The sequence below is a fragment of the Oryzias latipes genome, chromosome 12 (assembly GCF_053564925.1).
Source record: "Oryzias latipes strain Hd-rR chromosome 12, Olatipes_Hd-rR_3.1".
NCBI lineage: Eukaryota > Metazoa > Chordata > Actinopteri > Beloniformes > Adrianichthyidae > Oryzias > Oryzias latipes.
In genome coordinates, this window is record NC_136248.1 from 2,769,938 (window position 1) to 2,830,885 (window position 60,948).

Here is a 60,948-nt window from a genome sequence, read left to right on the forward strand (position 1 = left end):
TTGCAGAGGTGACAGATGTAGAGTGGGCCTGAGACACATGCTCACCATCCTCCAGCTCAGGTGGTGACAGCAGTGCAGGATGTGATGGGCAGACAAAGGAAAGACCGTGCACGTCCAGCTGATGCTCGCTGTCTACCATCTGAAACCACCCAGATCTGTGTGTATGTGCATGTGTGAGTGTGTGATTGTGTGTGTGTGCATGTGTGATTGTGTGTGTGGGGGGGGCTTTTCATGTTTTGTTTTTGAAGATAAGAACAATATAAGCCGTTTCTACAAAAACCCAATTAAGAGACTTATGAATATTAAAAGCTGGATAAATGAAACGTTAGATCATTCGTAATGAACACACTGATGTAGTTGCTGAAATTTTCTTTTTGTTTTGTTTTTTGTTATTGAACTTTGTATTTACCTCAACTATACATTTAACCAGGTTCTGATCACAGTCATTATCTGGCATGGGGTCTTTCTGGCCTTTCTTTCGTTATGGAGCTTCCATGTCTAGAGTTTCTCTCCATAGTTTCTTGAGTTTCCTTCAACTCTTCCTAATTTTGTTGCTTCAGAGAAGCTCTGAAGTGTCTGAGTGTCAATCTGATCGACTGCAGAGACCAAAGTGACCAAACGTTTCAGAGCAAACGTGAAGCAAATGTTCCTTGCTTCTCCCTTAGGGTGTTTCCAGATTGGACACATTTGGTTCTCTTAACCCTTGTGCTATCTCAGATGACCCCCCCCCCTTCCATTGACGTGTTCTCCCTACCATGACAAAGGAGGATAAAGGTGGAAAGATTTCATGTAATCCATGGACACCAGTGAAGATCACAAATCATTGAAGAAAAAAGGTTTAGCACACTGTCTAGTGGGGTCTAGATGACCCAACTCCCAATGGTAAAATGCCTAGGATAGCTCCAGGGTTACAGGGAAGAGGAGTTTGTTTCCCCTGATAATCCAGAACAAACTTTCAGGCTGAAAACACCCAAGTGGACCAGAAACCGCTCTCGGGCCCATCTTTGGAGGTGGTTTGGTCTGTTTCCAATCGGACTGAGCTTCATTTTCCTCAGTCTGAATGTGTTCCTAGCTTGGAGCGGAACAACTAAGCCAAAAAAGGCAACCGTAACTGGGCATTTCGATGTCAACAGAGAGCTGCAGAGCAACGTGAAGCAACGATATGTCATGGCATTGAAAAGTGTTTGGATGAATGCAGGTTCATCCCTGTTTTCCCACAATCTATATGTCAGAAACACTTTTCAGCATATACCTTCTTAGACGTCGTCTCCTCAGTAACCGCCCTGCAGCAAGCCTCCGCCGTTTCGGGTTTAAATCGGGAACTAACTAACCAACTCAAGACTGCTACAGTTTAATCAACCAAGAGTTCAGACCTGCAAGATGTGTGACAGACAAACTTGTAGCCATGAGAGAGTGGCAGATCTCCTGAACAACCTGAAGATCCAGCTGCAAGTAAGAGGAAGAGATTTCAGTCCTACCTGCCAAAGAGGAACTGTGAAACACATACTGTGTGGTGCAGATGTAAGAAACATATCTGCAAAGGCAGGTTTACATAGATTCAAAGATTCAAAGATTTTTATTGTCTTTGTCATCCTGCAACGAAGTTCCGAATACATACTAACCCTACAAGTGCTAAGTAATTGGCTGAATTATGTTGTTTGGTTCACATGTTCACATTTTGTATGTTATCACTTTGGTCACTGGTAAGAAAAAAACCTGACTCCATCCATCCATCCATCATCCATTCATCATCCATCCATCATCCATCCATCCATCCATCCATCCATGCATCCATCCATCCATCATCCATCCATCATCCATCCATCCATCCATCATCCATCCATCCATCCATCCATCATCCATCCATACATCCATCCATCCATCCATCCATGCATCCATCCATCCATCCATCCATCCATCCATCCATGCATCCATCCATCCATCCATCCATCCATCCATCCATGCATCCATCCATCCATCCATCCAGCCATCATCCATCCATCCATCCATCCATCATCCATCCATCCATCCATCCATCCATCATCCATCCATCCATCCATCCATCCATCATCCATCCATACATCCATCCATCCATGCATCCATCCATCCATCCATCCATCCATGCATCCATCCATGCATCCATCCATCCATCCATCCATCCATCCATCCATCCATCCATCCATCCATACATCCATCATCCATCCATCCATCCATCCATCCATCCATCATCCATCCATCCATCCATACATACATCCATCCATCCATGCATCCATCCATCCATCCATCCATCCATCATCCATCCATCCATCCATCCATCCATGCATGCATCCATCCATCCATCCATCCATCCATCCATGCATCCATCCATCCATCCATCCATCCATCCATCCATACATCATCCATCCATCCATCCATCCATCCATACATCATCCATCCATCCATCCATCCATCCATTCAATTTAATGACATTTTTATTTCTATAGCCCAATATTACAACAACAGTGGCCTCAATGGGCTTCGTACCGTTAACTGTGAAGTAAACATAAAATCAAAAGGATCATGAATACATAGAATTCAATAGGAAAATTCTAAATGTAACTAACTAGACAGATTAAACTAAACTGGGCATCCCTGCCCTTAGACCTTCCTTCGCGATAAGGACACCCCCCCCCCCCCAAAAAAAAAAACAGATTCCAGAAAAAATCCATCCATCTTCTTCCGCACATCCAGGACTGGGTCGTGGGGGCAGCAGTCTAAGTGAAGATGCCAATAGGGGGATCCCGAGGGGTTCCCATGCCAGCCAAGAGACATAATCTCTCCAGCGTGTCCTGGGGCCTCCGCCCAGTGGGACATGCACCCCCCCCAGGGAGGCATCCAGGAGGCATCTGGACCGGATGTCCAAGCCACCTCAACTTGCTCTTCTGGATGTGGAGGAGAAGCGGTTCTACTCCGAGCTCTCTCCTGTTGATTCAGCTCCTCCCCCTACCTCTAAGGGAGGGCCCAGCCACCCTACGGAGGAAGCTCATTACAGCCGCTTGTATTCGGGACCTCTTTCTTTGGGTCATGACCCATAGGTGAGTATTGGAACCAAGATCGAATGATAAATATAAAGCTGTCCGATCTTCCCTCACTCGCGAACGAGACCCCAAGATTCTAAAAACCCCTCCAGCTGGGGCAGGAGCACTCCACCCACCCAGAGATGGCAAACTACCTTGGCCTCAGACTTGGTGGAACTGACCCCCATCGCAGCTGCTTCCCACCGGGCCGCAAACCGCCCCAGTGCACGCTGGAGATCCTGGCTCGATGATCCAACCTGCAAAACCTGACTCATTAGGATGGATATAAATGAATTAAAAACAGATTTTTACAAATTTGTGTTCGTTCTTAATGGTAAACACTTATTGCAACCAATGCAGTAAACAATGAAATAATTGAAAGTATCGTAGAAATGAGTGGTGTCTTAAGTAAATGCAGGTGAAAAGGTAAATCTCAGGGATTCACACAATATATGGTACAGTAAATGACTTCTTCAAACAAAATAATATTTGGCTTTTTAAAATGTAAACGACTGTGTTAGGGGTTTAAAGAAGACGGGTCATTTTGACCGGGAGGACAATGGATGTAAACAGAATAAGAGGACAGCAAGAGAGTAAAGACTGTTTTCTACGCTGTGGTTTGAAGTGTTTTATTTGTGACTCCATTTCCTTTCTGCATTGTGATCTTGTTGCATTTGTGTGTTGTGTTTATCTCCCAGTGTGTGTTAGCGTGAAGGGCGGGGAGGGGGGGTCAGTGCGGATTCGAGTGGCAGGTGCAGGGATCGTGGCGATGCCCCCGGGCCGACCGCAGGGTTCTAACGCTCGCCGCGACGATTAATCACCCGGCAAAATGTTTCTGACGTGCCAAAGAGGGAACGAGAGGAGCTCCATGTTTCTGTTTCCTCCACTGAACACACACGCGTGTGTTTTAGTGTTAGATGGATGGAGAGAGCTCAGGAATCTGGTGAGTGCACTGCAGCCACTGTCTGAACTGATCCTTACTTTTGCAATTATAACCCTTCATTCTGACAGGATGTGAAGAAACAAAAGGAGGTGAATCTGCAGGACTTTTTAAATAAAACAAATAAAAATAAAGACAGGAGTTAGAAAATAGACAAAAAAAACAAAAACAGTGTAAAAACGTAGTGGTTTAGTGTGTCCCCACCCCCTATATTGTGAATAAATCCATTTTAAGTTATTAATTCTTAAAACCTTTAATTTACTTCAAAAAAAGGTAGGAGGCGATTACTGCCCTGTTCACCTTAAACTTTAACCGTACTGTCCCCGGATGGTAATGTAAAATGGAATGAAAAGTTCAGCATTTTTTCATTCTGAAGCAATTTTTCTCTGTTCGGTGCCACAGGTATCCTCTTCAACAAATAAGCTTCGCAAAGTTCCTTTCTGTGACGTCCAAGGACTAAACTGGGACTATTTGAACGCTACTTCAGGTTAAAATGTGTATTTTTTCTCAATAAAATGTATTTTTGCCACAAAATCTAACATTGTTTCTTGTTAGACTGAAGTGGTTTGCATGTAAATATTTTGCCGCCTGGTGCATTTGAGGCTCTTTATTATAATTCAGCACCTTAAAGTCCCACTCCGATCATCTTCTGTGTCATGACTTGCAAGGCTAGGCAGACCCAGATGCTGAAACCCGGAAGGACGACAGAAGGTGGGTAAGGATAGGTAAGAGTTTATTTTGCTCCGCTGATGGGTGATGTTCCGGTACGGCAGGGAGGTGGCGTGGCTGGAGAGGGTCCGTGGATCCGGGGCGAGACCTGAGGATCGGCGATGGCTCGAGACGAGGCTGGAGGTCCGGCTAAGGCTCGTGAGGCGGCTTGGCGTTCGGCGAGATTCCCCAGTGAGGCAGGTAACTCCCGATGGGCGTCTGCTTGGCGAGTCCAGATTTGAGTGTCCACTCGCGGCATGAGATTCCTGGAGACAGGACAAGATGTACGTAAGACAATGCGAGAGATCTATGACAAGGGACTGTGAGGTGACCATACTAAGCACCATTAGAGGCAACGAACTCGCGTTGAATACTGGTCCTGGAGCTCCTTATGAAGGTCTGGCAGGCTGATGAATTGAGTGGCGGCAGCTGTGGTGAATTAGGCCAAGCAGAGAGGGGAGGGGGGAGGAACCTGACAGAGGCACCATGACATTCTGATCTGTTTTCAAAGCGTTCCCAGTGGTCTCTTAGTTTTAATTATGTTGAAAAAAATCCAAAACCTGTGTTGTTTTCTAGTACACAGTTTCCCTTCCCCGTTGCTGAGAGCTCAGAGGAGTGAGCTGGTGGCCCCCCAGTATATTTACTATGAAACAAATACAACCTTTTTCTAAATGCACGCTGTCATCTGCTCCTGAGTCACAATCATTCGAATAAAGAAATACTCAGAAATGTTTATCTCAATTGTCTTTATATATGTTACCCATCATCAGAAAATGCCACAAGACTGTTAAAATGTTCAAAACCCCATAATAAATGTTTAAAACACCATATTCTTTGGAGAAGGTCTTTCAAGATCAACGCTGGATTCCTGAATCCACTGAAAGAAGACAGCTGGTTGAACCTGGTGGAACTGTGACAGGGAAAAAAAAACTGGGAAAAAAAACAAAACTTGCGATGAAACAAACAAAATAAAGAGCACAACCGTAAACACTGAAAGAACAACTGGAGGAACAACCCTCAGCATCCGGCACTTCAGTCTCTAGAAATGAAACAGCCCTGTTGCAGCATCATATTACCATCAAAGATTCATTTTGTAATGAGTTACACCTAACATATGTGTTGCAAAACAAAAATGTTTTTTGAAAGCAAAAAAAAAAAGAATTGAAAGCAAAAAAATTAATTTTGAGGAAAAAGTTTTTGTAAGCAAAAATAACTTGAAAGCGAAGAAAAAAGTGTTTCTTATTCAGCATTTGAAAGCAAATGTTTAATGTTTTCATTTGCAACTTAGACAGTTATGTGTGCAGCATGGTGGCATAAATATCACTCCATACTAACACTGTTTATTTAAAATTTTGAGTTGCAGAGATATGACAATAAAATAGTTTTTTTTCAGTTGATAGGTAACCACACCACACAAAACCAGAACATTTGATTGATGGGTCTTTAAAATCAGAAGGGGTGGGATTTCATCAGCAGTGTTATTCCCAATCCATTTTTGAACTTTAACCCTTTGATGCAATTATGCTTCAAACCTTTCCTGCCCCAAAATGACTTTAACCCTTTAACACCAGAGCCTTAGCTCCAGTGTTTACATTCTTGTAAATATTGTAAGTCTTCAACGGTTTAACCCTTGTGCTATCTCAGATGACCCCCCCCTTCCATTGACGTGTTCTCCCTACCATGACAAAGGTGGATAAAGGTGGAAAGATTTCATGTAATCCATGGACACCAGTGAAGATCACAAATCATTGAAGAAAAAAGGTTCAGAGCACTGTCTAGTAGTGGGTCTAGATGACCCAACTCCCAATGTTAAAGTGCCTAGGATAGCACAAGGGTTACCCAAAAGGACATTTTGGCTCAACCACTGCTTTACATCTTCAATGCACTCTGTTAAAATGTTTTGTGAGCTCTTTATTGGCAAACTGAGGGGCAGATATATCTGCAGGTCATCTGCGAAACACTGAAAAGAGACATCATGCTGTGCAATGACAGAACCAAGAAAAAAGAGCAGGACCAAAGATAGAACCTTGTGGTGCCCCACAAGACAGAGAAGCCACAGAAGAACCAATTCTGACTGAAAAACGTCTCCCTGTCAAACAGGACGTAAACAGACACCGCAGATGGATTATGGAGGAGGTGGAGATCCGACAGCGAGCCCACGCTTCCATGAACCGGGATCAGTAGAGGCGTCGCTTCAACAAACCATAAAAACAAAATTAAAAACAGGATAAAGGGCAAAGGTTGAAGGCTTGCCACGTACAATGGCGCCATCTTGCATTAAGACATATTTTCTGCAGAGCGGCGGGAGCTCATTAGATATTCGCTTCTGGGCTGTGGGCGGGGCTGTTGGCGTGGAAGTTAGCCTAGCATGGCATGCCTTTGTTTACACTCTCTCCCTCTAGCGACAAGAACCTCACAAGCCCAAGCTAACATTAGCGCAACAAAAAATTGGCGCGCAAAATCTGAGGTTTCCATCCGCACAGTTAAAAGCCAGATTTTAGCTCAGATGAGGAAAATGGATCAATTTGTCTGCAAGTGGATGATTTGGAACTGGAGCAGAGAAAGCAACACTTTGTCTGCAGCAGCTGCGTCATAAGTCCAAGCTATTTCCAATCATCCAGCTTTCTGCTGCTCCTGATCCGACGCAATTTGAATAAAGAAATACTCAAACTCCATCATGAGAAAAATGCTGCAAGAGCATAGTAAAGGATTAATGTAGCATCTACCCAAAATAAGTTATTGTTTTGTCGTAGGCAAAGTATTTAAAACATAGCAAACCAAAGCCATGTGTGGTTGATCTTTGATTCAGAGATTCTGCAAACAAACTGCTGAAGGAGAAGAGATGGTACAAGGTTTAAATGAGGCGCGTGCAGACAGTACGGTCATCAGGCAGCTTAACAAGAATCAAACCTGGAAGCCTGCAACTCTGCCACGTCTGTAACGTCTTTTACTGCTAAATAGCTTTTTACTGTTTGGAGGAACGGGTGATCACTGCAGACTTCTACAGGTTTGTCAGACCACACATCTGCATTTTCAGTGAGGCAAAATGCTTACATTTCATGTGTCAGCAGTTCTCTGTGTCAAAGAAATCAGGAATAAAGAGTTCCGTAAAGAGGTACAGTAAGAAGCGTTTAGCTTTCAAACTGCATTTTTTTTTGTTTTGTTCTTGTTCGTTTTACTGTTCGGGTCTCAGCTGGCGATGGGAAATGCATTTTGCCGATTGTGTATTTATGTTTGAAAGGCAGCAACAACTTCCTCCTGTGTAGAGACTCACACACCTACAGTGTTAAGTCAAACTGCCCTCCGAGGTTAAAATTTACATAATGATCCCATATCAGTTTGATTTATCAGTTCAAATCCAAGCCTCCTATTTCTTTATGATCCCCTGGGTGAAGCCGTTTACTCCTCTGCTGTCCCTAATCGGATGAGCGAGGCGCTAACGCGTCTGGGTGAGGAGACAATTCCCACTGGCTTTGCGTGTTAAAAATTCATATTTACTCTGTCCACCTAAGTAGATCAGTTGTGTGAAAAATCTTGAATGATCATATAGGCATTTGACAGGACTTGGAGCTGCAAACAACATCCCTGAGGGAATAAATGGAGCCAGATGAGATAAGTATATCCCTTGTGCTATCCTAGGCACTTTACCATTGGGAGTTGGGTCATCTAGACCCACTACTAGACAGTGCTCTGAACCTTTTTTCTTCAATGATTTGTGATCTTCACTGGTGTCCATGGATTACATGAAATCTTCCACCTTTATCCACCTTTGTCATGGTAGGGAGAACACGTCCATGGAAGGGGGGGGTCATCTAAGATAGCACAAGGGTTACACAAGGAAGAATGATCATTTTCTTAAGATTACCCTCTCATAGGAGAACTAATGTTTCCATTTTTGATCTTTTTTTTTTTACTGTGTAAACATGCCATTACATGTTGATCAAACTCCATCCAACAAAAAGTTGTTTCTATTGTTATTGTATAGAAAACTTTGTGGACTTATAACAAACTAACAGTCCAATCAGGGTGCTGGACGTCAGCTGCTGTAGCACCAGACCGTCCTTCATCACTTATTCGTCCCTCATCATCCATCTTTCTGTTCTGGCAGACCGACTTGAACAAAACAAGACCCTGAGAATTTTGACATCACTGCCACTCTGCTCCCATTTTTCCTTTAATAAAATGAAGTGCAGGCGGCTGTGGAGCAGAGTTGAGGCGATCGACCTCTGACCAGGAGATTGCAGGTTCAATTCCTGCCTGTCTATGTGTTGAAGCGTCCTGGGGAAAGACACTGAACGTGACCTGGGCCGGTTCCCCCTCGTTAGACAACCTGGTTGTACCGACGGTGCGGACATCCGGTCAGCATTTCATAATTTCATTCCCTCATTGAAGATGCAGTGGCACGTCCATTCACTCTCATTTTGTTGTCCATTCATGAAAGTCTCACTCCGATCATCTTTTGAGCTGTTTCCAAAGCGTTCCCAGTGGTCTTTTAATCACGATGATGCCGTTTTTAGTCTAAATCAAACAGCCTGTGTAGTTTTTTAAGACATAGTTTCTGCAGAGCAGCACGGGTTTATCAGAAATTCACCTCTGAGTTGTGGGCGTGACCATCTGCATGGAGTAAGCCCAACCCCACTTCCCTGCGTCCATCTGTTAATGCACTCTCCTGCTAGCCTACAGCCCCTCACAACTCCAAGCTAACAAAACGGGTGATCAATATTGGAGCTATCCAGTCAGATTCAGGAGAACAAATATGTGCGTGGATCCATTTGTCTGCAGGCGGCTGCATCAGAATGAAGCAGAGCAGGGAGCTGACGGCCCGCCCAGTGTATTTTCCACATAACTACAAGCTTTTTCCAAAAACTGTCCTCCTGTCATGACTTGCTAGGCTGGACAGACCCAGATGCTGGAACCCGGAAGGAAGACAACAGGTGAGTAGTGGTAAGTAAGGAATTTTATTTTCTCCGATGAGGTTAGTGTTGAGGCGTAGCAGTAAGGCAGCTAGGTGGGAGATTCAGCGTTGGCTCGTGATCGGGCTGGAAGTTCGGCGATGGCTCATGACTTTGCAGGAGGTTCGGCGAAGCTTCGTGGTGAGGTAGGTAGCTTTTGTTGTTGAACTGCTTGGGTAGTCTGGGATTCTGGCGTCCACTCGTGGGTTTGGTGGTCCTGAAGACAAGGCAAAGATTCGTGAGGCGAGAGCAAAAGGTACATAGCATGAACACTAAGAAGACCAGACTAAGCACCATCAGGGGCAATGAACTGGCGATGAATACTGGTCCTGGAGCTCCTTAAGAAGGTCTGGCGACATGATGGACGCAGCTGGGATGAATCAGAGGCCAAGCAGAGAGGGGAGGGGGAGGAGAACTGACAGAGGCACCATGACACCTCCATCATCAGAAAAATGCTACAAAAACATGTTTTAAAAAAACATACAATTTTTCTCTGAGTGAGTCTTTAATTATCTCTCAATAAGGCTTACATGAATCCACGTCAACGTCTATAATTAATATGTGGGTTAAATGAATTCAGTGAGCCCGCCTTCAGTCAAATATACGTTTTATGTCAGCACACTGATCGGACCTTTATTTCTGTCACCAGTTTGCTGCGTCCGTACTCTGCCCGTCAGCGGGATTTACATTTCTCCGCTGTGATCAGTGCAGGAATCTGTCGTGAATGTCAAACTGCCGTCGAGGGGAATAACAGTCCTCCGCTAGATGAAGTCATTAATCCACTCATTCCCCTGATTTCATCACATCTGTCTTGAAAAACAACAAAGACAAGACAAGCTTGTTTTGAATATTCCAATTAGACTTGGTGGAGAAGACAAGAGTGGCTGACTGTTGTGAAGATTGTCTTTGTAAAGCAGAGCGTCATTAAAGGCTGGGAACAAGAGCTTATCTGAGTCCTGAAGGGAGACTAATCTGCTCAGCTAACAGACAGTCAATCTGATTATTTAACATCATTCCATCATTTGGAATTTCTGACCAAATCAGCAGAACAGGACAACTGTAAAGCATTTCTTTCCTCGTTGGTCTTTTTTGTGGGAATCAGTAAGCGTGTTCTCCATTATCCTGAGCCAACCTTTCCTGTTTCCTGCACTTCTCCCTCTCTGTGTTTCTATAGTAACCTTGGCTAAAATCCAAACAGCCGGCAGGGCCCTCTGAAGGGCATTTCGCTGGCAAGATGAAAGATTTCCGCCAGGCGACTGCAGCTTCTAGGCAACAGATAAATGTGCTTTTTAAAGGAGGACAGCGCTGCACTGAGCAGGAAGGGTCAGTAAAAATGAGGGGGAACACAGCTCGTCCCACAAAAATCTGCTTTTATTCCAGCTACATCCCCGACATCCACCCCACTCAATGTGTACAATAAAACATATGGAGATGTGGACAGGCCACATCCAACGTATTTTTCAGAGAGCTTTGTGGCTGAAGCCACAAACTGATCAAAAGTCGAAAACTAAATCTTGTGCTCATTACAGGAATTGCAGCTTACAAAACAAAAGAGTGTATGAAAAAATGTAACAGCAATAAAAATAAATTCAAGCCTGTAAAAAAAAAAAAAAAAACCTTGTTGTGCAAAAGTGCAGCAAACTGGTGTTCTGACCCAGTTAGTGTCACTAGGACCAAAATTAGATGGTGTCTGCAAGTGTGGACACATTTAAACACAGCTTCTTTAGTAAAGTGAAAGACTGAAATTCTTAAAGATCCTTGAAAATCCCAAACCCCAATCGCGTCGTCCCCATTCAGTGATTGTTCCTCTGAGTCACAATGTAGTTTGTCCATCCTGAGCTTCTGTAGAAGCAGAAAGCCCCTGGAGGAGGAGAACCTGCTCCATCTGAAAACCCCCCAAAAAAAACTATTCCACAAAAGATGAGCTGAATACATTTGGATTCCATTTTTCTCTAGCAGGTCTTCAAGACGACACATGAAACCCACCAGAAGAACTGGAGATTTAGCGGAGGGGGCTGGGGTGTGTGTGTGGGGGGGGGTTGTTGAAGCCCCTGAGGTTCAGCATAAGGAGAGAGAACTGGAAGGATGGCGTGTGACATCACCCATAGGAAGCATCTTACGTCCAACTCCGGCAAAATGACGCCAATTCAGTTGCCATTTTTCCGTGATGCGGTCATCCCCATCTTGGAGCCAATCTGAGTCAACGTTTCTATGGCAACTACTGTCAGGAGTGAGCATTTTGGAAGTCCAAACCCCTTCGCCTGAAAGCGGGCCGAGGAGAATCTGTCAATCAAACATTCGAGGTGGGGGCCAGTGGGCACCACATGCTCTTACTGAGGTATCCGATACCTTGAATAAAAAGCAAAAATATCATGAAAACATTTTGGATTAGCAAAGACATGTTAAGAAAAAGGTGTCAGAGCAGGAATGGTTGTTCTGACCAGTAAAAGAAGGCCTCCGTCGGTCAGCGTTGACCACGGATGATGTAACTCTTGTCTTGGCGAGGGTCTGGTTCTCTGAGACAGCATCATTGGTGACTGAAAAGGCCAATCTGGGAGAGGCATTCTTTGCCGCAAAAATCACATCTGTTGAAGTTTCCCTGGCTCGTTTTCCAGACCTTTCGGTGAGCTCGCCAGTCTTCTGATGCACAAATCGTGTTCTTTTCACCTGACATGAGCTGTTTAGTCAGGGTGCCGTTCCCTTCAAGCGGTCTGCTGCGAGGTCTTCCCAGGACTGCATGTCTCTCTTCTCAGCATCTTTAACCTCGCAGGCGTTGTACACCACCATCTTTGTTGGAGTTGTCAGCCTGGTTTGACCCCTGAACGGTTTTTCTGACCATTAGAATGACTGAAAAACAGCTGTTTATTTCTCTATAGACGTCTTTGGGATTCTGGCTTCTCGGAGCCAGCAGGTACGTCCTGTTTGGAACGCCAGGGGGGGGCGGAGTCACTCTGTCAATATGTTGAGCATAAGGCCTAGAAGAGAAAGAACCTACAAAGAGTCGGCAGCTTTGCTACACATCATTTGTATGACACATTTTTTTAACATTTTAAAATATTTAATAATAGTTTTATTCAAGCTTGTTCGGGATAATTCCTTGACTTTTGTAATAATTTCTAATTTTTCTAACTTTTTCTAGATACTTGTTTTAAATTTTACAGGAATTTATAATAGTTTAAGTGTTCAAATGTTTTCTAGATCATTTGTTTTTTTTTACAAAATGTCATATAGAGAGATCTGAGCCATGTTTCTAATTTTGCTCATAGTTTTATTTCCACAGAAGCCCGCTGATGAAGCTTCTCACCTGGACTTTCGTGTCAGTGATGCTGCCGTTGAACCATCAGCGGCGGAGGGGGAAACTCACTGCACCAATGTCTCTGTTTGTTTCCTGAAAGATTCATAAGCACCACATCCACATGAATCATTCACTAAGGAAATGATTGCCATAAACATGAAGTGCCATCTCTGCCAGTGTGTGCTGAAAAATTCATGCTTTTTAAGTCATAAATTCTGACATCTCTTTCTCTCGCTGCTGGAGGGGGTGGAGGAGCGCCAGTTTGCTTTTGACTTCCCCGTCAACCGTTCCTCTCTTCCTGACGGAGAGTTCCTCTCAGTGTTTGGCCCAAAAACAGACGGGTTTGGATGCAAACGTTCTGCAGGAGATGTTAGGATCTTTTTTAGAACCCAAGGAAGCTCAGTCACTTTTTTAACAGGACCAGCCTCATCCTGTTCAGCATCATTCAGACCGTTAGGGAGATGAGAAAGCAGGGAATCAAACCCACCACACATGCATTTAGACTGTGGGAGGAAAACCACATGCAAGCCCCTTAAAGGGTTTGAACCCAGTAGGGATGAAACTATTCTTCGAGTAACCAATGAATCCATTTCTATTCCTACGATCCAACCAGATCCATCGGCTTGAGGCAAGTTGTGTCAAATCAACCTAAACCATTAAGAAAATGGTTTCAAAATGAACAAAATCGATTATATTGATATTGGAAAATACCATCTGGATTGAGACACAGTAGGTTTATTTGACCGTAACATAAAAACGGCCAATCATAGCGGACAACACACGATGACATCAGCAGAAACGGATCAGTCCGTCACACCAGTCCAATGTGTGGACAGACTTTGAATAAAGTCATGTGACCATCCAGTGTCTAGAATGTTCTAAGAATGTTCCCTTTGGATTCTTTAGATGTGGAAAAACAACAGTGGTGAACTTTAGGAAACTAACATGTGAATGGATTTGACATTCATTCTAGTTTACTTGTTGGTTTGGACACAGATTTCATTTCCACTTGATGATCTGGAAGAAATCCAAGAATATGGAAAACTGTTCAGTAGCAGGAATTTCTGTCTGAGTCTCACTGCTGGAAGTTTGGATGAAGATGATCTGGATCCACTTTAGGTCAGAAAATCTGATCCAGTCAGATTGTTCAACATAAACCGATATCGACTAAGAATGGAATAGTTGTTAAAACGAACCATTACAGCCCTACTTGGCTCATCGGCGTCTTCATGGAGCTTCCTTTGTTCACTGCTGTGGAGTCATGTGTGAACAGAGAGGGACCATTCCCAAACGGTGCCCTCACAGTTAGGATCATGTCCAAAGTCTCTTGGTATTCTGAGACATTCAAGGTCCACCAGACCCAACTCCTAATCAACCTCCCACCATAATATATCTCTTTGTGTATTCCCCATAAGGAGTCTCACTGGTTGAAGTTTTGGATAAAGATGTCCTGGATCCATTTTAGATCAGAGAATCTGAGGGTTTAAAATGAACCAAAATCAACCATGAATCAGGTCAACAACCACAGATTAGGATATGGATCAAATTGTTGTTAAAATAAACCATTACAGCCCTAGAACCTGTGTAAAAAAAACCTGTGTGTGAAATAGTGCCCTCTAGTGGTTAAAAAAAGCATTCCTGCACACAACACAACAGGTGCACGTCTGTGTCTGCACTGCCTGCACTAATGTGCAGGTATCAGGGTGTTTGATGGACACAATGATTCATCCCAGAAGCTCCCATATGCTGTCAGTCACAACACGTGCTTATTAAGTTTGGATACCGTGAAGGTGAGGTCAGTGTTCAGCTCCACTTTTCTAACTTTAAGTAAAAGCATCATCACACATTCAATTCATCTGTAGAGAGAGACCTAATAGAGGAGCGGTCTATTCTGGGTTAAAAGCTTTATTTTGCTGCATTTGAAAGTCATTCTTGAAGGAGATGCTGCAGAAAAAGACCATTAATACTTCATTCAATAGAATGCGTCATTTTAAAGTCTGCACATACTAAAACTTGCTTTTAATATTTTGTCTGATTCCACAAAGTTATGACTCTAAAATAAAATATGTTGTGTTACTTTGTACGTGAGTTGATACGTTTTTTTTCCCCACTTTTGCTAAATATTCAGATGTCGGATAATTCTCAACCAACCCAAAATTTTGGACCGTTCAAAACTGAATTCACATAAAAACCCTCGACGGACATCTGCGCACATCGACAAATGACCAACACCAGAAACAATGATGAGTTACGTAAATCAGGCATGAATCACAAAAGACAGAAACATCGTAGGTGGAAAATGCACAAAATAGTGTCTGTGGGACACAATCTTTAAATTTGAACTTTTCTTACATCTTTAGTTTGTAAATGAACAACAGAAAAAAACTCATCTTTCAGCAGGAAGCTGGTTTGACATGAAAAGATGCCCATTACTCCTCCTGGGATTTGCCTGATGGTTCCTGAAAGCAATAACGCAAATGTTCTTCAGTCAAATTCAAGCTAAGTTAAGGGTTCAAATCACATCAGTTCTTTTTCTCCTGACATATTCTCGAGTTTGAACAAATGCAGAATTTTTGTCAGTTCTTCCTAGCCCACATCAAAAAGAAGAAGGCAAAAAAAAAAAAGAAGGTGGCAAATGAGGGCCTTAGAAATAAGATAACCTGGAAACAAGGGAAAAAAAATTACAACTTTCTTCAGACTTTAACAGAAACTATTGACATCAACTTTTTTTATTTACATTACATATTAGATAAGTAAGGGTTAATGGTCAACAAAGTGTGCATAATGACCGCTGCTAATGCACACTTTAAAGGCCATTAACCCTTTCTAAAGAAATAAATATTCAACCAGTTTTTAGTCCTTTATTGTTGTTATTTTTTTTTTGGTTTGGATCTTTTTTTTTTCACAAAAAGTGAAGTAGTTGTTACGTGGTGCAGAAAAAGTTGCCACGTTACCGTGTCAACGCGCCCCTTTACTGGCTCAGCCGGCTTAGACCTCGAGTGCAGCGGCAAAGGTAAGCGATAGCTATGCTGATGATCACGATGTGTTAAATAAAGCATTGGTTCAGAGAGAAAGTTCACCTCTTACCGCTTGTTTTTGTCCAGATGATGAAGATTAAGTTTGTTTCAAAGAACATTTAAGCTATCTGACCGGAACCTCTTTTTTAGGTGTGCATCATCCCTGTTGATTATCACTTTTTAATGCCCACCCAGCAGCCAATCAGAATGGAGAATTCACACGGACCGTGGTATAAATGCTTTGTTAATTTAAAGGTTTTTTTGGTGTGTCTGTGTTGATCCCTCAGATAAATTTGAATCAAAAGGAAGATGCTGCCGTCAGCAGAGCAGGTTCCTGTTATCAGTTAATCGTCTGGAACGCATGTTCCTCCCTCAGTTCCTCTCATTTGGGTCCTGAATGTGTTCCCTGGGGTGTGTGGTCCCCCATAAGCGCCTTCTTGTCTTTGAGTGTGTTCCTCCGTAGATCGGGCTCTCACCTCCAGGCGAAGCGATCCTCTTACAGTAATGCCATTGCCTAATCTCAGAGGCGTATCAGAGGGAGCTCAGAGTGTTCAGCACTAATAGGTTCACACAAATGGGATCTGGTGGAAAACCTCCCAATCCTCCTGCCACTGTAAACATGGAGAGCATTATCTGTGTCTGCCTGCAGGCCCCTGATGAGGAGCTGATGCAGATTTGACTGAAAGACGGACTCAAGCCAAAAAAAAAGATCATTTGACATCATGTTAACGGTGTTACAACTGTAATTTCTAAGGTTTTAGTCGGAACTTGGAAAGAGTTTCTACTTTCAAAACTCCTTTTAGATCAGATGTAATAATAACAAATAATCTGCAAAACTTTTCTTTAAAGGCTGTTTGGCCGATTTTGAATCTTCCTGCAGTTTCTGTTAACTTCAAAATATGTTGGAGTATTTTGGTTTAACTTTAATTTGATGTCATTCTGCATTCAGTCTGATGGAGTCTGCCCTTCATTTTAATTCTCCACGTTTTCCCAGAAACTCACCCATTTACCTTTTTTAAAGTGGGAAATGTCTTCAATTAACTTCAGTGGTGTAAGTTAAATAAAATCTTTTTAAAAGTCAACATTTTACATGACAACAGAGCAAAATAAACCTAAAAACCAAAGGCTGCAAATGTCCAGCTTTGCATGTTTCATCTCATCTAAATGATTGGAGGAATTTGAGATCAGTCATGTGACCCCAGCTCCAAAGATTTCAATGCATCAGTTTTTCCTACTGTTAACTCTAGAGGGCCGATGGAAATCACGCAAACAGTAAAAACATCAAGGGACCAAGTATCAGAAAACACTAACTTTAAATTAAATTAGGAGCATGTGATGAAAAGAATCAGGAAAGCTCTGCTGGGACAGAACCTCCCATGAAATCAGGTTGAGATTTTAGTTTCAATCTAGAGTTTTTTTAGAACAAAAGAGCTCAGGCTTGTGTCTGAATTCCCTCACTGCTTCTCAGTCAGTGCCTTATCCGGGTGTCCGAATCAGCAATGACAAAACCCTTTACTCTGGAAATTTCCCAGAAGCCTCTGTGAAAAATGAGTGTGCATCAATTCTCACTGGCGAATGTAGAGCCCAAAGAATTTGTTTTTTGATATATTTATCATCAAAGTTTTGGTTGAGGTCAAGTTTTAAATAGAAAAATAAAGTAGTGAGCATTTTGTTCAAATTGCACCGGATGATCCTGCACAGTACAGTGTTTTGGGGTTATGGAGTAGAGAGGGAATGTGGACACAAGATCCAGACGTTCATTTTCTTCAGCCGCTAGATCCCTTTTGGAGTCCCAGGGTTGCTGGAGCCTATCTCAGCTGCTGTTGGGTGGGGCACACCCAGTCTGCCACAGGGAACACAGGCGCTCCAACACACAGTCATCTGTGAACCTATGAAGGATGTTTTTGGACTGTGGAAGGAAGCCCACACAGGGATTCAAACCAGGACCTTCTAACCACGGCACCACCGTGCAGCCAGACAGCCATGGTGTTTTTATGCCCATTTTCATTCATCCAAACCGTCCTTAATAAGGATTCACGTTCCCTTTTTTATTTTATGCCTAAAACCTGATTCAGAAATAACACTGAAACTTAGAAGCATCTGTTAATGTGCTTCCAATGATCAAAGGAGAAGAAAACCGGCGAAGACGCAGACAGGAACCTCCGTCCACTCAGAGCTGTTCCCACAGCTGATCTTCCTCCCGTCTGTGGCATCAGAACACAAACCAACACGATCAAACAGTGACATCAGGAGGGTGACAGCAGTACTGCTTTCTGGCATTTACCATCTTTTCTACTTTCTACCAACTGCACAAAAAAAAAACAGTTCCTCATTCAAATGTAGAGGCTGCAGTCAGAGAAAGATTCCTCTGTGACCTTTTTCTAAGAGTGACTACATGTGTCACTAGAGTATAGGAGGCGTGTGCATGTAAAGGTTGCAATGGTGAGGAAACTTTTTTTATCTGAGCGAGGATCTTTGCTCCATCATGCACAGGTAAATTGGACTCACCCTGTGCCGAGGATGACAGTTCTTCATGCTTTCCATGTGTCGGCAGCCCTTCTTCACTGGGATTTTCTGTCACCTCAGTGTTTCTGCACACACAGATCTTCTGTCAGCAGAAAACTTCTCCTTGTATCGGTTGGCCTAACTCCTTTGGGTTTCCTAACACTGTTGGCTTGTTTTTCATGTAGATTTCAGTCTGAGGATTTCAAACCTTCACCGATGGCAGAATGGAGACAGTTTGGAGGAAAATGGGCGGGGTTTGATTCATGCATTCGTGTGCCGCTCTGCTCTGAGCTGTCACGGCTCGCTTTGGTTGGTCATCACCTGACCACCAGGTGTCCGTTCAGGTTTCCTGCTGGAGGGGTTCAGCCTACTGTCACAGTGCTTGTATGTCACAGTGGGACACACACACACACAGGTGTAACAGAAAGTGTTTCTGGACAGAATCAAAAAGTGCCTGCGCAGAACACTAAGAACGCTGACTCGGAAGCAGACAAATGAAGTCCAGCCACCACTTTGTCTTGGCTGCTTTGTATTTTTGTTGATTTATTGTTCTGACCTGTTTAACTGTGATTCATTTCATTACTTAGGCTCTTTCACTTCTGTTTCTTGCAAACTTGGGTTTTAAATTTTCTTGAGTTTGTACTTTTGTGTGTGTGATTTAGCACATTACTGTCAGCCCTTCAACCTCTCCAGGGAAGCAGGGAAAGTACAGAACAAAAATCTCACTAGATTACGCTTAGAGGTGAGCTCTTCAGTATCCTGTTAACTTAAATAGAAGTTGGTAAAATGTGCCACTTTTTGTGCATCAGTTGTGTTACGCTTAACTTTTGAAGTTGTTCCACTGTTTTAATTCAAGTCCAAAAAGGCTGTAATAAAGTAAAAAACTGTAAAAAATGTAATGGATTTATTTTAAATAAAACAGAGACTATGTTACTGTTTTTAAATGTTTAAACCACATTTTGCCTCAGGGATCTTTAGATGTGTAATTGTGATTTAGTACGTTGAATGGATTAAATAAAAGTCATGGAAATGTGAACACTTTAGAATGTGAAAAAAATGTTTTTCTAAATTTTTTTTTGTATTGATTTAAAATGTGTTTTTGATCCAGGCTTTATATGAAGTTGAATAAGTGAACAGCGAGGCAAAAAAAAAAAAACATTTCTGGTTGCAAGGGTTCCTTGAGGATCAGCAGTTTCTGAAACCAGAAGCTCTTCCTGGTTTAGAGACTGATGGAGTTCTTAGTTTCAACTCCTACAAAAAAAAAAAAAAAAAAAAAAATAAATCCTCTTTAAAATGTAAAAAGTTGGTCCTAACTAAACCTCTAAAGCCAGAACAACAGGAAAAACCCAACGCTGGATTCAAAAAAATTATGAGCTAGGCACAAGAAATCGCAAATTTATCGTTATCGCGATATCGCGCTGTGCAATACGCATATCGCAAAACTCAGAAATTGCAATAAATGGTGACCTTAAATTTGCTTAAACAATCTTATGGCAGCTTGAAGTTAGCTGTCATTTATGCATTTGACCAATCAGATGGAGCTCTTTCGTTAGATGTTCGCCTCCGATGTAGATCAGGGTCTTTTGTGATTTAAGTTATGACTTTTTTAAACTGTTGCAGTGAAAAGGAAATTCTTTTTGGTTGTTTTGCTGTTTGTTCATGCAACACCAGTTATATTGCAATCGCAATATTGATCACCAATATCACAAATTTTCCTTTTGTCGTGCAGCCCTATTGAGCATTGACTTTCCAAACCCACCCACCCGTTTTTAAATCATGTTCAGTAATAAATGTGACACATATTATACCCACAAGAGGGAGCAGTTCGGCATCTGTGTTGTTCCCAGTTCCAGGTAAACAGATGCACAGCAGAAAGGTCATCTGACGTAAACTTGATCCCAATGGCCCACAGGTGGGATGACCTGGAAGTGATGGAGAACTGGATATCCTCACAGCTGCAGACCTCCACAGACATGATGGCGTAGAGAACAGACACAAGGAAGGCGTGGGCAGGTCCCTTCGGAGGTGATGAGCCGCATCAGGCGTGTCAGATAAGGACAGGTAAAGCATGCAGGAAGGGAGCTATTAAAAGCATCATTTTGTTAGAGGTTGGGGGGGGGTTGAAACCTGTAAAACGGTGAGCGTTTCAGGTGAGATTCTGTACTGGAAACTGTAATGGAGAAGTATTGGACGAAGACCAAAGAGGAGATTCCTGGAAGAAGCTAAAGGCAGGAGGAGAGGAAACGTGATTCGCTGTAATGGCCGTTCAAATAAAGGTTCTACTCCAACGCTAAATGTGCCCTTGGCTTTTATTAACAACCATACGATAAAACTGCATGAGGCCAAACCGCTGCAGGGAGTCGGCGGCAGGACCGACTGCTCGTTCCACTGACGCGCATGAAGAGGAAACCATCCGAACAGAAATCATCGTCACTTTTGGATCACCACTTCCCAATTATTCTAGCTTTAATTTCAAGAAAAAAAATCCAAATGAGACACAATGTAAACAATGAGATGCAGAGAGAAGATCCACTTTTTTCCTCCAGACTTCATGAACATGTGGTTTACGGTTATACAAGATTTAAAAAAAAAAAAAAGGCAAACCCTGAGACATGGCATCAAAGTGATCAAGAATACCGGCCGTGTTCCTTTCCTTTGTAAAATAACAAAAATCGTGATTGTAAAAAAGTTACTTGAGTGGCTCACATTTCAGAGATAAAACCTAAAAAATGCTGGTAAAGAAAACATCTGTTAGGTCTGCTGCAAAGAGGCATTTAAAAGGGCAAATTTTCACAAGTTGGGGATTAAAACATCTTTCCAGACTCTTGGGAGTTTTGAAAGAGCAGGAGAAAAGAAAACATCTAGACTCAACTTTTTTTTTTTAAATTAAAGACATTTTCTACTGATCAACCATCTTGGCAAAAACAAATCCTACAAATGCATAAAAACACTAAAATTTCATATTTTGACAGACTTAGCTTAATCCCAGAGTTTCTAACTAGAGAAAAGGATCTGACTCAACGGACAGAAACAAACTTGTGCAGTAATAAAGACTTACGTGGAAAAATATTTTGATTTCAGCATGACACCAAGTGCTGTGTAGGAACAACGGTAAAACTCTCAGAAAATATCATTTTAAATAATTTCCCATCAGCCGATGAGCTCACTAAAAAAAAAAAAAAAAAAAAAAAAAAAAAAAAAAAAAAAGAAAGGGTTCTTTAAAAATCCTGAGATAAATAACATCGTCCCCGTGAGACGTCATCGACAGCCGGCGAGTTTTCTGGTTTGGAGCGTGGAGCCTGTGCCTGCAGGTGAGTCTTTGTCAAGTTCTCTGCTGCCGGGAAACAGAGCTCCTCCTTTCCTCTCCACAAGTTCAGGAACTTCAAACATTCTTCTCACACTTCAGACATCTCAGTTTCTCCAAACAAAAGTTCAGCTCCATCTCTAAAGGCTGCAGAGTGGTGGATGCAGGTCTTCAGCAGTAATTGGCTGGCTGGCTCCACCTCAGCTTAGATGTTCTCCGCCCCTCTGTGGGGAATCTCCCTGATGTTTGCATTTGCTCCGCTGCGGGCGGCAGGACGCCGCCGAATGCTCTGCCCAGACGAGATGAGGCCTGCGTAACCTTGTGAGTGAGAAAAGGCGTAGGCAGAGCGACGGGAGCGCCTGCCCCGCTGGAAGGGCTCGGGCTCCTTCTTCTTTTCCTCCATCTGAAGCTCGTACTTCTTCCTGTTCCTCTGAACCTACAGGGTGAAGAGAAATAAGGTCACATCTTACAAAGTGCACTTTTACAGAATGCCCTGAACAACTGTGCGGCATGGAGTGAGGCCTCACTTTGTCTCCAACAGACGGCCAGATGGTTTTATAGAGGAACTGGATGCAGATGACGGGCAGCAGGCTGATGCCCACAGTCAGGATGATGGTTAGCCACAAGTAAGGCTGACGCAGAGCATTTGACGCGGCTCCTGCAAGCACAGAAACAGCAGTTAAAGCAGAAAAGACTTCAGCTTTTCCATTAATGGCCTTAGGGTTAAAAAATTAAAGAGCCTAGATCATGCTGACTCAACTTTTTGAGCTTTACAGTGCATTATAATGTTAACTCCCCACCATAGACGACGCCAAAGTGGTATTTTGATCCATTCACGCATTTCTGAGCATTTTAAAAACCTGCTCTCTGAGTACTGCTCCCCTTCAATCCAGGTTATCCTGTGGGTCCTCACATTGTGATGTCACAAAGTGAGGAACCTCCCCTTCCAGGAAGAGTCTGGGCTGCCAGCCCCGCCCCAAGGCTAACAGACACACAAACTTTCTCTATGCTGATCAGCTAAACGTTTTCCTTTCACATGTACAATCTGCACATCCATCTTTGCAAAATGTCAGATGTTTGTTTTTGTGGGAGAAACGCAGACAAGCTGCTGAGGCTCTAAGATGACGGCATGAAATGGGCGGTACCCATAAGGAGTGAAAGGCGGAGCCTCAGAGATTGAGTCGTCTTACTTCCTGGTAGGAAAATGAGCAGCGAAAATAACTCCCATGTCCTTAAAACAAGGTTCTTTAGTGTGCCAAAGGTGATTTATGATTATAAATATAGTTTATTCTGAACGACTTAAGAAAAGCATGATATAGATCCTTTAAATGAAACTGACAAAAAAAAAACTCAAATCAGTGACAAGAAAACAAAAATAAAAAGACAAAAATGAACCCTTTAACATCGGAGATGTCGCCGGGGACAGCTAAAAACATACCGTAAAAATCTTTCATCTATCATGAATCAGCCGATTCCAAAACAGTGAAAAGCGGCTTTTTTATCTCAGCTTTGCACCGATATGCAACACGTTACTAACATAAAGTGTCACACAACAACACAAAGCTGCTTATCTGTGCAACACAATCTGCTGGAATTACAGGAATTCCATACAGTTGAGTTACAGTAATCAAAAGAATGTGAACTCTAGAGCTAAAGCTCTGGTTTAAAGGGCTGTGGGCTTTTGCACCAACAGAGAAGACAATTGTCGGCGTCCGACGGTGGACCAACCTGTGAAGGTGAACACTGAAGGGAAGATGACGTGGATCCCTGCACTATGGATGTCAAACATGAAGCCAAAGTAGATGGCTATGCTGCCCAGCACAGCAAAGCAATTCACGAAAGTCCAGTACGACGTGTCCAAGGAAATCTGACAAACAGATGACTCACTTTAAATGACATATCAACGCACAAAAAAAAGGACAAACGTCTACTTTGAGTCCTTCCTTTCACTGAAAACAACAGAACGTGCTTCTTCTCCGTTTAGGATCCAGAGACGTATGAAGTCGTTGGGACTGACCTGCAGGCTGACTGTAAAGATCAAGGATGAGGCCGTCACAACAGCGAAAGACTGATAGTCGGACGGAGCTTCTCCATCCTGCCCCATGGTCTGCAGGAACGCCCCGTAGGGGATGAAGAAGATGATGAGCGAGACGAAGATGCCGTGGAACAAGCTGATAAAGAAATTCTTGTAGTTGAAGAGTAGCCCCTGCTGACCAGGAATGTAGAGCTTTGGAAATTTCAGGCTCAGTCTGTCATTCACATCCTGCAGGAAGAGATTCAAGTTGCAAACCGGTTGGATTGATTTTGTTAACGATGATAAAACCAGCTCCCTACTAAAACAGAATAAGCGCTCGGCGCTCATGACAATGCCGTTTCTCACCTGGTCGAGCAGTCCAACAAGAAGAACAGGTAAACTGCTGTAAGCCAGATTGTACAGAGTGATGAACCAGTCTTCGTATGCAGTCTGACAAAACAAAAACAACCATTTTAATGAGAAATAAGAGAAATGTTTCCGGGACAAAAGCTGCAGTCATTGAGTTTAACCAACACAACACGGGTCCAGGTCAGTGGATATTTCCATCTTCCTCAACGGTTCAAAATTTTAAAATATTAAGTAGCATGCATCGACGTCAAAGCATACACACACTGAACAAATATATAAACGCAACCTTTTTTTTGCTCCCGTATATCATGAGATGAACTCAAAGACCTAAAACATTTTCTACAAACTCAAAATGATTGTCAACACTTCTCCTTTGGTGAGAGAATCCATCCCACCTCACAGGAGTGGCATATCAAGATGCTGCTTAGATCAGTGTTTTTCAACCTTTTTTGAGCCACGGCACACGTTAACCTTGACAAAAATCCCGCGGCACACCAGCATCAAAAAATAAATGAAAAAGGAGAAACTCTATAGTCTGTATTGATCTACAGCCCCTCTACAATCTCACATGCATTTTTGTGATAATTGTGGCAGAAAAAGCTGGAAGTTGCAGCTGTTTTTTCTAAAAGATGTTGTAAAAGTTAAGTTAAAAGATTTAAAAACTTTTTGATGTGTGTTCCTTGTGGTTTCAAGATGTTTAAGAGGAGACTCATTGTGCGCTGAGACGCCGTCACTCTAACCCAATGCATCATGGGAGATGTAGTGCAAATAGCCATCGAATGCAGACACTCTTCTCTGAGTTTCATTGTTTTGTTCATTTGTTCCACGGTCTGATACCGGATTCTGTGGAAAGCTACACCGCTAAAGACGAGCTTTAGCTGGTATTTTTGTTGGAACTGAGAGACTTTATGAGCAGAATCAGAAAAAGGAAGTGGAGACTTTAACCACTTCTGATTGGTCAGACTGATGACGTGTGATTAAGCCTCTAAGAATGATTGGTGGAGACAGTTAAAGGGGCGGGACTTTTCCGCAAACCGCTGAAGCTACGGCTAAATCGCGGTACCGTCATTCTTATCAAAGTGTCTTTAAAAGAATCAAATAAAGAAAAAGTATTTTACGATCTTTTATATTCTTACTACTCAGTGTTTTATCAGGGCCTGTTTGGATGAACAAAGAGCTGATATCCTGGAGATGGAAATTTTGGCGGGAACTGGAACACGCCATCGTAAAGCATCCCAAACACGCTCAATAGTTTACATGTCCAGTGAGGATGCTGGGATGTTTTTAGCTTCCAAGAATTGTGGAGAGATCCTTGCAACATTGAGCCGTGCATCATCACACTGCAACATTGAACCGTGCATTATCATGCCACAGCATAATAATGCACGTGATGTTCTTTGATGTACAGCACAACAACATCCCTTAGTACAGGGGTGTCCAATTCCAGGCCTCAAGGGCCAGTGTCCTATATGTTTTCCAATCAACCTGCCTTTGAAGCTCCTAATTGGCTAAACACACCTGATCCAGGTAATCAACAGCAGATGAGGCAGGGTTTCTGGAAAACCAGCAGGCTGCCGGCTCTCGAAGCCTGGAGTTGGACACCCCTGCCTTAGGATCTCCTCATGGTAGGTCTGAATTCAAAACGCCATCAATAAAATGCACCCGTGTTGGTCATCCATAGCATACATCTGCCCACACCACAACCCAAAGCTCCATGGGCCACTCAACCGCATTTTCTCTATGTGAAGGAGATGTGTTGCACTGCCTGAGGCAGATGGTGGTCCACCAGGTATTGACTGGTTCCCAGACTCATCTTTGAGTTCGCCTCATGACAAACGGGACCAAAAAGTAAAGTTTTGCATTTATATTTTTGATAACACTGCATGTTATCAGCCAAGTTTCTCTTAGTTCCCCCCCTCAATAGTGAAGGGAGAACTGCAACAAACAGTCGAATCCTGCTCAGGAAACATCGGGCTGCTGCTGTTTGTATGCAGGAGGTTTTTGAAGAATAAAAATAATAACAAAAATAATAATAATAATAATAAAATATTTAGTTTGTATTTTCTGTACAAAAATCTAAAACTCTAAACTCAGCTTGAGATTTCTTTTGAGGCCACATCTATAGTTTCTCCACTGGACTTGTCAGGTTTGATCTTTTGTTATAAAAACTGCTGTGAAGGAAATTGTTTTCTGAAGCAGCAGAAGTGAAACCACATCGATTCTGTGAAGGGTTCGGTTCATTTCATGTGGACATTTAGCTTTTAGAGAATACTTTCTGAAAGTCTAGCCTCCCTATGAGTTCCCCTAATTGTTCATTTGAGACACCCCCCCCCCCCCCCACACACACACACACACATACACACACACACACACAGTTTGCAGATGGCGACTGACCTGTGAGGAATATCCGTTGAAGAAGGAATACCAGAAATGGACCAGAGTGAAAGAGAAGTTCTTGAAGAAGAAGAAACGCAGGAACTTGCACATCCGGATGTAGGACCAACGCCCGTGTACCAACAGGAGGCGCTCCAGGTAACGGAACTGAGCAAAGGCGTAATCGCTGGACATGACGGCCTGCATGCCCTCCTGTCCACTGATCCCCACACCGATGTCTGCAGCTGGAGATGGGACGCAGAACGGGTCAGAACCACCGCAAACGAGAAACTGGGAGGCTGGAGCCGCGTTGGCCTCTGAACTTACTCTTGATCATGTTGACGTCATTGGCTCCGTCGCCGATGGACAGCGTCACAGCCTTCTTGTACTTCTTTACCAGGCTCACCACATTCGCCTTTTGTTTGGGGGTCACACGGCAGCAAATGACAGCCTCACACTCACAGGCCATGTCCACAAAGTCGATCTAGACGGAGAAATGTCACAAACTCCTGAATCCCGGTCCAACAATAATATGCATCTACTACACTGAAACAGAAGGTCATGCTGCTCTGGTTTTACCTGTCTCATTTCTTTCTCCCAGTCATTCAATGGTTCTCCAGGGTTGCTGGAAGGTGGACGTCTGCCCAGACGATGGAGGCGAAGGCGGCGACGTTTCTTCTTTTTTTCATACAGAATCTCATTCTGAGAAAACAAAACTCATTCAAGACTACAGAAGGAAATGCACAGAAAGGTAGTCAACAAGATTTCCGCCAAAGTAAAAAAGAGACTAACCAGCCATCCTCCAGTGATGATCAGAGCGTTCTTGCCTGTCTCTGTGAAGAAAGGCTCTTCAGGAGTCTGTCTGGCTCGGCGAAAATTTGTAGGAGGCTGACGCCTTCTGGTGGTCTGACGGATCCTCAGCTTCTCGCTACAAACCCAAAAAACAAGAAGATCAGCCTCAAAGAGAAGCAACAGCTGCATGACATCAGATTTCCTTACAGTTACTCTGTTCTCCCGAAATAGGAACAATTGAAACATTAAGATAATAAATCAAGTTGAGAAAATAAATACATTGAATAAAGTGTCTTTAATCTCTGTCATCACAGTAACTTATCAGTAATTGTGGCTTCAGGCATCTTCTTGTGCTGTGAAACCCGACTCTCAGATGAGAAAGCAGGTCTGAGCTCTACTTTCATGTCAGTTAATTAGGGTAGAAGTTAGGAGTGGCAGTCTTCTGAATGAATCTCCTGATACAGGCTCCTGACGCGCTGTGAGGTAGAACTGGCTCCTCTCTGAAATCTGGACAGAAGGCGTCTTCACGGCTCCTAAAGAGGTCGAGAGGTCATCCCACTTACTTGACATCCTCTCCATAGTGGACTGTCATGTCATCGGTCAGAAGGGAGCAGGAGTATCCGATGTTCTCTGCCGTCTCTGGAGATCCATAAACAATAGAAACTCAGGTTTAAGCTCTAATATCTCCAAGTCGTTCCCTCCTGCAGTGTGAAGCATCAGAATTCACCTTTCTTATCTCCAGTCAGGACCCAGATCTTGATGTCAGCCTTGGCCAGTGTGGCGATGGTTTCTGGAACTCCATCCTGAAGCTTGTCCTCGATAGCGGTTGCTCCAATGAGCTAAATTCAAATGTTTAATGTTTTTAAGCTTTTTGTTTAGCAAAAGCTCCATCGTTTCCATCAATAAAGCAGCTGCCTTCTCTTCTCACCATCAGGTCCTTCTCCACCTCTTCATACACGCTGTCGAGGGCAGCTTCTCGGTCGCCCATGACCAGCTGGGCCTCTTTGTGTTTCCTGGACCAGGCCTCGTACTCATTTGCACTGATGTCTTTGTAACACAAGCACAGCGTCCGCAGCGTATCGTTGGCAAAGATCTAGAACAACAGGAGAATTCAGATCCCAACACCTTATAAAGGCAGGTAAGACATGGTTGTAGAAAGAAGGAGCGCCATGAACCCACATCCAGAGCCTCCTGAGTGGTCTGGCGGTGTTGGGTGTTTGTGGAGAGTCGCTCATAAATGACGGTGTCGGCACCCTTGCAGTACAGACGAATGCGACCATCAGGAAACTTCACTGAAAACAGAGAACAAAGTCAGACAAAAATCATAAATGAGAAATCCCGTTCCTTAAAAAAAAAGAAAAAAAACAATATTGGACATAATTTCCCTCAATATTTGTCCCATGTTTTAAGTTTTTCTAAAAAAATACTAAAAATACTAAAAAGCCATCAACCAAAAGACTAAACCCGGTTTCTGGTTTTCCTCCCGTTTCCATCAGCGTAATATGGCTACGTCAAAAATAAACTTCAACCTTTAATATACTTGGTTGAGTGACCGAAGGAACAGGGCAATTTTTTGTAGTTTCTGAAAAGAGTGAATTTTTAACACTTAAAAAAAGTTGGAGAAAGATGATGGAGGAGGAGGAGGAACAGATGCCAGCTTCAGAGCAGGACTCCGATGGCGAGGAGGCCGACACGCCTACTAATTTACTAATAAGTGAGAGGAGAGAAAGAGGACTTCTTAATTTGCGCCAAAGACCAGGAAGACCTTGAAATCGCCACAGCTTTGAGGCGCCGAGCGGAGGACCTGCTGGCGTGAGAGGCGGGGCCATCTGTCAGGACTGATAAAAAAATGTTTTTAAAAATCCACCCTTAATTGTGGATGGAGAGTGGCATCACCATCACCAGCATTGTGTTAAAAATGGCGGAAATTCTGCGGTGCACCGCAAAAGTCCCGTTTGCAGCCGTTGCGGAAGACAAGCTGGTCATCCTGGGAAAAAGAGGAGGAGCCAGACACGCCTCCAGCTGTATGCAGAATCCAGCCGAGGACAACACCTGGAGTCCAGATGGATGAACTCCAAAGCTATGCTCCCCCAAAAAGACCATTTTCTCTTACTGCCACTGACACGAAGGAAGGATGGGAAAATGTAGGCCCCAGGTTCCAAAGAGTTGACATTAAGTCCAACTCATTTGGAAGATCATCGCTCAGATAAAAAGTTTACGTTTCCTGCAAGCATCGAGACTCACTTTTCTCTCAGCAAAGCAGTTTTCTGTGTGAAAACTGGTCTGAAGCCAATGTGTGTGTGTGTGTGTGGGTGTGTGTTCGTACAGATGATAGACATGCGCTTGCGGTCGGAGTTGAAGTCGAGCAGAGCCAGCATTTCATAGGTCTTTTCCTGCCCCATCTCCATGATGGTTATCGTGTCCTGCGTTCGAGACAGGAACACAAAACCGAAGTTCCTCGCTGCAGTCACCAGAGCGCCCTCATCAGGAGACGCAGCCTGGTACACCAGATCACCTGGAGACAAGTGCAGAATGTGTCAACAGTCATCCTTTCCTTTGTCATTTCCATCTTCTCCTGCATCCCTGTGTTCACCCGTTCAATCGGAGCTTAAACGAGGTTTGAGAAGTTCCAGCTCATGCATTATGTTGGGATTTCGTATTGGCCAATGGCATGCTTCCAGAATTACCATCTTTGTTGTCCACCATAACAGTGTGGCAGAGCGAGAGCAGTTTGAAGAACTCCATGGCATCTTTGTCCTTCTTGGATTTGACATTAGCGACCAGTAGATGATCCATGAACTGGAACTTTTGGTCAGCGTACTGGTTCCAGCTCCAATCCACAGGCTGAAAGCAGCAGCAGACGTTTTCAGGACCTTTTCCCTCTCATACAATACCTTGGTCTCACATGGAAATGTATAAAACTCTTACCTTTCCTCTGTCAAGCGACACTCCCTCAGCAGTGGTTGGGTTGCCTGTTGGGCAAAGAGTGGGAATGACAAATCTGTGGATCTACAATAAAAACTAAACCAAAACTGAAGATAAATATGCAAATAAGGAAGCATCTCCTTAAGGCACAAATTCTACATGCACGTATTTAATGCGTTACAGCCAGGTCAATGCCAGAAAAGTGCAGTGGTTCAAACCCGTGGGGATTATCAATGGCGCCTGAAATATATACAAGGCCGTTGTCTGAAGGAGCCACTTGCTCCGAGAAGAGTGGATCACAAATAAAATGTAAAGAAAAACCGGCGTACTTCTAACTTTGTAAGTTACCAATTCAGAAACTTAATGCGGCGCTTTCCTTTTCTGCTGCTTCTGCAGGTAGACATCCCCCGCAGGGCATTATTTATGCATCATTAAGGCCACAGTGAAGCCAGCAGACATCAACAGCTTTATGTCTGAGTAAGTTTACCCACTCCTTTGAGTCTGCACGATCAACTTGTCTTTGATTCAAAGCTGTCAAGTTTATCAAGTAATGGTAGAGACAGATTTAGATATAAGGGGTCTCTATCATGCAAAACCAAGTTGAGTGCGGCGTACTATGCTGGCTTCCCAACCAGCAGGCTATGGATTTGATGCACTTATAATTGAGTTAAACCCCGATGTTTTGGTGTTCAGGCAAACAAATATTCCGGTACCGTAGCTGCGTCCAGCGATGGTGCACTTCTTGAACTGCATGATGTTCTGCGTCAGAGTTCCCGTCTTGTCAGAGAAGATGTACTGGATCTGACCGAGCTGCTCGTTGAGGGTCGTGGTTCGAGCCTGCCAAGCGTTAAGGAAGGCTTTTTGTGAGCACAGACACAAAACTGAAAGCACAACTGCCAACATGTTCAGACGACAACAAAAATGCTTAGCATGGGGCCTGTGGTTAACGTACAACACATGGACCATGACATACCAAAAAAACAATGAGGGTAGAATTTATAGCTCCTGGAAACATTTGACTCCAAACTTATTATTATTATTATTTACCAAGGCTGTGTCCCACCAAGGTGGGGTAGCCTAGACAAGGCACACAATTTTAGCTCCCTCTGTCTCTTCCCCAAACCCTCCTCCTTCAGTGCGTGAGTGCGTGTGTGCGTATGTGCGTGCGACTGGTCTGAGATCTGGTCTAAGCCACACCACACTGCACCAGGGTCAGCTGCACATCCCAGTGTGGGCACCTCCACTGCAGGGCCTCAGCCAAGGCTGGTTTCCCCTTGCCGCTTCATCCCAAGACCAGACCTCTACCACACCCATCCATTCATCCATACACAAACTCTCTCCACCCATCCCTGTCCTGAGCAGCCTCTCTCCCCTGCACCACAGTCATCCCTCTTGCATTCAACGCTCTTTTTACACCCTCTGTCCATCCCATTCGCGGTCTTCCTCTCATTCTCACTCCACTCACATCAGATTCATATACCTTTTTCACCAATCGCTCCCTTTCCATTCTTTCAACATGTCCAAACCATCCCAGTGCCTTTTGCTCTGCTCTTTCAGCCAACTCTCGCGTCACACCAGTTCTCTCTCGGATAACTTCATTTCTCATACGATCCATACGCGTCACACCACACATACTCCTCAAACATCTCATCTCAACTACATTCAGCTTCCTCTTTTCCGCCACTTTCAGACTCCATGTTTCAGCCCCATATAACGCTGCAGGCACCACCACACCCTCATACAATCTCCTTTTTGCATCCTTTCCCAGTGATCTACATTCAAACACTCTCTTCATTCCCCCCCATATCTTTCGTACTTCATTCATTCTAAACTCTACCTCTCCCCCCATTCCACCATCCACACAGACACACGACCCTAAATACTGAAAACACTCTACCTCTTCCAACAACTCCCCATTTAATGCCACATTCAATCTGCGTTCACCCTTTAACCTCGTACACCTCATCACCTTACTCTTTTCCACATTCACTCTCAACTTCCTTCTGTCGCACACCCTTCCAAACTCCTCAACCAGACGTCCCAAGTTCTCTTCTGAGTCAGCCACTAGTGCAGTATCATCTGCAAACAGCAACTGATTCACACTCCATTCACTGCCGTCAGTATTTATCATGCTCACACCCGTACCTGACACCCTTTCATTCACCTCTTTTACCACACCATCCATATACACGTTAAACAACCACGGAGACATCACGCATCCCTGACGCAGACCAACCCTCACAGGAAACCACTCACTCATGCTATTTCCCACTCTCACACACGCTCTACTGTGTCTATAGAAACTCTTCACACCTTCCAACAATCTACCATCAATACCATACATACTCAACACCACCCACAACGCCTCTCTATCAATCCTATCATACGCCTTCTCTAAATCCATGAATGCCCAAAACACCTCCCTCCCCTTAGCCAAAAACTTTTCACACACCTGTCTCACAACAAACACCTGATCCACACACCCTCTACCTCTCCTGAAACCACACTGCTCTTCACCAATCATACACTCAGTTCCCTCCACTACCCTATTAATCAGCACTCTCCCATATACTTTGCCTACAACACTCAACAGACTAATACCCCTAAAACTACCACATTCATACTTATCACCCTTACCCTTGTACAGGGGAACCACACACGCACTCATCCAATCAAGCGGCACCTGCCCATTTGCAAAACACACATTCAACAATCTCACTAACCACTCAATCACGATCGCTCCACCACACTTCAGGCATTCCCCAGCACACCCATCCACACCTGCAGCCTTTCCTACTTTCAACTTTCCCACAGCTTGCTCAACTTCCTCTCCTGTAATCAACGTTTCATTCAACTCTCCCAATACATTCAGTCTACTTTCCCTTCCATCCATCCCAATCACAGCATCCCGATCTTCCTCCACATTCAGCAGCCTCTCGAAATACTCTGCCCATCTTTTTCTTACTGCATTCCCCTCATTCAACATCCTTCCATCCTCTGTTTTCACTTTCTCCTCCCTCCCCGACACTCCCTTTCGCACCCTCTTCACCTCCTTCCAAAACATTTTCTTGTTTTCTCGAAAATTATCAGTCAACTGTCTGCCCCACCTTTCGTCCGCAGCCGCTCTTGCCTCACGCACAGCTCTCTTAGCCTCCCTTTTCTTCTCCTTATAACACTCATATGACTCCCTGTCCTTTCTCTGTAGCCATACTTCGTACACACATCTCTTCTCAGCTACAGCCAACCTTACATCCTCGCACCACCATTCACTTCCCTTTCTTAGACCACCCCCAACACGTCTCACACCACACACTTCCTCTGCACTTCCAACCACTGCACTTTTGAACTGTTGCCATTCTTCCTCCACTCCAACAACCATTTGCTCCTTCACCATATTCCACTTGCCACCTAATTCCTTCTGATACTCACACATTTTCTCTCTGTTCTTCAAAACACTCACTCTCAGAACTTTTCTTGCCTCCCCACTCTTTCTCGATCTCACCCATGGCATACCCACACGCAACCTTCCTTCCACCAAATAGTGATCAGACATACCTCCACACTCTCCCCTCCTCACACTTACATCTAGCAATCTACTACATGCAACCTTTGAAACCACCACATAATCCATCAGTGCTTTGTCAATCACTCTTCCACCACTCTGCCTCACCCACGTATACTTATGGATCTCTTTCTTTCTGAACCATGTATTCCCAATCACCATCTCTCTTTCAGTGCACATTCCTATCAGTCTCTCACCATTATCATTCTTTCCAGGAACACCATGCCCGCCAACAACACCCTCAATTTTCTCATCACCCACTCTAGCATTCAGATCTCCCATCAGCACTACATTCACATTTGCTCCAAATCCTTGCAAGCACTCATCCAAGTCGTTCCAGAAGGTCACTCTCTCCTCTTCATTCCTCTCACTGCCAGGACCATATGCACTCACGAACACCCACAGCTCCTTCCGAAATTTCGCTTTCACCCATATCAGTCTTGGTGACTCCAAACTTAAAACAGGTAAATTTCATATTTTTTGAACCAAGAACTTTTACATTTTACAGTTTGGTGATGGTAACGCAACCTGCCAGATTACAACTAATCCCTGCAGGTGAGAACGAAAACGGCGTGGCGTGCTGCAGATGCTGATTGGCGTGTTGTAAAGATTCAAAACAACAACAGTTCTGGAAAACTTCACAGAACAGAACAGGGGATCTGACAAAAATAAAAATAAAACTAAAAAAAAAGCATCATTTCAGATATGTTGTACCTTAGCTGGAGTGTCTTTCTCTGCGAAGTACATCTGCAGGTCCCAGTTGATGAACTTGCTTTGGCCCAGACGGATGACCTCCACACTACACAAATATAAAATGACAGAAAAGCTCATTTGGAAGCGGCCTGCATGCCTGGAGCTGCTCTTTGACTACAGTCTCTGGAGATGGTAAAGACCACACAAGCCATTTAAAGTAAATCTTGTTCTATTCACAGATACGTTAGACAAAAAAATGGACACTTGTTCAGTCTAATCACAGACAGTCAGTCCAAACTTTTGAATAGTGTTTTTATTTTGTTCATATAAAGTGAAAACTTTGTGTGTGAGATGGATTTTTTTTAAAGAAAAATAAAGGGTCTCAGTCGAGTCAGTGCATCTTATGTCAAGAACCTCAAGTCAACTGAACTAGAAAACAGGCTGAAATACCTTGAAGACTTTTATTCTAGTTTAAAAGCAAAAAAATCTATACAAATGAGAATTCAAATTTTAGGATTTGCATTAAAACAAATTTGAATAAAAAACTGATTAACCTTCAGTTAAGTTTGTATTTTTAACCAGTTTACTCTTTTATAAAAAGAACATTTGGGGTCACCAAAATCCATAAAAGTTTGAAAGCAGGTAATTGACAAAGTTAGCATTCCAAAACCTTCCATTGGGAATAAAAAGAGCAGTTCGTAAAAGATCCTAACATCATCTAAACATCATGAGAAGGCCCAAATATTTAATACAATTAGGGATATTGGCGGTGACTTTCCCATGAACAGACAGATGCACAAATCCGTGTGACTTTCAGAGACTTTAGGACACCTACAACAGAAGAACTCACTTTGCTTTTGACCCAGATCACAGAGTACAAAGCCACTGACCTGACATAGAGAGAAATGGGCACCATTGTGTTGAGGACAATGATGTATCCCCAGAAGCTCAGGAAGCCTCTGTAAGTGGCATTGTAGTTCAGGCCATCATAGAGGTACCACGCCTTGGAGCCAATCTGCTCATACCAGAAGGTGTGGCCTATTCCCAGACCAGCCGCCACCAAGATCAGCACAGCAAAGATCTGCAGGACGCCAAACAGGTAGACGGTTTATCATCTTTGCTGAGTGTTGGAAGAAAAAGTCACAGGTAAAGGCTAAAGGGAGGACTGTCTTACTGTGTAAACCATGTAGTTCATCAGCTCGTCGATCTTGGTCCTCTTAAACCTCGTTTTGCCGCTGTTTTTCATGATTTTGGTGTCCCCTCCTTTTATGAAATACATAGTCAGCAGCTAATAAATAATAAAAAATGTAATAAACTGGAGCAGATTCGTGTTCATAATGAACATCTGATAATATCTTGTGGTTTAGATTCAGGGACAGTTGAGGGAAACCTGCTGGTCTTCATGCAATGCACCCCCTGACCCCCACCCCAGTCCTGTTCAGCTTCAGATTACTGCCGATAATGGGGCCATTATTCAATTATATTGTTGTATCTTTCCATGATAATGTGCGTCCTGCGGGCACAGACCTGCAAATATGACCAGCCCGTGACACACGTCCGTGTTTCTGACTTTGCAGCCTCGGAGCAGCATGTTGTCCAGCTCCAGGGGATAGCGCTCGCCGTTCCACTGCATCATTCCCAAAAACTTATCCAAACGGTTGTTGGGCTCTTCGCATTCGATCAGGGCTGCAACACAGACGAGACAAAACAAGAAGGCCTTTAACGACGGTTAAAGCTCAAGGACCACGGGATTAAGCGGAGAACGGGACAGTTTTTGTTGTGACCCGAGGTGACAAGAAGGTCAGGGGTCATGATGATGCACAACTATGTCACCAGATGACCCATCAATGAACTTTAAAACTGTATTTTAAAATAACAGACGAGAGAGAGAAAAAGATACATTTATATGGTTATCAATCTTTAAAGGGCCTCCATCATGGACCTATGATAAGAAACGCTTTAAGAAACACCATTCACCGTCCTCCAAAAGGTCCAGAGTTTTTCAAAATAAACCTTTAAACGTGTATTTTCAGTAAAAGCTTTAGCGTAGAAAACTAACATCAGTGCTTCTTATAAACTGTATAAACTGGATCTCTGACTAAATTCCCTCTGGATCACAATGACAGAAAGTTGGACTAAACCAAGTCTCTCTTGATGATTTGACTCCATCACAGAGTTGATGTCTTCGTTATGACCTGGGAAACTTTCGGTTGAAAACTGAAAATAACGTTGCTGCAATTATTACGAAAGATGACACTAAATGCAATAACTACCATATGTTTTATTTTAAATCTATTTTTCTTTATGTTCTTATGTTTTCTGTGTGGGTTTATTATGACTTCTCGCACATCTTTGTACTCATTGGCAAAGTGTTGTGTTTTTTTATTTTGCGATTGTGTTTTGCTTTGTTAACGTGTTAAAAAACGATATAAAGGTTGGAAAACCGAAAAGCTTTAATAAATAAAGTTACCTAATTGTTTTATTTAGTGTTTTAACAAGTTAAATCTTAACAGTTTCCATTTGCAATTGTTTGTTAATGTTTTTCAAGGGTTAATTTATTATAATTATCCCTTTGAAATATTTTGCTTGTGTTCCTTTTCTTCTTGATTTTTAATCTTGCTCTTGAAGTCTTAATAAAAAGGATCGTACCATCGAAATCTGCCAGCTGCCGTTCTTCCTGCAGCATCTCATCCGTAACTCTGAGCCCCATCTTAAACTTCAAGTTAGTTTCTCTGCAAAACAAAAAACAAGGACACGTATTTACATCCCAAGTCAAAGAAAGATCAGAGTAATTATATATTTAAAGATATAAGTATGTGCAGAAAAAGACAAAGCTAAATAAAACTCTGCTGTAAATAAATGTACATTACTACAAAAAACAAAAGTATGTTTTTATTGTATCCCCGACACTTCCTAGGATGAATGTTGATCGTCCCGATGAGGTAGGCTGGCATGGTGTTTGTCTGTTTTGGTTTAAAAAAAAAAAAAGGAAAATCTGGCAGAACCGGTTCTGTTCTTGACAACAAATGAACTTCCTCCTCCTGGAAAATCTGATGCTCAAGAAGCTTTCAACTGGATTCTTCACAACTCAGTGTCCATAAATAACACTGAGCAATGACAATAGAAAATTGGAAATTCCGTACAAATGACTGAAAAAAGTTATTTCATAACGTTTATTTGAAGAGACGTGTCCTTTATCCTTAAAAAGCAGCTGAGTTCTTGCTCTGGGCTGCAAATGTTTCCCCCTCTTTGATAAAAAGAATGATAATTTCACGAGGGAGAAAAGAAAAGGGAATTAGAAAGTCTTACCCATCGAGTTCAGCCGTTTCCACATAACACAGGCTGTTTGGGTTGGAGCTGGATAACAGCAGGAGGTCAGCCTGGAAAGAGTTTAGGATCAAATTACTGTCAAGATATATATACACATATCTAACAAAGACCCTTCATATTTTTTTTGATGTTATATTATATAGATTATTTCTGAATGTCATTTTTGCTGCCACATAAATGAAATTTCCCCATTGTGGGATTAATAAAGTCATCTATCTATCTATCTATATATGCAAACATGGTTTTAAAAGAACATTTTGATTCAGTTTGCAGGTTTGTCTCAAATATTGTCTCTATATTTTCTAGTAGAACTGTAGGGCTGCAGGTTTTAACCAACTCCAGTAAGCTCTGAGCAGAGAGAACAGTCAAAAAATCTCAAAAAATAAACCAATATATTTATATGTTTAGCTGTTTTTAGAAATAATTGGAAAACATACATCTTCCGTACTGGACACCATGTCGTGCTGCTAACAAAATGTACACAAAGCAGCTTCTTAAAAAACATTTGTGTGCAATTCTTCCTGCTTTGCTTCTTCAAGGAAAGTCTGTCTTATTCCTGCCTTTGTGGATATAAAGGCGGTGCAGTTTGCATAGGTGTTTGCATCTTAAAAACACAAATTCTAGAGTTTGTATTTGGTCTTGTCGCTGGGCCCCGCCTTGCTTATTTCTTCAGAATGCCTCGTTTTCAAAACTCCACAGTTCCTCCTCTGCATGGAAAGTTCTCACATTTACAGGACAAAAAGGTTTTTCTTCTCTCCGAATTTCTTAATGAGCAGCACTAACTGAAAAGAGGAAAAACGCAAATAACTTTTCCTCTTTCTGCTCAGAGGTTTCTAACGCTGAAATATTAACTTCATCAGCCTCGCTGTCTGACTGCTGTCAGTTATTCCTCTTAGAAGGGAGTTACTCGTCATGGTCGCACTGGATGGATTAGAAAAAGTGATACCGGAATAAAATCGTTCTTCTTGAGCCGAACCACATCCCCGACTTGAATCTGCCTCCATCTGGAGTCTTGGAAGCTGCAGCAGAAAGAGAGCGTCAGTTTGGGCCTCTTGTGCGTTTGGCAGCAGGAAGTTCAGTTTGGTGGTTCCTACCTGCCGTTCAACAGCACCTCGCATTTCCTGTTGTTGATTTCCTTGTCCATTCGATGGCGCGCCTGCAGGGCAAACATTTCCATAAAACACTGCGATACTTGCAGTGCTAAAACACACAAAACTCAAACTCTTGCGACGACAAAGCAACTCAGAAAAAAAGGATTCCGTCATCACAATGACGCCTTACCAGATCATCCACCAGGTCTTTGATGGCCGTGATCCCCAAGACCACGACCAAAGGAATTAGAGTGGTGTACCAAGGCAGAGTGGTAATTTGTGGAATGATCTTAATAAAAATAAATAAATAAAAATGACTTCTCTGCACTGCAAACACAGACAGCGGGTCCATGCTTTAGATGTACCTGTAGGATGAGCAGAGCCAAGAAGTAAAGGTTGGCAGCTCTTTTGAACTGTTCGTACAGGTTGAGAGGGATGAAGGTCAGGACGTTGTACTTGTACGTCTTGATGGCATTTCCCTGCAGAAAAAAATGCAAAGACACCAACAGTCCAACCGTTATTATTGCTGCCTATTTTTTATTTTAATTGTTTATATTCCCTGGATGCCATCTCCAACAATCGTTGTCATTTTGTTTCTCGCTGCCCTCATTTGCTCATATGAACACCTTGGTTGGCTCTCATCATTCAATAGAAGACGACTTCAATTCTGACTCCTGGGAAGGTTCATTTGGAATGGACTATCCTTCTGTGGTTCTCTGGAATCCCAAAGCTGCAGAGATGGCTTCAAAAATGACCAGACTGATGCTTCCCAGTTTCTTTTTTTTCTTTTCTTCATCCCGAATCTTTGAGGATCTTTTTCCAATTTGTCTGCCTGGTCCTGTCACTTTTTGATTGACAGAATCTGTCAATGAGAGTTGACCGCAGGTGTCAAACCAATCGACTTGTGTTTTAGCTAATTACTTTGCCCCCACACAGAGGCACTTTTTCCGTTTGACTTGTTTCCTCAAAAAAAAAACGTATCTTTGCTTTTCATTTACCCAGTTTTATGGTAATGACAACACATCTGAGGTCGACATATATGGTCAATCAAGATGAGACAAAAACTTTTGCACCCCAGGGATTGAAATTTAACCCCCATGCACATAACGACGGCATGATCTGTGTATTTGTCAAACCGTTTTTTTTTTTCAGGATCTGCTTTTCTTTAACAATTTGGGCAGTTTAACTTCCTGTTTCACTGACGGTACAGTTTGTACTGGCAGATTTCACTTTCCTCTAAGCTTTAGTTGGTCTTTTTCAGAGGTTGAACCTGAAGGACCCTTGAAAACCCTCCATCTCAGCTGAACTCTGACCAGATTCCAATGTGTCGACGTGTTTCTAACCCGGTCTGCTCTCCCAGTGGCGCTTCCTTTGTCTGCCTGGCAGGAAGATCAGGTTTCAGTCTTTACAAAGACTGACAACAGTTTGCGTTAGACACAAACGCTCATGTTCACAGACCGTTGATGCTAGCCAGGCCAGGTCCCTCGGCTAGGGACACCCTCACATGTCGAGGATCATTTTCTACGTCCACAAAAGGGCCAAAACAAAAAAGAATCATGCAAGCTGCGGCGGTCTGTCTTTGTTTGCCTTTCCTGATTGGATAATTTGAACATGTAAATAAACAAGTTTCCCTGTAAAAGAGGGAATGTCCATGCAGCGTTTCACTGTGTATGCAAAGAATGGCGTTTGAATTGACATCAGCATCACATGGCAGCTGTGAACTGCTCGACTTACAGCGTATCTGCTCTTCTTGATGCACAGGAAGACTTTTTTCTGAAACTGAGGCTGCTGGTGATAAGGCCGATCATTGGCTTTCACCTTCCAGTTAACGTCTGAAAAATAATACATTCAATTTTAAAAGCAAAAAGAAGAATGGGAATTTCACTGCTTTAGGACACCAGTTACACCTGCCTGCCCTTCAAGGACATTTCTTTAGTTTGGATTGTTTTTTTACACACCGGGGACGCTCGCTTCCACGTGGGCCTGAGTGACTTCTGGCTCCCCTTCGGCTTCACTCTCAGAGGTGTCCAGTTCATCATCCGTTTCGTCGTCACTGTAAGGCATGACCTCATCATCAGGCCGCATGGAGCCCTCCGAGTCTGCTCGCGGCCGGCTCATCTTAGCACCTCAAGTTTCTGGGGGGGGGGGGGGGGGGGGGGAGAAACGTTTTTAAAAGCTTACCATCACCCTACAGGACTGCTGGTACAAAGAAAAAAGAATGGCTGGATTTTAAAGTGTCAGGAAAATTGACAGATGGACAGGAGCAAAAGAGTGACAGCATAAATCTGGACTTACGTTAGACTTTATGAAACTTTAGAAGAGAAAACAACATCCTAACTGAGAAGTAAAAAGAGGAAACCCGTTCCTTAAGGGACAGGAGGGAATGCCCAACCCGGTTTAGTTTTCTTAAACACACAAAAAACAAAAAAATCCTGTGGAATTTACATCAGGTTAAACGGGTTTGGAAAGGATAATGTCTTTGCATTTAAAAAAAGAATCTCCCTAATCTGCATGCAAATCAAAAGTTAGGAACATGGGTGCAGAGGAATGTCAGAAATGTCAGACAGGTTTGTCTCCAGCTGGTGGTTCAGCAGACCTGAAGGCTGCCAGAACTAAAAGGTTTTCTAGGATTTTGAAATTTGCTTCGACAATGAGCACGCTCTGCTCTTTTCAGTCAACAGGATCGTCGACGCTGAGCAGAGCGACAGACCCAACCAGGTCTGTCATCTTGGACCTTCCTGAAAGCTCCTGCCTTGAGGCGGGAGGCTGTAAAAGCTGCTGGTTCAAGCGCCACGCAAGAACCCATAAAGGCCTTTTCATGAGTCTGAGGAACAGGACCACACCTTCCTGATGAACAGCACCTTCTGTGCGAGTTTGCATGAACTCAACTGTGACTCATCACTTCAGAAGTTAAAGTGAAGAGAAACAACAGACATGCTGAGAAAAGGAGGCATGACGTCTCACTGGGGTTTCTTTTAAAAAAAAAAAAAAAAAAAAAAACACAAAAAATGAAAAGACAAAACTCGACAGGCAGAGCAGAAACAGACAGGGCTCCAGACTAACTTTTTTCACTAGGAGCACAGTGGCCCCTAACTGAAAAATTTAGGGGCGCAACCAGAAAATTTAGGGGCGCATACCGTAAATCAACATTCTAACCAAATCTACTAATTTCCACTGTATTACTAATAAATACTTTAATAATAGTCAATGATGAAATGTACAGCCGCTTTTCATCATTTAACCGCTGGCTTTCTAGATGGTGCCCAGAAAACGGCGTTGGTTTTGTGGATAACTGGAGCGCGTTTTGGGGGAAGCCCGGTCTCATGCGGAGAGACGGCGTCCATCCCACCCGGGACGGTGCCGCTCTTCTTTCTAGAAACATTTCTGCTAGCCTTAGTCTGTTAACCTGACAATCCAGAGACGAGACCCGGGCGCAGAGCAGCAGTGTAAAACGCTCCTCTGAGCCTCCCTTAGGGTTAGTGCCGGTGCAAAACCCATGCAGGGAAAGTCAAGCAGGTCCTAGCTTTAGCTTATGTGCTCAAAGACAAATGAAAGGAGCGCGTCATAGAAACCTTACAGTGACAGACAGCAGTTCTCACAAGCAGAATTATGATGTCATTAAATGCGGTTTATTAAACATTCGATCCATTTCCTCCAAGTCCCTCTTAGTCAACGAGTTAATTACTGATAACAATCTTAGTCTTTTAGCCTTAACAGAAACTTGGCTCCATCAGGATGACTATGTTAGATTGAATGAAGCAACCCCCCCCCCCCACACACACTTATGCTAACTATCAGAAATCCAGGATTTCAGGGAAAGGAGGTGGTTTGGCAGTAATATCACAGTCTAGCTTACTTCTCAGCCCTAAAGTTAAAAATGCTTATGATTCATTTGAAAGCATCATATTGTCTTTAAGTCACCCAAACAGGAAAACTCGAAAACCTGTTTTACTCATAATTATTTATCGCCCCCCCGGCCCATATTCAGAATTTTTAACTGAGTTTTCCGACTTCCTATCGACTATTGTCTTAGATTCTGATCAAATTATAATATTAGGGGATTTTAATATTCATGTTGATGACCCCAGTGACTGCCTAGGAAAGGCTTTTGCAGCTTTATTAGATGATGTTGGTTTCACCCAAAGTGTGAATGAACCCACTCACTGTCATAAGCACACCCTGGACCTTGTTCTAACCCATGGGATAGAGATCAGCCAGCTGAGTGTCCTTCCTTTTAACCCCATCATTTCTGATCACTTTCTGATTACCTTCCAGTTTACACTGGAACATCCTTCTGCCCCAGTGAATAAGAAACAGCTTAGAAGAATCTTAACTGACCGTTCTGTGTCTGAGTTTAAACACACAGTTCAGCCAGTACTTAGTGATATTCTGAGAAAATACTCTGAGACCAGCTCCCATATTATCAGTCCTAATATAAATGACCACTTTGTTAATGATGCCTTACAAGCCCTCAGGAGTACACTCGATGTTGTTGCCCCCTTGAAACCTAAGTTCGTCAGACAAAACCGAGTAGCACCGTGGTTTAACGCTGAAACTCGTTCTCTTAAACAAGAAACCCGTAAGTTGGAAAGAGAATGGCGCCGCTCCGGTTCAGAGCAGTCTCTGGATATCTGGAAACATAGCCTATTAAATTATAAAAAAGCTCTGCGTAGAGCTAGAAGCCAGTACTATTCAACCTTAATATCAGAGAATGGAAACAATCCAAGATTTCTTTTTAGCACTATTGCTAAATTAACTCACAGTCAGAGCTCAGTAGAACCACATGTTCCTGTTTCTCTCAGCTCTGATGATTTTCTTACATTTTTCGATAGTAAAATCTCAAATATTAGACATAAGTTAAATCAAGTTATTCCTACTATCAGCCCAGAACAGGCTGAAGCGGTAGAAATGGAGGCATCCATAGAAACCTCTGTAACATTAGACTGCTTCACTGCTGTGGATCAAGCGGAAATAACATCAATTATTACGTCCTCCAAATCCTCAACGTGTCTGTTAGACCCAATTCCCACTAGACTTTTTAAAGAAACTTTTCCCCTAATTAATGATCCCACATTAACAATGATAAATACCTCTCTGGAAACGGGTTACGTGCCACAGTCTTTTAAATATGCAGTTGTTAAACCTCTTCTGAAAAAGCCCAGTTTGGATCCTAGCATCTTGGCCAACTATAGACCGATATCAAACCTGCCCTTTATTTCTAAAATCCTAGAAAGAGTTGTAGTTAAGCAGCTTTACTGCCACCTACAGGACAACAGCCACTTTGAAGACTTTCAGTCGGGGTTTAGACCCCACCACAGTACGGAAACTGCTCTAGTTAGAGTCTCTAATGACTTGTTATTGGCCTCAGAAAAGGGACTACTTTCTATTCTGGTCCTGTTGGACCTCAGTGCTGCCTTTGACACTATCGACCACGGTATTTTACTCCATAGATTAGAGCAGGACATAGGGATCAGAGGATCTGCTCTCCAGTGGTTTAAATCCTATCTGTCTGATAGGTATCAGTTCGTTAATGTAAATGGCCATTCCTCTCAGTGCACTCGAGTCAACTATGGAGTCCCACAGGGCTCAGTCTTGGGACCGATCCTGTTTACGCTTTATATGTTACCCCTAGGAAACATAATCAGGAAACACAGCATTAATTTTCATTGTTATGCCGACGATACGCAGTTGTATTTATCCATGAAGCCTGACCGGAATGACCAGATAGAGAAACTGAACGCCTGCATCAGAGACATCAAGACCTGGATGACAATTAATTACCTCCTCTTGAACCCAGAAAAAACTGAGGTCATTATACTTGGTCCTAAAAACCTCAGAGATACTCTGTCTGCTCAGATAGTCTCCCTGGATGGTATAAGTATAGCCCCCAATTCCACAGTTAGAAACCTTGGGGTTTTACTTGACCAGGATTTATCATTTAAGGCTCATATATCTCAGGCGTGTAGAACTGCCTTTTTTCACCTGCGGAATATTGCTAAGATCAGAAATATACTTTCTAAGAGTGATGCTGAAAAACTCATCCATGCATTTGTTACGTCTAGACTGGATTACTGTAACTCCTCGTTAGCAGCGTGTCCTAAGAGTTCCTTAAGAAGTCTCCAGCTTGTTCAGAACGCAGCTGCTAGATTGTTAGCTGGAACCAGCAGAAGAGATCACATCACTCCTGTGTTAGTTTCGCTCCATTGGCTCCCAGCTGATTCTAGAATTAAGTTCAAGATCCTCCTGTTAACCTATAAGGCCTTACATGGAATGGCCCCGTCCTATATTAAGGACCTCATAGTCCCTTACCAACCAATCAGAACACTTCGCTCGCAAAATGCAGGACTGCTTGTGGTTCCTAGAATTGGTAAAAGTACGGTTAGAGGTAGAGCGTTTAGCCACCAAGCCCCTGTCTTATGGAATAAACTCCCAGCTCATATAAGAGAGGCCGACTCAGTTTCTACATTCAAAGCTAGACTGAAAACATTCCTCTTTGGACAGGCTTATTGTCAGACTAGTTAGTATTCAGAGATTATTTAACTTAATGTTAGTTTGTTTAAATTAAACTTAATAATAACTATTTCTTTTAAAAGGCTGCTAGAAGTTGAAGCTGGGGTAACTATGGTACACTGGGGTTCTGTCCTCTTTCCTTTTTTACTTCTACCCTTCCTCTCCTCTATTCTTGATCATAATTTATCATTTAGTTCTCCATGCCTCTGTTTGGTGCAGTGCGATTCATGTATTGTCCCTCTTTTCCTCTCCCCTCCTGGGGAGTGGGAGTGCTTCCAGACTCCAGTTGGCTCATCCGTGCTCCAGTTCCTGACCGTTTACCTCGCCTTTGCTCCACTCCTACACCTGGCTGTGGTTCCTGTCTCTGGCTCATCTCTGGCTCGTCTCTGCTCTGTACCTGACCGAGTACCTCGTCTCTGCTCCTGCTCCTACACCTGGCTGTGGTTCCTGTCTCCGGTTCGACTCGCGCCTTTGACTGTCCCCACAACCACGGCTGGATGAAGCTCGTCTGCTGGACTTTTATATATGTAGTTGTAGATTTAGATAAGTTAATTCTTCTCTAAGATTTCTGGTAAATCGCCTGTCCGTCCTGGGGGAGGATCCCTCCTTCATGTGGGCACCCCTGAGGTTTCTTCGTTTTTTCCGGAATCCGGTTTTTTTGGGAGTTTTTCCTTACCGCGAAGGGGGGTCTAAGGGCAGGGATGCCAGTATAGCTTAGTCAGTTTGTTAGTTCATTTTAGTATTTTTCTATTGAACTCTTTGTATTCGTGATCCTTTTGATTTCATGTTTTACTTCGAAGCCCATCGAGACGACTGTTGTAGTGATTTTGGGCTATACAAATAAAATTGAATTGAATTGAATTGAATTAATAGATGCAGAAATTACAATGTGCTGTTTCAAATGCAGTGTCACATTTTATTCTGCACTTTTGAAGATGCAACAAGAAGGTAAACTGACAGCAGCATCGCTGTCATGACAGTACAAATAAGTAAAGAAAACTGATGGAAATTTATCTTTGTGACACCAAATAGGTGCAGCCAAGATGCACAACAAGCGTGTTTGAGATCACCCAGGTGGACTCAACGCTGCGCAGATCACCTGGTGTGAGACATATTTTTGTTTTTGCTCCAACATCAACTGTCAATCATCACAAAAATATCGCGAGAAAGGGGTGGGAGCAAGGGGCAAACCTACCCGGACACAGCTGGAAACTAGAGACTAAAAAACAATGCATTATGGGACATGTGTCCTGATGGTTTTTGTAGTGGAGTGATTAATTAAAATAATTTAAAATACCAATTCATTAAAAAAGGCTACATACATCACAAAACATTAAAATAATCATAAAATATATAATAACACAGATCATACTAAGGGGGAGAAGAATATTAAAACTAAATTGAATATTAAGGACAACTCCAACTGTTGTCCTTCAGTCTTGCTGCAGATTCGCCTTCATCTCTCAGCCCCCCCGCCTGGTGTCCCCAACGATCCAGGCGAGGTGCCGGTTCATCTCAAACACGTCTATCGTTGCATTTTCCCCACGTATTTTCAGTGTGTCTAAAACTAATGTTGTTTTTGCCCGCACGTGTTTAAAGTTCAAGCCCCGTTAGCTGTCACGCATGTAGGTGTGGGACATTTATTCTCCTCAGCTGACCCGACTCCCGCGGGACGGGAGCGGTGTGCTGCCGTAACGGCCGTGCATAACCCTTTGATGCGCCGCCGTAACCGTAACCAAAACCCAAACCTTCCTCCGGGTCTGTGCGGCCCAGAGAAAAGTTCAGCACGGACTGCATGTATGTAAAAAATTACGAGCGAAAAGATACGTTCAAAAGGAAAGTAAGGAACTCCTTCATGTGGTCCGGGGAGGGAGGGGGCTGTCAGGTTTCCTGCTTTCAAACCCCGTCATTGTCACGCCCCCAAGAGTCATATACCCCACTGTGATTGGTTGTCATCTCCGTGCACGACAATGAAAAAGTGTCATTCATACAAACTGCCGGGCTGCAGTAACATTAAACCTTCATATTAAGGCGGGGACCGCAAAATATCATCTTGGGGGCCGCAAATAGCCTGCGGCCGCGAGTTTGAGACCCCTGCTGTACACTCTGGCACTGGTACACTAGCCGCAGGTCGGAAGAACGAATCAATAGTTCGCTTACCCATAGTTCAGACGCACATATCAGGTTGTGATATTTGTCTCAGTTTCCTTCCCACAGATGTTTACGCGCGCTCGATTATCTCTAGGCCCCGCCCCCTCCACGCATTTTAGCCACTCACAGTGGCTTTCCCTATTCTTCTCACACGCAGTGGCCGCCTCACAGACAGGTATCACGCGAGAGTGTACGTGCTCGCGTTTCATGAGTATGTGCGCGAGTGTGTGTGCCTGCCTGCGTCCGTGTGGACTTGAGTCTCATTGATTATTTCATTGATCATTGACGTGCCCCTTCCACGTTTGGTGTATAAAAAATACGAAGGGTGGGGGAGGCAAATTTACTGGTCGCGCATGTGCGACTGGATGTAAAATTCAGTCGCACACTCTCAAATTTTGGTCGCAAAATGCGACCAATTGCTCGCAGTCTGGAGCCCTGAACAGACTTCAAAGGGTTCGGCCAAAAGATTTGTGATTAGGAATCAGCGAACCAAGTTTGAGCCAGAGCCTAAAGCTCTGTAAATAAACCAATTTCAAATAAACCTAATATTGTACACAATAATAAATTTGCCCCCCCACCCTTTATTGTGGGGTTGATTGAGTGACAAAAACATACCGAACACATGATTTTAACAGCAGATTTTATTATGCATAAATCCAAAGTCTTTTTCATAAATACAGAAAAGATTGTGGCAATTTATCAAGAAAACTCTAATTTATCCAACAATAATGATGTTTTTTCTGAGACCATTTTAAATATTACATTTTTTAACTATATTTTAAACCGTGTCAACCAGCACAATCCACTAAACAGAAGAATATTTAACCACATTTATACAAACCCCTGTGTTTTTTAAGTCTATTATAGCAACAAAATACGGATAAAACTAAATAAAAAGTACTAGAAGTAAAATAATGAGCTGGTATTTGATTTCTAAGACAGAGTGTCTGAACAACCAGTCAAACTTGTAATTACTCTGCTATTGAGTGGGCGGTAAAAGGCCCGCTCTACGTCACAGAACAAATATTTTTAACCAATTGTTAAAAGCTGTGCTTTTGTCTCCATCAAGCACTGAACCACTGAAGCCAGACCAGTCTATGGCGTCTAAAACACACCCATGAAGCCATTGTAGAGCTTGGATTCGACACGTCAATCACGTTTCAGCCTCATTTGATTTAAAACAAAAAAAATGTAGAAATCTATTCATAGAAACCGTAAAGGCTTTAAGAACCAGGTGTTAAGAGACAATAACTATTGTTGAAAAACTGGAGATCTTTTCTCTGACTGAACAGGTACCAACCTTATTGTTGCACTACCACAAATGACCACTAGAGTCCATGTTTAAAGGTCCAGTTTTCCACCTCAATGGCAGGAATCACCTCGTTAATGGCTGTTCACCATTTCGCGGTCTCGCAGATTTATTTTTAGCACAACTTTTTTTAGGTGCACTGTGCTCTGTGTCCCGATTGGCTGAGGATCCCGCCCATCTCTTTTGTGCCACGTCTACTGTACGTGTCACTGCACGTGTAATAACTCCTCGTGCTCAGATCTATGTTTTCATTCAGTTTTCCAATGAGTTTTGAACTTTGACAGTTTAAAACAAAAGTGAAAAGTGTGAAAATGTTCATGTCTGTCTGAGAAAAGCAGATCAAGTGTGTAGTGAGAAGTTTCACAGCCTTGAATTTAAAAATCTAATCCTACTCTGGGTATTTCTCCTATCACGGGTTTTTTCATGGAACAATCCCCGCGTAGTAGCCTAGTAAACATCTAGACAAGGGGGGTTTCATGGTTAAAGAAAGGGGAACCATTGTTGGATTTAAAACCGTTACTTTGTCCCACTCAAGAATTGCCGAAACTTTGTTGAGGTGGGCGGAGTCACGCTCATCCGTCCCACTTGAGGCTTTACTTTCATGGGTGACATCAGGAATCCTTTTGTTTATGACTTCTGTTCAAAAAACTACAAGTTTGCATGTACAATCATGCAGGTGTTATGTTAAGATATTACCAAATCACAGCCAATATTGTGGTTTTTCTAAACTTGTGCTGCCATTTGTGAAGCTTAAGTATTAATCTGGCATATCAAAGCGTTTCAGAATTTAAACTTATGTTTTCATTTATACCTACATAAAGATTTATTATTCAAATTATTTGTAAAAAAATAAATAAATAAAAAGTGTGAGCTATGTTTATGTGGTTATCAGCAGAAAAAAGCTAAATAAAGGGGTTTGAATTGATTTTTTAATTTGAATTTTGAGCCCCGTCAAACCCTACATCTCAGTCTGGGCGTGCTTCTGGAAAAACAAGACACACCCATGTTTTCCTCACACAGAATGTGGTGCGTTTTCATGCTTTTGCCACACACACACACACACACACACACACACACACACCATTTTGTAACTTAGTACAACAGCCACACAAAGGCCCCACACCTGAGCCTGTCCAGACATGCATGCATGTTCAAGTCCACAGATACACAGAAATGCATGTTTAACACTGAAAACGAGGAGTCCAATTCAAGAAACTGCCCCATAAGTTAAACAATTAAAAGAGGAAAACAAATCCTGCGATCAAGTTAGAGCCCCACACAGATCTGTGCTGGTGCGCCGTGACAATAGCAACGATTCATCTCTGCTATCAAGAATGCACAAACAAGTCCGATGACGTTGCAGCCAGAGGGCGTGGCTGGATGATGCCGATTCAGTAACAACAGAGAAAACCATCGTAGCAGCCATGACTGAGGTGCAGCAGTGAGTCCATTAAAACTAAGTGAAGCGGCTTAAGCATCAAAACTCAACTCAGCGGCCTGATTGGCAGGCCAGCCGTCACATGATCGAGAGCACAAAGTGCTGGATGGGAAATTTAAACAGTCAAGCTCATCTCTATTTTACCCTCACTTTTGTGATTGACACAAGTCAAGTCCATTTCAAAGCTATTTCTGTCTGCAGAGTAATTTAAAAAAATGAATTTCGTGGCAAGAAATCTCATTAAGAAGAAATAGAATAAAAACAAATGAAGTTAAAGATGATTTGGAAAAAAAGGAACCGTTTCTAAAACAACTAGAGGCAGAACAAACAGTGTCTGCTTTATGTACTATAAGGGGGTTTAGACCACTGGAAAAATACTGATGGCAAAAAGAATAGATTATTTTAGCATTACAAATGTTTGGAAACTAGATGTGAGTTTCAATTTCAAGAGAAAACGTCTGCAGGCTAACGGGACAAGTTGCAACAAGACTCACTAAAAAGACATCAGAATAAAAATAAAATTCAAGAGATTCCTCTGGACCAGGAAATACTTGAGACTACTGAAGACTGGAAGGAGGACTTAAGGCACAAATGAACCAGGTGAAAGGTGGTGACAAACAGAGGAGGAAGTGTGATGGTATGGGGCCATTTTTCTGGCTCCAGGCTATTGAGCAGACTGAAAGTCTCCCTGAACAAACATCTACCACGGCATTCTGCAGCATCGTGGTGTTTGAGTCCAGTTATTTAGAGGTCCATCCTCCAACAAGAACAGGATCCAGAACATATTCCAGGTTCTGCCAGAACTCAGGACAAAGAACAAGATGGGAACCTTCCAGACTTGAACCTTGTTGGTCCTGGAAAGAACCAAACGCCAATGAGAACTTCAGCAGTAGACGTGGAGAGAACCTTTGGGAGAATCTTCCATGTCTGTGTTCAGATGGTGGAAACTCTGATGAAGGGAATGATTATTGAAAAAGTGTCTGGTTTCATCACAGTCCAGAAATCGGAAGAATCAACAGGTTCTTAATGACAAAAATAATTACTTTAATGAAGGTAGAATTGTTGTTTAAGTGACTGTTCTCAATTGTAAGAGTTTAGCTTGATTCAGAGTCCAGTAAAGTGATCCGTTTTGTGTTTAAACACATTTTCCTTCAGTTTCCATATTCTCAAATCAGTAGGAAAGAGTCAAAGGAAAATGTACTCATTAAAAGTATTTTTTTCTGGTTCTGAGTGCACATTTAGCTGCGTTAGACCACTTAAGAGATTTTTAAAAAAAAAAAGAACCGGCTCCTTTAAACTGCTTTGCACTCCTGCATGTGTCCCGATGATCCGCAGACAAATGAGTTTGTTTTGCAGATTTCTCCATGCAACATTTACTGAGAGAAACTTCAGCAAAGACAGGCTGGAGGACCACTAAAACAAGAGCGTTTTAAAATAACAAACCACTGTCAAGATTAGGCCTGCACAATATACCGCAAATTTATCGTTATCGCAATATCAAGCTGTGCAATATGCATATCGCAAAAGACAGCAAATTTGCAATAAATGGTTACCTTAGATGTGGCCAAACAATCTTATAGCAGCTTGAAGTGTTTAATGGATTGAAAGAATCCCTTTCTGCATTTGACCAATCAGATGGACCCCTTCACGTTAAATAATCGGATGGCGCCCTATTATGTTGTATGTTCGCCTCCTACGTCAACAAGGGTCATTTGTAGTATAATTTTTAAGCTGTTGTGATGGAATGGGAATAATATTTTTGGTTGTTTTGCTAATTGTTTATTAACCGCAAATTATATTGTCATCGCAATATTAATCACTGATATCGCATATCGCGAGTTTTCTTCATATCGTGCAGCCCTAGTCAAGATGATTTCAAACATCACCACACCAAAGGAAAACATGTTCTGGAATAAATCACATAAAGCCTCCGTCAAACCTACAAACCTGTCATTACTGAAGGCATGCAAGCCTTAATTTAACAAGACTATTCTGGAGAAAAACTTGTTTAACACCTTGTTAGTATTAAAAAAAAAAAAAAGTACAGGTTGTTTTTATTAAAATTACAAAGAACAAAAAAAAAAACTCATTTTTTTTAATACAATAATTGATGTTTTTTCTTGGGTTCTTTAGACTCGTTTTTATTGTAAATAGCCTTTGTAAATATCTTTATCACTAATATTGTGCTATTGTCATGGAATTTAGCTCCTTTGGCATATTTATGTTGAAGCAGCTGCTGAAGCGTTAATATGCACCGTCCTAATTCAAACACCGGTAAATAAACAAAAACTCAAATGGGTAACTAAAGTCGGCCGACAATGCAGGCATCTGAATGAGGCTGGTGTGAAACCTGAGACCTGAACTCATCTGCTTCAACAAAAATAACTCGTTACATTAAAACGTGGCCTTTTAGAAACAGAGCGGAACTACAGGACCCCACCTCCACAGAACCCCACCTCAAAGGACCCCACGCAGAAGCTGATGGGGCGGCCAGACTAAACAATGCCCCCCAAGGACACAGAAAACACTCATACTCGTCTTTTTCTTAGCCAGCTTCAGGATTTAACAAAGAGGAGAAATGTTAGTCGCTGCAGAAAACGTCTTTGCCAACATCTGAGCAACAAACCATCAGGAGGCTGTGAAGCAGCAGCAGCAGCAAACAAGTTCTGGTGACTGGCTTGGAGCATCTCCATGGCAACAGGAAAGAAGAAGTAGGAGGCGGGGTTAACAGAGCCGAAGAGATGTGACGAAAGCGAAACCCGAGCCGAGGGTGGGGGTGCAGCACTTGCCCTCACAGGTGAGATAGAAGGGTGCAGAAAAAGCGCTGTGGAACCGCAGACTCAGTCCAGCCAACATAAATATGGACGTCTCTTCTGCACCAGATCTTTTCCACATATTTATGTGCACCGTAGTCTTTGAAACACAAGCACAGCTGCTGTTCTGGTGTGTTTTTGGGGTGGACTGCTGCAATTGAGGCAATCTGAAAGGTTTCAGATCAAAAATTTGTCTTTAAATGATAATCTTGCGATGAGTTTTTGGTTACTCCTGCAGCTTCGATGCTCTTCAGCGACTAGAGAACGTAAACCACTCAAGTCCCTGAATGATGTTAAAGCAAACGAGTGGAATCGTGAGTATTAGACTCTGGATTTGCACGACAAAAGCTGTATTCATAAAAAAAATACACGTTCCATTTTCTGTTTTAAAAGAATTGAAATCGTGGTTATTTATATTTGAAGGAACAAAACCGCTGCTCCAAGTCCATTTCATCCCTCCTAGCGTCTCTGCAGCACAAGTGGAGGAGAAAGACAGAAACGGCCAGATCCAGTCAATCCTCGGAAAACTACAAGATATCCTGGAAAAGTACAAGCTGCTCCGTTCCCAGCGCCTGTGTCACGCTAAAACAGACTTTAAACAAAACAAATAAAACTCAGTTTACGTCAAATTTAACCAGAATATCAATCAGGCCCAGAATAATATGCCATTTGCTGCACCTGCTCTTCTTCTCTCCATGCATTTGTTTTTCAAGGAGTTTAAAGGAAAATGTTTTTGCTTTAAAGCAGACGGAGTCAAGAACAGAGTGAATGGATGTCTGTTAAATGCCTTTGCTCTGTGACTCAGCTTAATGAGGATTTAGGTCTTCTGTGGGTTTCGACTCACAGCAGGAGTCCAGACAATGAATCCATCAACACAGCGGCGGTCCGTCCACAGAGACACAGCGGCTGTGAGGTCCCACACTGACTGAGCAAATCCACAAAACAGTGAACTATTCGGGTTCTATTTACAAGCAACACACTTAACACACACACACACACCAACTTCAGGCTCCACATAGAAACCATTTGACTACAGATTTGCATGAGTTGTTCTCCAAGTACATGTGAGCCATGACTTCACATCTTGGCAAAGGACAGCCGTTCAGTTGAAAGCTCTCTAGATATCAGCAAGTAATCAATGACTAGTAATTGGTTTAATGCTATAAATCCTTCAACCCATTTTTTTTTTTGTTTCTCTTTCTTTATTCTAGTACAGGGGTCGGCAACCGGCGGCTCCGGAGCCGCATGCGGCTCTTTCCTCCCTGAGCTGCAGGTCTCTGTGTTTTTGTGAAATAACCATCATGTTCTAAGATTGTCGGGGTGCCTTTAACACCATCAGGTAGGGCGAGCGGACAGGAGGAAAAGAGCAGCGTAAACGTGCGGCGGGAGCGCGTCTGCAGCTGTGAACGTTGACCAGGGTCTGTTATGGGATGGATGGAAAGTTCTTCAAAAAGGACAGTCGGTGGAGCAGCAGAGGTGTGGCCAGGTAGAGAGGCGGGGGCGGGGCTTACACTCATCTTATGATTCAGCTGCTTTCTAATAAAAAAATAGTTGTCACCCGTAAAATTAATATACTTTATTGGGTTTAATGGATTTAAAAGAAAAAAATAGAAAGGAGTCTGGATCAAAGTGAGTTTGTTTCCATCATCTCATCTTAACTCTGGGTGTTTGACAGACAGAAAAGTCTATTCAAGTTTGTGGAAAATGGACAAAAGCTCAAAGGAAACACCACGCTGATAAATAAATAAATATCCTGACAGCATTTGGAATCAATACAAGTATTGCCAAATGAACTATCGCGATATTTAGGCGAAACAATATTTTTTCTAACACCCCTAGTGTTGCGGCTCCCTGTGCTTTCATTTCTGTGGGAAACTGATCCAAATGGCTCTTTGAGACGTTCAGGTTGCTGAGCCCTGTTCTAGTATCTTCCACCATTTTTTGGCGCTTGACTCCTACAGTTTTTCATCTATTTCAACCATTCAACTATTCAAATGTTCAGCTCTTTCTGCCTTTTCCAGCTGTGACTTTTGGTCCTTCAAATCCTTGAACTTTTCCAGATATTCCAGGATTTCTGCCTCCATTGAAATAAATGGGGAATCCTTTGAGCAGAAGCTCGCTGGTTCGATACCTGGCTCTGGCATTTTTTAATTAAAAATCTCTTGTTTGTCATTGTGCTGTTTTCACTTTATTTATGATCAACTTTCATCATTTTTTCATTTATTTAGCCAATTATTACCCTTCAAATTTTATTTTCATTCAGCAATACAGCCTTCTCAACTTGCATGTTTTTCTAGAAAAGCAGCTCCTTCTAGTTTTACAATTATATCAGACAGAAAACCTGCATGAAAAACAGCAGGGGTGGGGTAGGGTTGGGGGGGGGGGGGGGGTTCATGCATAAAAAGAAATTGAACCCAGAAACTGTTGGCTGCTCCCAAAGTACCCCCTTGGCCCTACCCCAACCTCCCTTCAGAGCATAAAGGGGAGGGCGTGAAAGTCGGGGTTGAAAAGCGAGAACGACAACGGGGAAGGATCATTGGCTGGATATAAAAACTGGAACGAGTGGCCCCCTCCCCCCAGCGTTCCAAACAGGAATTACTGGATGAAGAAGAAGAAACCAGAATCCCTTAGACTGCTGTAGAGATATAACCAGCTCTTAGTTATGTTCATCAGAAGAACCATTCTGGATGTGATTTTTAACTTCATCTTGATCATCTTTTTTCCCCCGTGATGTTTTTGGCATAGTGAAAGTTCTTCAAGTTATAAACTGTCCAAATAAATGCCTAAAAAAACAAAAACAATCATTCGCTTTAAAGATCTACTTATAGAGGATACCTTTTCCTCATTTGCTCAACTGAAAGAGAAATTTGATCTTTTAAATTCAGATTTTTTTCGTTACCTTCAAGTACGTCATTTCTTTGTTTCTCAACTACCACAATTCTCAACTACCACAGAAACAGAAATAACTGACAAGATTTTTTCACTAGATCCATCCAGGAGGGGTCTTAATTCTATACTATATAACATTATGTTGAACTTTAAATGTTCCTCTGTGGATAAATTTAAGATGGCTCGGGAAAAAGATATTGGCCTTGCTATCTCAGATGATACTTGGGTTTCTGCTCTTAAACTGGTAAACTCATCTTCATTTTGTGCTCGACACCAACTAATTCAGTTCAAGGTGGTACATCGGGTCCATATTTCCAGGTTAAAGCTGGCTTCTATGTGCCCCACAGTTAGTCCACTATGTACAAGATGTAATCTTACAGATGCCTCTCTGTATCATATGTTCTTTTCATGCCCTTATTTGAATGCATATTGGAGGACAATTTTTGACACAATGTCTCGTGTATTTAACACAAATTTAAAACCAAATCCATTAACAGCAATTTTAGGGGTTGTGGAGGACCAAGCTGTTTCAGGTACTGCCAAAAAACACTGTATAGCCTTTGCATCACTCCTGGCACGACGTGCTATGCTGCTTAAATGGAAAGATACCTCCCCCCCCCGTCTTATTCACAGTGGCTACAGGATATCATGTCCTGTTTAAAACTGGAGAAAATTAGGTGTTCACTCAAAAAGTCTCCTGATATGTTTGAAGAATTATGGGGTCCCTTTTTGAGAACATTTCCAGCTCTTTAGTCATACAAGCCTACAGCAGCTTAGCTGCATGTGGTAGCATATAGTACAGGTCATGCGTGATGGAGTGATGGTTTGACTGTGGCAGTGACAGGGAATGGTATGGTTTTTTTTTTGTTGTTTCTTTTTCTTTCCTTAGCTTTATTATAAACACTTCGTGTAGTAATTTGTCTTTCAGACTAACAGAACTCTGTAATTGTGTTTGTATAATGTAAAACTCAATAAAAACACTGGGTTTAAAAAAAAAAAAAAAAAAAAAAAAAAAAAAAAAAAAAAAAAAAAAAAAAAACGTACTAGGTGGCCTCACCTTGAATGTTAGATTCTACCGACCCCGCTTCCAGTGGAAGGGGTGTGGCTTTCCAACATGTTCACTCCTGATTGGGGAGACTGGTCCCTGTAGAAATGTGGAGTCAGGCCAACTCGGACCATCACGACTTACTGAGGATGTCTGGTTCCAACATGGCAACGGCCATATCACGGAACATTGGCGACTGAATTGACTATGTCGTTGGAACCGGAAGCAAGGCATTATCTACGGGTGGCGTCACTCGCTCAGGCCACTTCTCTTATACAGTCAATAGGTGTGGATTAGGAGCCAATAACGTCACTTTTCCCTTGTTTGTACAAGAAATACAGAAGTCAATAGTGTGAGTGAAACTGGGACAGAATTTGTTTGATCCTTGTACATACTTCCTAAACCCTTTGACACATATTGATGTAAATATGCATTCAGCCACTTGGGCTCCAAAATTACCTCAATTTAGCCTCTGCTTGACAGCAAAAACATAAGTAGTTTTTTATATCTGGAAATACGTTCAGGCATCAAAGAAGTTAAGAACGTAACATTTGTTTGGACTTGAAATGAGCAAACATGCAGGAGTGATGTGAACAATCGTGACAATCCTGGCCTTAAAGATTCAGACTGTTTCTACACGATGGCTCCCTTCAGGGACTTTGAAAAAGGATAAAGGAGACATTGGTCGCAGCCCGTCCTCTGGTGCGCAGCGAGAGACCCCTGTTTCTACGCCTTCAGGTTAAAGAGGGATGAGAAATCCCAACCAACTCACGTTGGAGTTCATCCCACAGCAGGAAGCCGCACAGGCAGCCGTGAACTCACTGACCAACACCTCAAGATCATGTGGTGAATGGTGGTCCACATGGAAAAGCACTGGAGAAAAAAAAACAGATCCGTGCACAGGTCTTCACCTCACTTCACCCTTTCTTCTGTTTGCCTTTCAAGTCGCAATTCAAACAGTGTCGTCTTGAAAGTGTGGAGGTTTCCATGTGGAGTCATTTACCTATTCAAATGGGCCTTGAACCGACTTGGGCTTGGAGAAGGAGCTTTGTTTTGGGTTTATGGCTAAACACTGCCAGCAGTTTGAGGCACACGCCCTGCAGTGACCAGTGTGTCCACTTACAACAGCTGCTGCTGGCGAAACCGTCATGAACGCAGAGGTTCCAGAAATGACAGTGGAACAGCTTATGTGCCCCAAATTCTACTCCCCTTCTTATGCCTCATGTGGCTCCCAAACCCAGTGACTGTTTGAAGACAGCCAAGAAAGTCAGCATACAGAAATACCTCACAGAACTTGGATTAAAACAAAGTCTGAGACAAAATAAGTTAAATATTTACTAAAGAAAAGAACATTCCCAACTTTACTTTTACTTCTACTTTACTTTATTTACTTTTAAAAAGTAAATATCTAACCTTCAGGAAAAACTCTTTTTTAACGCATCACTTCATGATGGAATTGCTCTGAAATTTTACTGGAAAAACTCATTTCTTTGTTTCAGGAGTCCAGAAAATGACAATGATTGTAAGGATGGCTGCAACTGCAGAAGAGGTCAGAAACTAAGGATTCCACTCAGACCGGAAAGTCTGGATCTACGTTGCTCTCCAGATCATCTCCAGCAACAATTAGGCCGATCGCAAAAATCAGCCTTTCATGGCGAAGCTGGGCCTCTGGAACACCCAATGAGAAGCTGCGATCAATGGGAGATCCGCCACAGTTTCAACCGAACACCCATATGGATTGCAGCTTCCAGTGACGGTCAAAAAACACACAAAGGAATGCAGACGATCTGCCGGAAGTCCCACAATCAAAAGTCAGTTACCAGCTAGTTCCATTCCTTCTTCGAAGTAAATGTTTTTGTGTCCGAGTTTTGGTTTTCTCCACACACAGTCCAAATCTGCAGGACATTGTTGCTCTTCGCCGTCTTCCTCAGCCAGAACATCTTTCCAGCTGTTGGGTCGGATTTTTATTTTCTCTAAGAGAAAGTTAGTTACTTAGTTTGGTTTCAAAATTCGGATGCACCCTAAAGATTCAGTGGTGGGACTCTCTGTGGAGAACGCCGCCATAAAACAATCCAACCATTAACGCAGGGAAGCCGGGCCTTAAGGGGTTTCTGTAGTGGCAGAACTGCATGTTCATTCTGATGATATGACGGAAAAGAAAAACGACAATCATTTTAGCTTGAAAAAGGCCAGAGTGGAACAAAAAAAAAAAAAAAAGAGTTTTGTTTTTTTTTTTTTAAACACGTTTTGATGAAAGAAGCCAAATATGAAGTTAGATGAATAATGATGAAAACCATATTTGGAAGAGCCCAACAAATGAGTTCAAACTGTTTTCTTTCAAACAATAAAAAGTGGAGGAAAAAAGGACAAATAAGGAGGAAAGCTGAGTCTGACATTAACTCTGGGGTGGGAGTTTGAGTCCTCCCATTCAGCAGGTTTTCCACAACACTAATAAATAGAGCAGCTGAACGTGCGTCTCCAGGTAGACGAACACCTGGAGACCTAATCTCCATCTCTGGACTCACCGTGTCTCCGCAGCGGGTCGGTGGGAAACGTCGCTCCGTGTTCTCAGTGCTTCCTGGAGCCGCCGTGCCTTCGCACCATGTTTTGCTCCTCTTCTTCCTGTTCGCTCCGACTCCGCTCTCGCGCCACGGCTCCCCGCCCTTCTCCCGTGGCCTCACCTGAGCTCCACCGCTGAAACCTGCCGGACCGGTCCCGCTGCGAGAGCACGGAGGCTGCGCGTAACCGTCTGCTGTGGGACGTGGTGGGGGAGGTTTTTTACCTGCGGAAGTCAGCGCAGGCGGTCAGTCACGTGCCGCCCAGGTAAAGGCGTAATTGAATTCTTGATTGAACAGGTGATGCTTTGTGGGCGGGGACATGCTCCCATCAAGGAAAAACAGAACAACATCCATATTTTGTGCTGAAAGCAGGAAAACAGGGGAACATTATTTTGATTTAAGAAACTTTTTTTTCTGAAATGTAAGAATAGTGATTTAAACATAGTGTTTACGTACACTTTTCTGTAAAATCAATAGCAACTTAAATATTTTTTACCTTTTAATTTTTAATTTTTTTGTCTTGTTTTTATGTATAACTTTGAAGTTTTGCTTTGCCTTTTTTTTGTTTTTGTTTTTTTTAATCCAGAGAGGCAATCAGAGAGCTTTATAGAGAAGCAAAAGTCTGAAGAAGTACAATAGAAGTTAAATAAGGGGTCATCAACCGAGCATCATTTTGAACAAAGAAAAGAGCAGAATTTTAACACAAAAATAATATTATTATTTTATTTAAAGTGTAGTAAATTAGTGATCAAACATTTATATGTGGACAAAATAACATACTCTCCGGGCCAGATCTGATGGAGCCTTTTTCTTTTTTTTTAAATAGCTGCTGATTTCATTGCTCAGCCTCTTACATCACTTTTTAATCTGTCAATTGTACATCTAGAAATTCTTTCCATCTGGAAGTCGGCTTTTGTTACTCCTCACGTAAAAGGAGGTGATCCAGCAGTTTTAACCAACTACAGGCCAAACTCCAATTTGTATGTCTTGTCAAAAACTCTTGAATCTTTTGTATGCGATCAACTTAAAGAGTTTTTACACTCAAATGAGCTTCTCTCAACATTGCAATCAGGCTTCAGGAAAAAGCACAGTACCATTACTGCTGCTACAAAAGTGATAATTGACATTGCTGTTGCTCTTGACAAAAAGCAGTTCTGTGCTACTCTCTTTATTGATCCTTCAAAGGTATTGGACATTGTGGTAAAACAACGGCTCATCAGTTTTGGCCTTTCAGATCACGTTGTCTCCTGGCTCACAAATTATTTACAAACCCAATGTGTTAGACATGATGGTTAAATGTACACTATGG

The 60,948-nt window shown here is 42.6% G+C and overlaps 1 protein-coding gene across 1 annotated transcript; it reads right to left on the reverse strand.

The window, feature by feature from the left end:
* Nucleotides 1–20,763: 20,763 nt before the first annotated feature.
* Nucleotides 20,764–59,946, reverse strand: atp8b1 (ATPase phospholipid transporting 8B1). Its single transcript, XM_011482116.4, has 30 exons — nt 59,607–59,946; nt 40,885–41,061; nt 40,661–40,758; nt 39,292–39,405; nt 39,117–39,215; nt 38,930–38,991; nt 38,782–38,854; nt 37,815–37,885; nt 37,155–37,237; nt 36,033–36,191; nt 35,680–35,768; nt 35,396–35,586; nt 34,527–34,611; nt 30,964–31,087; nt 30,254–30,297; nt 30,013–30,169; nt 29,652–29,840; nt 28,505–28,617; nt 28,254–28,418; nt 28,053–28,164; nt 27,889–27,964; nt 27,326–27,461; nt 27,113–27,235; nt 26,861–27,017; nt 26,555–26,778; nt 24,158–24,241; nt 23,795–24,040; nt 23,506–23,644; nt 22,305–22,435; nt 20,764–22,213 (listed from the first exon to the last, which is right to left on the reverse strand). Exons 2-30 carry the CDS (start codon nt 41,042–41,044, stop codon nt 21,983–21,985), a joined length of 3,735 nt encoding a protein of 1,244 aa, XP_011480418.1. The 5' UTR covers nt 41,045–41,061; nt 59,607–59,946; the 3' UTR covers nt 20,764–21,982.
* Between the last annotated feature and the right edge of the window lie 1,002 nt (nt 59,947–60,948).

Coding starts and splice junctions, on each gene's coding strand:
- atp8b1 (XM_011482116.4), bottom strand. CDS start 41,044: ATGAGCCGGCCGCGAGCAGACTCGGAGGGCTCCATGCGGCCTGATGAT. Junction 40,759..40,884: donor CGTGGAAGCGAGCGTCCCCG/GTGTGTAAAAAA, acceptor ATTATTTTTCAG/ACGTTAACTGGAAGGTGAAA. Junction 28,618..29,651: donor CAAGCGCATGTCTATCATCT/GTACGAACACAC, acceptor CTCTGTTTTCAG/TGAAGTTTCCTGATGGTCGC.